This window comes from Manacus vitellinus, unplaced genomic scaffold (assembly GCF_001715985.3).
Source record: "Manacus vitellinus isolate BGI_N305 unplaced genomic scaffold, ASM171598v3 scaffold_1_pilon, whole genome shotgun sequence".
NCBI classification, from domain to species: Eukaryota; Metazoa; Chordata; class Aves; order Passeriformes; family Pipridae; genus Manacus; species Manacus vitellinus.
The window spans coordinates 56,326,391-56,398,479 of NW_021939396.1; the positions used below are offsets into that span (position 1 = coordinate 56,326,391).

At 38.1% G+C, this 72,089-nt stretch overlaps 1 protein-coding gene and 1 long non-coding RNA gene across 4 annotated transcripts; one reads left to right on the top strand and one right to left on the bottom strand.

The window, feature by feature from the left end:
• Window positions 1-498: 498 nt before the first annotated feature.
• On the bottom strand, window positions 499-7,409 carry LOC108640376. Its single transcript, XR_001921131.1, has 3 exons — window positions 7,302-7,409; window positions 2,873-2,968; window positions 499-948 (listed from the first exon to the last, which is right to left on the bottom strand). It is a non-coding gene; the product is annotated as an uncharacterized LOC108640376 (long non-coding RNA).
• A 313-nt stretch (window positions 7,410-7,722) lies between these two features.
• On the top strand, window positions 7,723-37,977 carry SOCS6 (suppressor of cytokine signaling 6). 3 transcript variants are annotated; one of them, XM_018082058.2, is made up of 3 exons: window positions 7,723-7,783; window positions 30,919-31,023; window positions 31,979-37,977. In XM_018082058.2, the coding sequence occupies exon 3, from the start codon at window positions 32,104-32,106 to the stop codon at window positions 33,706-33,708; it is 1,605 nt and encodes a 534-aa protein (XP_017937547.1). In that variant the 5' UTR covers window positions 7,723-7,783; window positions 30,919-31,023; window positions 31,979-32,103; the 3' UTR covers window positions 33,709-37,977. The 3 variants fall into 3 exon arrangements, with proteins under 3 accessions (XP_017937547.1, XP_017937540.1, XP_017937530.1); XM_018082051.2 differs by lacking the exon at window positions 7,723-7,783 and adding an exon at window positions 18,241-18,311; XM_018082041.2 differs by lacking the exon at window positions 7,723-7,783 and adding an exon at window positions 23,277-23,412.
• The last annotated feature ends 34,112 nt before the right edge of the window (window positions 37,978-72,089 follow it).

Below are 72,089 nucleotides of genomic sequence, written 5' to 3' on the forward strand. Positions count from 1 at the left end.
TTTTAAAAGGATATTCCTAAGAAGAGGATGGAAAAGAATCCATTTTACCTTTTCCATAACTAAGGAAATGGCTGCAACATTTAAAGCCGAAAGGAACACTTGGCCGCTGCACAGAAAGTAGACCAACATTAATTTCTAGGCACACCTGCTACTCCTGTTTTTAGACATTTTTAAATTTAATATAATCCCTTGCAGTGAACATTCTGAGTTACACTGTGCACCCTTTTATGTGGTCTAATGAACTAAGTATGATTCTTGATGTCTAACCAACTTTTATTTTTAGGTTTTTCAATAAAATTCTAGCTACATCTGTATGCTTAATCCTCATATAACTCTAACAGGAGCTGGCTGATGAAAAAATGCGAAGTAATATTACCTCTTAAGTTTTCAAAAATATTTATGCTTGTGAAAGTTAAGAGTAAGTCATCTTCTAATTCCTTTTCACTTTTTTTATTCCATCTTCTATTTCCCCTTAAAGATAACAAAATAAACTACAGCTTCTTTTCCTTTTCAGTAGTCCTGCTTAAGAGCAATAAAATTCTGAGAAATAGAATTGTTTATTTTTAAATTACCAGTTTTATATTTGAAAGTTTGGGGGTAAACTTTTGTCATGAACTCTACTCTGAAAAAAGCAGTTTAAGTGCAATGTTTTGTGGACCAGTTTCACTCCCTCAAACAGGGAAACCAGAAAATAGAGATAGAGCAACACACGCCTTTGCCACAATCTCAGTCAAATCACACAAATCTCATTTGATCCTTCAGACTTATGGCAAACCCATGACCAGAAGTTCAAAATGTTTAAGTATAGTAAAGTGATATTTGGAGTGGTTTTGGTTTGTCTTCAGCACTTTCTTTGCCAAATGCTTGTCTCTTGGTGAGCTCTATACTCCTTGGGTCAGTTGTGAGTACTGAAGTAAGGGCTGCAAAGCCAAGCTCATGAGCTGCACTCTAAAGGATGATTCAGATAATGAATATACTTAAGTTGGCTACAGGGCAGAATATAATGTTCCAAATAAAAATATACTTTTTATTTTATTTTTTTTAAGAGTGTTACACCTGTAGCCATAAAAATTCTTACTGGATGTATACTTTACATTTTAACAGAAAAAACTTTACAAGTTGAAGAAGGAAATCTCTGTGAAGTTTCTGCTCTTCTGTTTTAAGAAAAAAACATGACCATAGCCTTCTATATATATTATTTTGATGAACTAGTATGGGGAAACAGATGAAATAAGCCTGTATGTACACCGGTGCATTGGCTTTGAGAGTACTGACTGAGTACTTGTCTTTGTTAGCTATGTCCTGCTTCAGGTCAGTCCTCTGTGCCAAGAAATTCAGACTGGTTCTGTCAACAGTGATTATACAGATGAGACCTGAGCTGGGACAAGTTCTCCACCTTGTCTATCTTTCTGCAACTCCAGATGTACATGACTCAATGCAGACATGAAATAAGTTACAAGCGAGTGCACAGGCAATACGGGCAATCAATGAGTAAGATGCCTCGGCTGAGCGAACTGTACAGAGCTGCTTGCAGCTAACTATAGTCATGATTTATTGTGCATCTTCGTCAACAAGAAAAGTGGTATTTTATTTCCCTGACTTTAACAGAAATCAATTTGTGAGGCCCAATTTACTCCGACTTTATTCAGCTTTTGGTCCATAAGCAATTAAAATGACTCCTCCCTTTCTCCATTACTCAGCAGATTAGAAGTTAGTCCTCTTGTGCTGTTATTAGATATGTCATTTTGCTATCCTCTGTTGTCTATGATAATATGTTAGAAAACTTTGATCTAAGTAAATATTGAGCTGTGCTCTTGCTAGAAAAATGAACAACCTGTATAATCAACTGAAAATTTTGTAATGAATTTACTTTCAGGTGTTCATCAATAATTTTAAAATATATTTCCTCTTGAAATGAAATAAAATTTAAAAAGCAAGAGTGACACTCTAAATATGTGTATTTTAGAAAAAAAATCCCCAAGTACATAAGCACTGTTTTTTCAGGCATGAGCATAACAGATATAGTATATCACAACATAACCACAGTATGAAGTAGAAGCAATAGCAGTATTCTGATTAAAATGTAGCACATTAGTTATATATATCTTTCATGGATGGTTTTTTAGTAGCTATAATGAGGTTTTAATGCCATCTATACCTTAAACTGATTTCAGTTGTGCCAGTAAACCATGCCAATTTAACTTCAATCTGAGATAGAGAGTTTATGTGTGTGAAAGAACTTCCTGCACACTTCATGTGAAAGAACTTCCTGCACACTTCAGCTCATTTTGGTGGCTTTTTTTTTTGCTACTATTAAACTGGAGGGACAAGTCCCTTGAAAAAAAAAGGGAAAAAACCCCAACCAACTTTGAAAATATTTGCATAAATTAACTTCTATAATGGAAATGGAATTTGCCAACAGAAAATGTGCAAGAATCTATGAGAAAACAAAGTGGAACTACAGTATCAAAAAACTATATGTGATGATTTGATATAAAGATTTCTAATACATATTATAACAGAGGAATATAAATATACAATATTATCTAAAATACAAATAAAGGAATATTTAAAATCCACATAATAAAAAAAGATTTCAGGAATTAAAAAAATCAGAAAATTAAGCCATAGTTACAAAAAATTATCAGCAATCTAGAGTGATTTTGTATAAATTGTTTTCCTTAAAAGCATATGTTGTCCCAAGGCCATTTGAACATTTGCCATCCAAAAGATCAAGTTCCTGTAAAGCATTACAATAATTTGAAAATTTTAATAAAATTATGAGAAATGCCCTTTCTGAAATATACTTAACAAAACTGGAAAAGAAGGCATTTGCAATGCAATTAAAATGCAATCACATACACTTACTCACCTGCAAAGAGCAATAAGAAGACAAAGGCATTAACTTCCTGCTGCAATTCAAGCCCAAGAGCCAAGGCCAGAGTAGTTGTTACAAGATGATGATAACCTATGCCAGGCAAGTAGGTAGCAATAAGATAAAAATAGATATGATAAACATAACATTGGCTTTGTTGTCTATGAACACTCATACTTTAGGTTTCTGACTTGTCCCTCTGAAGTACAGATTTGTATAAATACATTTTGGTCTTAAAAGTTGTGAAATTATTTGTAATCATGCTTCTGAGTACAACAAATGAGAAAAAAAAGACGTAAGCATATAAAAATAGAGAACTCATCAACATGTAGACCTCAAAGTAATTAGAACTGGGTGTGGAGCTCCTGATTTTAGAAGCTCCCACATATAAGGACACCAGATATGAAAGATTTAAATTTTTTATTACTAAAACCAAATTTATAGTTCTCATCATTTTAAACAAAAGCTAGCAACTGTAAGGCAAGTCTGATAGGTGATACATACAGAGAGCAATAAAACAAGATGTCCGAATGTATGAACAGCCCAATTTAGTTCAATATGTGTTTTTAAGCCAAGCACAAATTGATCTGAGTGATCCTCCTTCATCTGCCATTCTCTTCATCTGCCATCCAAGATGCAACACCAGTAGCACACTTCTGTGAGTTCAGACTTGGTGATAAATTGTTGGTCTTACTGGGGTATGGCTGTTTGCTGCCACATTTCAATGGGGAAAAGTCTATCCCGAACATGAAGCTATATGCTAAGACTGAGACAAGCAAACAGCACACTGGTAACCTCAACTGGTTGCACACTGCAACCCTCAATCCTCCTTCCATTTCCTCTAATACTACTCCAAATACACAAACTACCTCTTTTATTTGTGTAGGCTGCGATACTCACCTCATAACAGGTTGAACTACATCAGCTACTTATCCAGCTGGAAAGTACTGTTTGGTTTTGTTTATTCAGTTTGCATATCTGCCTTGAAAGATCCTGGTTTCTCATAAACTGCTTAAAACTATCTGAAAATGCGGTTCTTGTGAACTCTTACAGCAAGAGATGACACTTTCTAAATGAAAGGAGTGAGAAATAAGGCATCTATTCTACTTTATGTCATGATTTATTGTTAGGTAAATGAACTTTGCTACCTGAACTACCTTTTGCTATCTAGAGGACTCCAATGAGGACTGGAATCACTATGAAAAAAATGAAAGGTGTGTATGGGCAGGAAGAGGGAAGGAGATGGAGAGAAAATGAGCAAGGTCACTACTCGGAGTAGCGATGCTAATTTAAGCCATATTTAACATTATCCCTCGTGAGAAAGTTAAGATATGGAAGACAAACTGGGGGAAAAAGCTACCAAGTGTTTTGCATTACTTTCCTTCAGCCTTCCTGTAAGGTTGTCTGTCAGCCCCATTTCTGCAAAAAGCTAAGTTGTTTGGTTGATAAGACTGACAAGGGGCAGTTTCAGACACATGGAAACCTTTGGTCAACATATGGGCTGGAAAATCTCATTTCTTTTAACAGTGTAGGAGGTTGTAGAATAAGATTTTTAAGACCGTTTTGAAAATTTGTCTCATATGCAATATAGACTACTGCAGAAGTTGTCTATGGTAAAAGCTAGCTGAGGGTGGAAAAACATTTTTAGCCCAGATGGCTTCTTCACATACTGCTATTGTCCTGCAACTGCTGCTGAAAACACTGCTGAAGTTACTACTACATATACGTGTCAATCAAGAGTATTGGCTGGATCCTTAGCATAATTACTTGTTCAAATGCATGTATCAAAAGGAAAAGGAGGCCTGAGAAGAAGGTAAGAACATACACATAAAGAAAAGCTCTTTGTTTGAGGAAATGACTGAACTGCTGAAAAATTAAACCAAAACTTTCCCAGTCAGGGCCATTTTTGCTTACTTGGCTCTCTCCTATTCCTCTTTTTGACAAGGTTGCTAAACTTACAACAGTTCATCTAGGAAAGAAGGAACCAACTGTGTTTTTTAAAAAAAAAAAAAAACAAAACAAAAAGCAAGCTAGTCTTTTGTTATTTATTTAATTTTGTTCCTTTCTTTGAACACTGCTGCCAACCTACAAAGTCACTGGTATTTTTCATACCAACAGTATTGACTTAACAAACAAAAATTAAAATCCATAAGGTTTCCAAAATGATCCACTTGAAGCTATTCTTAGCTTTGTTTGTTATACACCACTGACAACATGTAATCATAATTGTAAAACAGTTTTAATAAAAAACACTTAACAAAAACATAAATCATTCTACACATAAATGAAAAAGCCAAACTTTATATTTGAAAAAAATAATTTCTTTTTGCAACTCTGATTAGAGTTATCATCTCCTGAAATGGTCCTGGACTGTCAGAAACTGAGGTTGATCAGATGAAGAATAGGAGCCTTGGCTGAGACTCAAGAAAAGCCTTTAAGTCTTGATAAATGCCTGAGATACAAAAATGTAAAAGAAATCAGGACACATTCTGACCTCAAATAACCTTGGTAATTAAACAATTCACTGACCTCAACGCACAAATACCTTTGATCTCAGTAGAAGAATTCAAGTAGAAGTTGTATGAATATTCTCATAATCTTGAGTTTCAACAGATTGTTTTTAACCTTGAAATCAGTAGTTTCATAACGAGTCATACAAATAATCTCACTGACTCTCATGTGACTACATAGGTAAGCAAATTATGCATATCTTTGCAACTCAGATACTGCGTTTGCATGAGTTATATACCACAAGAAGGAAAGAAAGGTAGTATTTTACTATCTCCATATCAGTCTCCATATCAGCAAATACAACTTGTGACAACTTTTAAGAGCCACACTGTCCACAGATTTTAATTCTTCACCCTCTGCTAGTCACTTCCGTCAGTCTGACACATCCTAAACTAAGAATTGTTTTGTTGCTCTCGACTTAGCACTTTATTTTTAAAAAACAGAGAATAAGCAAGCGAGGCAGCCTGCTTGGCTGAAGTTGCTGCTGCACAGCTGATGTGCCTGAAGTTTAGTGTCACTTTTCTCGTGGAGATATCTGTGAAGCAAAGCACAAAAATAATATGCCTGTTCTGGCGCGTCGGTTCCACGCCAGAGGAGGTGTAAGCGAAGGTGAAACGGAGGAGAGCGGAGGGGGAGACAACCTCCCCTCTTCCCTCCCTGCCCAGCGCAGCCTCCAGGGCGGGGGGCGGCGGAGGGGACCCCTCTGGCCGGGCGCTACCACCGAGGGGCTGCCCCTCGCCAGAACGAAAAGGGGCGGTAGGTCCCTATGAACTTTATTGATGAGCTTCTGTCGCCCAGGGCGCAGCGGTCACACACTAGAGCGGGTGGGGGAGGGAGGAAAGGGCCGTGGCTAACAAAGCCCGACCGCCTTCCTCCCTCGCTCCCAGCGCGGCTCCCAGCCGCCCCCGCGGGTCTTCCGCGGCCCGCCGAAGCGCCTGAACGAGCTCGGCAGTGAGGCGCCCAGGGCCGGCGAAAGAAAGCGGCGCCCGGGCGGTGGAGGGCCGGTGGTGTCCGGCGGGGAGGCTGGGGGCGGCCCGTAGGGGACCGACATAGGCTGGATTGCATCCCGGCCCTGCCCCTGCCACCCGCCGCGGCCGTTGTGCGCGGGCCGCGCCAAGCCGCTACCGAGCCTGCAGAAGAGAGCGACGGCACCATGCGCGGGCTCGCCGGCCCCCTCCGGCGACCCCTCCGAGGACGGAGGGGTGGGGCCAGAGGCAGGCCGGAGGAAGCGGGCGGCGGCGGCCAAGGAAACAGGGAGGCGGCGGCGCACGGCGAGGGAGGGAGCACAGAGCTCGAGCCGGGCCGGGCCCCGCGAAAGCAAACAGCAGAGCCAGCCTCCTCCTTCTCCTCCTCCTCCTCGCCCGTGAACAGCTACCGCTTCCGCCGCCCCGGGCAGGACTGCCTCGCCGCCCGAGCCGGGTGCCGGCGCAGGCCGGGCGCAGAGGTGCCCGAGGAGAGCCCGCGCTGGAGCGCGGATCATGAGCGCGGCCTCCGCCTGCGGTGAGCGTCCCCGGGCGCAACGGCACCCGCCTCCCCCGCCCGGCCCCGGCGGCCGCGGGGGGGGCTGGTGCGGTGCACGGCGAGCCGGAGGAAGGGGCTGGCGCCGCGTTCGCGGCTTGTCCCGCCGCCCCTCCTCCCGAGCCGCGGCCCGGCACTCCTCTCCCTTTGTTTGCTCGGCTCCCCGAGGCCCGCCGCCAGCCGCGTGCCATGCGCCCCAAGAGGCACCGGAGGCCGCTCGGCGCGGAGCGCTGCAGGGCGCGGCGGGAAGCGGCCTCCGGGGCCCCGGGCGGCGAGGTGTTGCCCGGCCTCCCGGCGGGACAGGACGGAGGGCCCGGCTATGGTTCTCACCGCACCAGTCCTCGGCGGGGCCGCCGACGGCTCCCCCACCCTCCCCTGGGCCGCTGCCCGAACGCACCCCGCGCCTGCCGGTGCCATTATCGAGGGCGGCGGAATTGGGCTGTTTTCCCCTTAGCCCGCCTTGGGACCCGCCTTCCGTCTGCGGCTTTGGGGGGGTCCCTGTCTCCGGCGGGGCGGGTGTGCGGAGGTGTCGATTTGGGCTGCCGGTGCTGGGGCTGGTGCGGCGGCGGAGCAGCCGCGGGTGTTGCGAGGTGAGGGTGCGCCAAGGGCTCCCGGAGGGGCGAGCGAGAGAAAGGCGCCTTTCTGTGACAGGCACCACTTAAAAACTTGGCTTAAACAAAAAGCAGCATCAAATCCCAAAACTTTACTCGCTTTCGTGGTTCTTCAAGCTGCTTCTTACACTCTCTTTCCCTAATGATGCCCCTTCTCTCAGTAAACACCTGGTCCTGGCCCGTGCCAACCCGATTGCTTAAGAAAAAAGCCTTTACAAAACAACGATGTTTTTGAGAGGTGCAGAGGATGATGCTTCTGTGATGTGAGGTATTTTGTCTGTCCTGTCTTCTTTTTTCTTTTATTTTCCTATGTTTTCAAAATCATCTTAGTTTGGAGCATGATTTTTTTGTGGAGTAGCTTACTGAGTTAAAGAAGTTGGTCACAGGATATACTTCAGTCAGGGAAAGTTTCTCTTTCACTTAATAAATTCTTGTGCCCTTTTACCGTTAGGTCTCAGCCCCTCTTTTCTACCTGCCAGGAACGTTTACACCATGTCCAGCCTCTTAATACACCTGTGGTTAAAAAATGTGTGCTGCAGGCCTCCTGTCTTAGAGAGCTGATGTCGGCACAAGCTTGAGGAATAAGGCATTTCTGCTCTGGATGAAAAAATAGCACTAGTTTTGTTTTATGCTAACAACCACATCTTTGGATTGTAGAAAATATGGAAGCTTTGGTGTAGTTACGAAATAAATTACTTAATGTCACAGCTTGGCTGGAAGACTTTAAACCACTGGAGAATGTGTAGGTATTTTTGGAGTTTTCTGCAGTAAGGCGGTAGTCATAACTCACAGTTTTATGTGTAACTTATGAAAGGCAAATTTCAGCTTTTTCAAAATGCTTGATTTTATGAAGTGTTAAACAATACTTGAATGGAGTCTTCACTTCCACTTTGATATTCCTTGGATTTGTGGCATTGCACTGTGTTTGGAACTGAGCTTTTACTTAAAACAGATTCATCTGTTGTATGCTATATCAGGCATGTATCCCCTATATCCTGAGTTTTGAGATGTAAGTAGATTTTTTTTAAATTAAAATTTAATGAAATTAAGCCTTAATATTTAAAAGTATGAATAATAACAGTATAGTGTTATATGGAGATACCTACACTGGCTAAGCTAGAGGGCTATGGAGTAGAAAGGGAGAAGCACTGGGTCGTTTCCAGAGGTTTTGTGAGCATCACTTCATGGCATTCCGTGTATACAGCATCAAAGTGTTTGCATGGATTTGGGAGACATGATGGGTAATTCTAAACTTCATGAGAACTTGACATACCGATATCTATAAAATCTGCGTATTAACTTCTTTGATCCTAGCTTGTGCAGTTGGTTGGTAACCTTCAGTTAGTCTTGGAGAGGGATGGTTTGAAGAAATGGTAACTAGTCTGCATTGTTCTGCAAGTAGATAACAAGTCATAACTCTCCCTGGTACAGTGAAGTGGTGGAGTGAGACAGTGAACTCTTAACTAAAAGTTTTTCTTATGAAGCAAGTTAATTATTTCTTCTCTTTCTTATGAAATTTTCTATAGTGATAGAGAAATTTGAACATAAATGTTTGAAAGGCTTCATTTGGTAGCCTTGCCCTGAGTTCACTACATATTTGCTCTGCTATTGTTGGCAAAACTGAGGCCACAGTCCAGGGTAATCCCTTACTCAAGTGCCTTATTTGCTGTCACTTTACTACCCTCCTGGGACTACAGAGCACTATTTTGGTAGTGTTTGGGTAGCACAATGTGATAACATAAAGTAGATAGAAAGGAGACTGTTCTCTGCTGGTGTGTCTCTCAGTGTTTTGTTGACAGGGCTTTAATGTGTGTTAGCAATAATTTAGGGGGGATAGCTTGAGCAGTCGTGATGCTCCAAGGAGAAAAATAAGATACAAGTAGTATAAAAGTGAATTTAATCTAATTTAGGAATGCAAATGCTAAAATATATTGAGTATAAGTTGGATAGAATTTGGACTGAAAAACAGAATGGAAATTTGTTATACGACTTAACTGTGTGTTTTGTACTGTCAAGTAGTAAACTGAAAAGAAATATGAAACTTAGAGTTTCCTCTTTTTTATGTTTTTTATTTTTCAGAAGAGAAATAATTATATCTGTAATGTTCCTTATCCTTATGTTTATTCCAAAATCTGATTTCATTCCATTTTAGTGTACACTTAATTTTTTGGAAATAAATACCAATCTTCAGAAGACAGTAGTTATACTTGATGCAAAGGCCCCAAGTTTTCACAGCCTTGGTCCTGATGCCTCCCAATCAATTTGTAGTAGCAGACAAGGAAGTATTCTTGTAAGAAAATAATTCTTGAAATTTTTTGTCAGCCATTTCAGATGACAAGTTACATACAGCAGTATGTTTTTTTAGAAAAGAAGAAGATTGTGCTTGTAATGGGATATTTATTGTCCAGGTTTAAAAAGCAGCTTCATACCACTCAAATATGTTTTTGATACAGCAGTATATAAACATTCATGAAACACAATAGGTTCCTTCTTTTATTATTATTTTTGCTTTTTCCTCTGGAAATAATTGATTTCTGAATTAAAACACTGTACTATGCAAGTTGAATAAATTTCTGGGTTAAAAATAGTTACATTACTTTTGAAATAAACATTTAAAAACTCACAGCTTTGGGGTTTTTGTTGCAGTAGGTTTTTCCCCCACAGTAGCTGAATGATCTTAGGCTACTGACACAAAAACCTGACACCTCCTTCAGCCTCTCCTGGTGATTAAAACCAAAACCAAAACCAGCTGACCTTGAATTATTGCCCTGGATGAAAATGGAAACCTGACTGTATGTAAAGTGCTGACTGATATGTCAAATATATGAAGAAGGGTACACAAACTTTGCTAGAGTCTCCACAGATTGAATTGAAAAAGGCCACATGGAGCAGAATCGGGCTTAGTCTACTTTTTGTGAAAATTAACTTTCAGATCAAAGCATTAGAAATTTAGTTCTCTGCTTCCTTAAGCTCGCTAAAATAAAAGTTGCTCCTACTATTTTCTTTTGCCAGTTTTCATGGTCTTCTGACTCCTGCTTTTGTCATGTACAGGCATGCAAACAAGAAGCATCTGCAACTCCAGACAATTTCAAAAAGCTTTGAGGTGTATGGCTTTGCAAATCTGACTGCTATTCATTAGTCTGTAATGTGGATTTAAGAACCTATCTTTACATATTTTTATTATTATAAAGATTAATAAACTGTTATCTCTCATGAAATTTTCTTCTGGAAAATATTAAGATAAAATACTTCGGAAATTATTGGTCCTTTTCTGTGTCCTTAACTGTTCACATAACACTTTGGGCTCTGAGGAACTCAGTTGGCTTCATTTATGACAAGGATGTAAGCCACATGTTACCTAAAAAATTCTTCCTTGCTTGCTACATCACCAAAAAAACTGTGTAAGTTAAATGTAAGTCTTTATTTGTTTAGCATGGATGTGGGGACATTGGCTGACTTGTTCTACCTCTGACTTTATACGCTACTGAAGGAATTTGAAAAAAAAGTCTTCTTGCTTGTAGGATGCTGTATATTGGTATCTTGCTAAGGATGCTGTATATTGGCATTTCTGTCCAGGTGCTGCTCCCCTAACATTGCTTCTTTTTGCGTATATATAGGGCACATAGAAAGCCTCTCATGCTCTGTCTTCTGTGAAACATTCTTTTTGTAATGTGCCAAGTGCAATAGATTGGCAGTTTAAAAAATTCTCAGGTTTGTAAAGTGTGTGAGTTTTTGTTATCAACACTAAATAATCATACCGTAAACTGCTGTAAAATAGTTTTGCATGAGAACCATTTTCTCTGGCAGTGAAGGTATAAATAATGGATGTTAGTGATTTTTTTCAGAGTTCATTAAGTGTTTGGTAGTTAAAAATTTAAACAATGAAAATGAACCTGTGTGTATTGTTAAGTAAATCATACAGATATGTGGTATTTTTCTTTGTTTCTCAGTGCAGTGTATAATCAGAAACTGTCTTTGTATCATATATATGATACTGAACTGTAAGTGGAGTTGTATAAGGTTTTCATGGTCTTGAGTTAATGTGGTGAATGCATCTGGCAGATAAATTGATTGATTAATTTTAGCATTTGAGATTGCAGACTTAATAACTTTGGTATTTTTCCTCAAGGATATTTTGTATTGCTTAAAACAGTACATTGAGTTCTACTCTGGATGACAAAATTGTTGGAAATGAGGTTCCAGTCAGGCTTAGTTTTACAGTGTGTGATCTCTTGTTTTTCTTCAGTAGTTTTATTCTTAATTAGTCTTGACGTTTTCTGGTAAATGTGCTAAAACAGTAGTTTTGTAGGAGTCTTGAGTAGGTGATTGTTTTTCCTTTTCCAAAGCAGTCTGCATTCCTCAAATATGTTGAGAACATAATAGTAAGCTATTCCAAATGTTTCTGAAACATATTTGGTCCCAAGATGTCTCCAATACAGTGGTCAAGCTTGCTTTCTCTCTTTGTTCCTTCTGATTTAGGGAGTCCTGTCTTCCCTGGCTTTGCCTCAGTAAGTGCTACAGAACTGGGCAATTACAAACTGTAATGTCGACTATGTTTTTGGCATCAGTAATGGGTTTTAATACCCTTGGAATCCCTTTGGGTTGGTAATCAGGTATCAGATTAAGAGTTTTGATAAAACAGAGAAACAGAAATGAATGGCATCAGGGTAAAGGTTTTTGATTACAGAAGTTGTGCCTTCGAGGATGAGATATATGGAAGCTGTACTCCAAAAACAGGGTAGGCAGCTTTTCAGATTGATGTTCTTTCAGGAGCCGGTGGGAACTGAGCAAGTGAGGAATTCTCTCTGTATTCAATGAACAGAAGCTATTTGTGCAGGAATACCGGTTTGGGTGAAACCTGTGCTAGGGAAGATTTCCAAGCTGGAATTTTGGTCAGCCCGAGGAGACTGACTCCAGAATAGTCGGTTTGTGTATTCAGAGGTAGGAGTCACTAGTTATGTGTGAGAGCTTAAATCTGGGTCTGTGCAGGGTAAGTGCCTGGTGGCTTTTTATGTTCCTTTCCCTCTCTGTTTCTCTTCAGTGGAAAGTAGAGGCAAAACCAGTTCTGATCCAGTGCACTCTGAAACACTGACTTTTCTCCTCTTTTTGGCTTTTGAAAGGAAGAGAGCTGCTGGTTAGTAGTAAGTAATGCTGGGAAGTAATAAAGTATTAGCCATAGGCCTTTGGCATGATTTTGTGCAAAAAATATAGTTACTTGGGAAAATAGTTACATATAAGTGTAAATACTCTGCAGTCCCTTACTGCAGGGATCAAAGAGAATCTATACTGACCAATGGCACTGGTCTTAATTGCAGTCTAATCCAGCAGTGATCAGAAGACAGTGAAGGGAAGTTGTTACATCAGTACTGACTCAGATGTCCCGTGTATTACAAAAATTAGTGCTTTTGGAATCTGCAGCGTTTTAAATGTTGTTTGACAGAGAAAAAAGGAACAGAATTTCAATGTATCAGCATTGAAAAGTACGCATCTATTCTCTCTATTCCCTTTTTTTTTGAATTGGGCTAATACTTTTTTTTCATTTTATTTATAGTTTGTGTTTAAATTTATGTCAGAGTGAACAGGAGAAAAAAAAAGTCGGTGTGTTTGTACATGGCTCTTTTTTTCATGCTTGAACTTTGAAGCTTAGCTAGCTTTTGCAGCCGGGCTTCTATACTCCTGGCTCTGCAGAAATCTGACCTTGCTCTGGAGATAGCTATCCTAAGGGGTCTGAGTTTGTGTAAATTTCATAGAGCATATTACTTCATAGAGATAGTGAAAATTTTATTTTTGATCCTGCGTATGAGAATTTATACACCAATGTGAAGTTGCTCAGTGTAAGGCCCAATTTTTTTATGTGCAAGCTGAACATAACCTACAATGAACAGTCCCATTGAGTTAAATGTCTGCTTACAATTAATTAATTAATCTGCGTTGGGTTAGGACATTAGCAAAATCAGATTTTTTAGGGCTAAGTTGAAAATGATTTTCTGCTTCTGTGGAACTTTATTTTAAAAAACCGACCACCACAAAAGAACCTTGGACCCAAACATCTTCCCGTGTGCATCAGGACAAAACAGCGTCTGTCTAAAAACTTTAATTAAAATATTCTCCATCAGATTTGCTAGTTGGGGTAGTGAGCCATTTCTGTCTGCAGGTGATCAGAGCGTAGGTGTAGGAGGAAAAAAAGAACTTCCCGATCTTAATCATGAATAATTAAGTGTCTCTCTCATTTTGACCCAAAATGAGAAAATTTACATGTAGAGTTAGCTTTGTCAGAACTGGTATAGTCCTGTAAAAAGGTTTTATTCTGACAAGTCAGGACTTCATGAAAAAGATGGCTAAGCAGCTTTGCCTATGCAGTCAAAATTCTGTTCCCACTCTGGTCAGTGTCTGAGCTGTACAGAGTTATTGTATGTGCCTTCTTAAAAGCACTCCTTGGACTTAAAAGAACTGTGAATTTAGAAATCTATTTAATATTTCACTGTATGTTTTAGGGGAAACAAAATGTTAAGGTAATTTTGTCAGATTAGGAGATAATATTCTCTCTATAGGTGTGTTTACCCTGTGTATTTAACAGTACTTTTTGCACAGCCGTCTCCTCTTTCCCATATATGGATAGACTCTAAACCATAAAGAAGCTAATTAATTTACTCTGTTCTTATTAGGCCTCCTACCAGTGAAAATGGGAAGGGAAGTATTTTAAATAAGATGTATTTTACATTCTCACTTTCCAAAACGCAGAACTTGAATTACTCTTTGCAGTGGGTCCTAGGACCTTGGAGGGGCAGCCAGGCTGAACATGTGAGGGTCAATGGACACACATGAGGTGGGACTTCTGCTTGATCTAGGTTCTGCTGCTGGAGCATGTTCTAGGGGAGACTGCTTAATTACAGAGGTACTCAATGAGGAAGAAGATTTCCCCTTGGCCACCTACCTGACTTAAGATCACCCAATCCTTAAACAAGGAGAAGGAAGTTCATTTCCCATCTCTCCACCTCCTGCCTTCTGGTTTGTTGTGTTGTACTGGCATGTCTGCAAAATAAACCTTACTTTCTGTTTCACTGACTGGATCTCTTTTCCTGATCCTGAAAGACTGATCTTCTGTAGCTGATACTGTTTGACAATCTCAGTTGAATTGTATCTTGTTAAATAGCATAGATGTTCCAGAATAGAAACGAGATACAGCTATGTAAGGGTAGGTTCCTTACACTTGTTGTATTAAATGCTCTTTTGCCTTTAAAACGGATTCCCAAGTGTGCAAGACTGAAATAATGGTTGTCACTGTTATTTATTTGGAAACATCTAATAGGTGGACATTGGGCCTATCGATGTGATGGACAAAATGTATGTGCAGTGAAATACAAAATTAAATGTAAAAGTATGTAGCTAAAAATTCCCTTGTCATTTGCATGTACAGGTTTCACAAACTGCAAGCAGTACAGGCTGCATTTCCCAGTGATGTAAAATATGGGATGTAACAGCTTGTTAGGTAGAGCCCTCATTCAGAATGTGAGATAGCCAAGGTAATTTTCCACTTCTTTCTGTATGAGGACTACCTTGAACAGCAGCCTTTTGACTGCTCCGTAGTGTGAAAAGTTTTCTAGTCCTTCTTTTAAAGCTGTTCAATAGAAGATAAACAGAGCTGAAAAAGGATAGGCTAGGTAGAGATGGTATGTTTTTCTCATCTCAGTGGAGGAAGCAAGTGCCTTGTCAAGGGAAAACCTGAGACTGACTTTCTTGTGCAATTCATCCTGCATCTGAAACTGTTGCTGCACAGTAGTGTATCTTAAGAATAAGTGAGAATCTCCCTTTCACAGTGTCTAGGACCACTGTCCAAATAATTTGTAGCTTGATTTCCATTGGTGCAAGCTCCTAATATCTGGAGGGATGCTATGATCATTTTTCCACTTCTCATGATGTCCATAAAAAGAAGCGATTGCCACTGAATTTTGTGCGGCATCGCTCTGTGAAGTGATGATGGACAGTTTTAGAACATGCCTGAGGAGGCAGGTGAAGGTGTTAACCACGAGGTAGCCACTGATACTGTTCTTTTAACACTAAGTACTTCTCATTTTATATGCAAAAAATAAGGCTAAGGACTACTGAGAAGCTCTTAATTAAAAAAAAAAAAAAGTCCCTCTGAAATTCTGGTACTTCCTGGATTAAGCTGCTCCTGGTATGTGAAAGGAGAAGGCTTTTGATGGAAAACAGTTTAAGGTCCTCATGTCTGTGAGTTTTAAGGAACCTGACTGTTCTAGTATACCCAAAGTACTTGCAGCTCCTGTTGATTTTTAGAGGGATTGCTTATGCCTAGGTACTAAAAAAATAATCTTAACTTGGACAAAAGTTAGATCTTTTATGTCTGTTTTAGGTAAGATGATTGTAATTCTGACCTTTGCAGTTTGTCAGAATGTACTTTGCTTTCAACTGTATTTTTGGAAAGCAGGCCATCAACCTCAGATCTGTTCTGTTGCAAGCAAAATGTGATAGGGGTTGTGAGAATGCTTTGTGCCTTTCTAGAGACACCAGTTTAACCAACTCAGAGTTTGTGTCATACAGAGCTTAAAGTCTGGGCCTTGGCCTATTTGTTAGTCTGAATTTACTTTCTTTGCAGGTCAAACTTTAATTATTAGTTAAGAACTAACCGTGAAGGGTGTGTGTCGATGTGTTTTTTGTTTGGTTTGGGGAGTTTCTTTAGGTGGGGAGGAGGAGATTAGTGTTTTTACCTTCCTCCATAACTTTGGTGTTTTGCTTTTATTTTTTCTGCATATTTTTAACTTCTTTAGATATATACCACTGTCGGTCTTCTGCTCCTCATCCTGCTACCTGTTACGTCTTTGTACTGTAACATGGATTATTCATTCACTTATTGCTTTGATAAACAAAACACTTGGGCTGAAAGGACTTTGTAAAATATCTGCTGAATTGTGAAGTTTTAAAGAAATTCAGGAAGCTGAATCACGACTAACTAGAGGACAGTGATAAGAAGGTATACTGAAAGGTTGGGTATGTCTCAACAGAATGATGAAACCCGAGGTCTTGTGTTTGACTTCTCCATTGTCAGCAAACCCCTGAAAGGGACCTCGAGCTTTAACTCTCGCAGCATGTGGCAGTTTGCTGCTGCAGTCAGCTACTGGAGTTGTGCTTGTTCTGTTGCCATCGTAGAGACATGGGGGAGATTTCAGATTTAAGTCGGTAGGTATTTACCCAAAACCCCAACAGGTCGCCCCCCTGCGCCCATCATTCCACTTTATGAAAATTCAGAATTTAGGTTTCAGAATTAAATTACCTTAATTTCACCTTATGGTGCATATTATTCATCTTATTAATGCACCTAAAAAAATGGAAATTAAGCTCTCTATGTTCTGACTCATGGAGTGTTGAATAGAGCATCGAGTGCCTGTGCACTAACATTTAAGTGTCGAACATAGAGACAGCAAAAATTTCCTTAATTAAACCAATAATTCTGTCTGGAATTTCGAGTTTGATTGGTATACTGTAAGTAAATGGTAGGACCATACATTTTAAAGGATGTTGGAGAGTAGAATTAATGTAAACATTTTTGTTCCATATGTGAGACAAGAAAGAGAATTGGTCAGGCAACTCTTCTGGCTTTTCTCAACTTCTGTGTTCTTAGGCTTTGAACCTTAATGAAATCATCTACTATGTTTCCTATATAAATGGTTCAGATAAAGGTTATAAAATTATTTTTCTCAGTATGTTCAAGAAGGGAAACACAAGAGACTTTACTTACTGAGAGAAGTTGTCTGATTATTTTAGTGATAATGTTTTAAATTTTCCAGGAAGTAAAATTGTCAGTAGAATTTGCTGATCACTTCAGGAATAAAGACTCTCTAATTTTTAATTAACATGATACACAGAAAATGTTTTTTAGGTTTTATGTTTTTTGCTAGTGATTTCTTACTGTAGTGATATAAAAAATTATCTCATAAGCCTAAGCAAAAATTAAGAAAAAGTCACAGTGACAAACCACTTTTACTTCTAATGACATGTGTGGTATCTTGAAGATTGGAGGTAAACATTTGTATGTTACAATGAAACAGTTTTGTAAAAAGTGTCTCTCTGCGTTGTTTCGTGCCACTTTCTTCCTTTGTTTTCTAAATACTTTTGAGTTCCAGAGAAAGCTTTTCCTGAATTTAGAAATGTCCTTGGATTTTTTTTTTATGTATAAGAATATAAGAATTTTTGCCATTTCTGCTCCCTTAGTTGGGACGCTACCTATCTTCTTATTTGATAACACGTAAAGAGACTGCAGGGCATACAGACAGAACCTTGCATGGTTGAGCTTTGTTTCTATAGGAAATAATGCTGAAACAAACAATAGTCTCTGGATATGAGTTTAACTCTGAACTTTTGAGAAGTGACTAGGGAACTTGATTTCTTGACTAGTAACCTGTACTTTATATGAGACACTATATTACATTATTTTTCCTAGTTGTTGTTATTTCAGGGATTAGAATGACCTTGATTGACTAAATGTAATTATTATTTAAATGTAGCCAATGTCTTTTTATCCCAGAACTTCCGTATTTCACTCAATGTCTATTTCTGTGTTCAATGAATTCTACAGAATGGATGCATATACTTTCAAATTATATGTATGTTATGTGTGCCACTTTGGAAAAATGTTACTGTCTTTAGTAAAAAAAAATGAATGAATGAATGAAATCTATGAGAATTTCACAAAGTTACTTTTCTTTTACAGTACACAGCTGAATAATATTGCTTGTTGGTGTTTGTATTCTGTCAGAACTTTCTACTGCTAGAAATTAAAGGTATGAACTGATTTCATGTACACAAAAAAGCAAAACCATAGAGGTAGAAGTCTGCAGGTTTGAAACATTAAATCTTTCAGTTATAGGGCAACCAAAGAGCTTGATACAAGGCAAATATTATGAAGTATTGACATTAAACCTTTTTGTACGGTCTGGAGGAGAATGGAGGGATCTTTGTGGCATCCGTGTATCAAATACATTGTATTTCTCTTTGATAATTTAGTGAAGAAAGTTCCAAAACAGAGGTCAGTCCCTTCTTCTCTGTGATTCTGAGGATTGCTCTTTATTAGCTGCTTCTTCCTCCTCAGCATGCTTGGAGATTTCTCGCCATGGGTGAACTCTGTACAGATGTTGTGGGAGATAGCTTTCCACTTTTCTTTTACTTTAATCATGACACTGTGCTCTTGACCTTCAGACCATAAATAGGTTCATTTAATCCTTCCATTTGTGTAGTGGGTTAACTGCATTATAAAGGATTGCTGCATCTTAGCTTAAATTAAGAGGATAGAGTGTTATCTTCTAATGAAAGAGAGCTTTTATTCTTATTGAAAATGACATGGTGAAAGTGGTGGGGTGATAGCTGCAAAAATATCAGAGATTCTACATGGTCATACAAATTTAAAGGGTCATTCAGCCTCAGTCAGAAACTATGCCAGAGGAGGCTACTTTGAAGCCACAGGTGCAGCCAGAGTCAGTCTTGAGATCCAAGGCAGAATGGTAGGTACAAGGAAGTGTAAGACTGCAGTGTACTGCTATTTGTTCAGGCCTTCTAGGAAAGCTGAAAAATAGGAAAATGCATCTTCCTTCAATCACAGGTTCTCCAGTTGTAGTACATGATTGTGCTTGATATAGCAGAAAAATGGAATCCTCTTTTTCTATATAGTGAATTTTCAAGCCAGTCTCTATTTTGAAAACTTGTTTCAGCTGCTTTAGTTTCAGCTTGTGTATTTGTTAGACAGATATCTGTCAAATATATTTGTCTTTTAGATTTTAACAATATTTCTTTCGTTTCTAGTAGAATATTTTAGATAACTAAATTTGGATTATTGTTTGAAGAATTTAATTACCAGGTTTTTGGGGTATCTTTACAAGGGTAGGGTTTTTTTTCCTTTTTGGATATTTTGAAAATAATCATATTACCTTGAGATAATTTGTGCAATTTTTTTTCCTCTCTGTTTTTTATGTCTTTCATGCCAGGTGGATTTTATGGGAATAAAGGGCAATTACATATGGTTTTGCTCGTCTGTCAGATAAACATAAATGTAAGTGGGAAGGTGATCAGTTTACCACTTGCTGGTAAGATACCTGTTTTACAAACACGGGCTATGAAGCCACCTGTTGGCTAGATAGTTGGCTAGTGAGGTGTTTAAAATAAAAGTCAGGTTTTGTTGGGTTTTTTTCCCCTGTGAATGTGACTTTATAGCTCTCCTGATACATTGTTTTTTCATTTTTGCTCAAGAAGAGAGTATCCCATGTTGCACCTTAAGGAAAGCATGCATCTTAAGTATCAGTCATGCTTGCTTGGTGCTATAGTGTGCAAAAACTACTTCCTCTGTCTTCATTTTCATGTCAGGTAACTGGGACAGGCAGAAGCAAACATGATGACTATAACAAATTAACAACTCGTAATTCAGGGGGACTGGCAGTATTTAAAAATTAGTAGGATAGTGACATGGTGATGCTGTGTAAAACTATAGTTTTCAGGAGAAATATGAATCACAGAACCACAGAATATTCTGATTCGGAAGGGGCCCACAAGGTCATCAAACTCCAAATTCCTAGCCCTGCACAGGACACCCCAAGAATCAGACCATGTGCTTGAGAGAATTTTCCAAATGCTTCTTGAACTCTGTCAGGCTTGGTGCTGTCACCACTTCTCTGAGGAGCCTGTTCCATTGTCCAACCACCCTCTGGGTGAAGAACTTTTTTCTAATATCCAACCTAGGCCTCTCCTGATACAACTTCAAGCCAGTCCCTTGAGTCCTTGTCACTGGTCACCACAGAGAAGAGATTGTGCTTGCCCCTCCTTTTCCCCCTCACAAGGCAGTTGTAGACTGCAGTGAGGTCTCCCCTGAGTTTCCTCTTCTCCAGGCTGAACAGGCGAAGTGACATCATCTGCTTCTCATATGGCTTCCCCTCAAGGCCCTTCACTGTCTTCATAGCCCTCCACTGAATGCTTTCAAATAGCTTTATATCCTTCTTATGTTGAAAGCGCCCAAAACTGCACAATATTCAAGGTGAGACCACCCCAGTGCAGAGCTGAGCAGGACAGTCCCCTCCCTTGACCAGCTGGCGATGCTTTGCCTGATGCCCCCCAGGACACGGTTGGCCCTCCTGGCTGCCAGGGCACTGCTGACTCATGTTCAACTTGCCATTGACCAGGACCCCCAGGTCCCTTGCTGTGGCACTGCTTTCCAGCATCTTGTTTCCCAGTCTATACATACAACCAGGGTTGCCCCATTCCAGGTGCAGAATCCGGCACTTTCCCCTGTTAACCTTCATAAGGTTGGTGACTGCCCAGTCCTCAGAGTCAACGGCTTTTCCCAGTTTTGTGTCATCTACAAACTTGCTGACTATCCCTTCCAGTCCTTTGTCCAAGTCATTTATGAAGATGTTCAAGAGCACAGGACCCAGGATGGAGCCCTGTGGAACCCCCCCTAGTGACAGGTCACTGATTTGTTGTTACCCCATTCACTCTTACGTTCTGTGCTCAATCCATGAGCCAATTGCTCACCTACCACATGATGTGTTTATCCAGCTGTGAGCTGGACATTTTGTCCGGAAGGATACTGTGAGAGACAGTATCAAAAGCTTTGCTGAAATCCAAAAAAAAATACATCAGCTGGCATCCCTTGATCAGCTAGGTGGGTTACCTTGTCATAAATGGAAATCAGGTTATACAAGCAGGACTTTCACCCCATGAAACTGTGCTTGACTTATGACTGCATCGTCCTTCAGGTGTTTTTCAATACCTCACAGAATAATCATGCCCACAATGGTACCATATGGTACAAGGTTTCTCTTTCTTTTACTTTTTCTGTATTTTCTTCTTTCCCTTCACAGTGTCTTTCCTTCTTTTTCTGGCAATTTTTCCCCTGGATGCAGGAAATGAACATATAATGCAACATGTACACGTGTTAACTGAGTGGTGTATTTCTGTACTGCCTGTTTGGTACATGCCCTGTGTACTGTGGAGTTGATCAGTGACAGAAGTTTGGCCTGAGACGTCGAATATCTGTTCTGATAGCACTGTAGGAAAGATCATTCATGGTACCAGTTTTATTTTCCCCTCATCAAAATATCTCTTGGCAGCAGTCCCTTTTCAGCTGGTTTTTGTTCGTGTTTTGAAATTGCACGCAGTGGACAGTGTTTTTCTACTTACTGTAGAAATACTAGCCTGAACTTGGAAAGTGAAACCAAAATCAATATAAGTCAATGTGAAGAGGTAATATTTAGCTGTTGCATGTCTGCCGAGTGTTTTCTTTCCTTTTTTGGGAAGGACTGGAAAACTCTTTCTCACAATTATATTAGTTAGTCACTAATATTAAAAATGGTCAGATTATTGCTGACCACAAAAATCACTTTGAGAAAATGGTCTGTTTTGTTATTTCTGTCTTTCTGGTGTATGCTTTGAATGAATGGACAGCATTTTTAAACTTATGCTTTGAAATGCATCGGCATTTACAAACAAAGCTGCATTCAGAATTGGGTTTTGGTACCTGCATCCATACAATTAAATAGGTTATGTTCTTTTCAACACATGTTCCAGGATTTAGACATTTGTGCATACGTCTTTATAGAAAGAAGCACAGAAGTGCAATTTTTTTTTGTTTTTACTGAGTGTCTTTTCCATTCTTTCTTTCATTTTCACTATATTAATTTCAAATGCTTTTCTTGTTCTCAAATACGTAGGCACAGAATCTGTTCCTTGCCGAAGGCAGTTTATTACTGTAAACTGTGTACTGGTTTCTACAAATAGCTTTACACAAATCTTAGAGCAAAAGTGTTTTAATTTTTTTTCCTTTTTACAGAACGTGATGTTGGTCCGTATTGCTAAATGCATGGTAGTTTGTAGAGAGAGCATTGTAGTTTTACAACTTTTCAGACTCCTAAAATAACTGTGTTACGGTTTAAGAGGATTGCATAAATATCTTGGATAAGCATAAAATCTCCCTGTTATCATGCTGAGGGTACCGCTGTACCTGACAACGGAGAAGAAACATTTTGGTGTATCCAGCGTCCGTCAGGATGGAGAAGGGGGATGGACCCTTACTCAGAATGGAATTGTCATATGCATCACCTCCCAGGAAGTCTAATTTTTGCTTATGGAACTAAATTTTTGCTGATAGACAGCATGCTGCAAGGCTGGCTACTACAGTCTTGCAAAATAGTAAAAAATGAAAGCAGAGACTGACTGAGCATTATTCTCTTTCTTCGTCTGCTTCTGCGCAACTGTGTGAACACTGTAAGTGAAGGTTTATTTGCACTCAATGGATGTGATTCCCTGCAATGAAACACATGCACACATCAGGTTTCTTTAGTGACTTCTCTCAGCTGATTCATCAAAAATGTTCCACTTTTATCTTTTTCAGTGACTTGGCATACATCGACCTGCTGGGTTATTTTTGTTTGCTTCTTTGCTCCTCACTGTGAGTTCATCGGGGTCTTAGAGCCAAATTATGGCTTTCTTTTTCCTGGTATTTTTTCAGCATGCTTGAAAAAATTTATTAGTAGTATATTTTATTATCATATGTCTACTTAAAAGAAAGTGATGACAAGTGGTACTTGTGCCCGTCTTTTAGTAAGTGTATTAAAAGTACAATCTACTTGGTTACCTGTTTGGTTGTTGATTCCTAGTTTGTGAAAGATCTAGCAGGAATGGCTGAAGTGCTTGCTGGCTGTCATCTACCCAGCTCCCCTGGAATTTCCCTTCTCCAACAGCATCTCTGGTTTTGTGATGCTGTATGGATTCTTGAGCCAGTACCAACTGGTGCTGACTTCAGTTTAACACACCCCAGGCTAGGGTGTCTGCGATAGCTCGGAAGTAGACATGCACCCCAGTCACTCATCCTTGGATAGGGGAGATGTAACCTTGGCTGAGGTCTGTTACTCTTAGTAACTGGTTTTAGCTGTTGTCGTGATGAAATTATTGTAGTTACAAGACTGTATATACACATATGAGCCATAACAGAGATGCCATTTAACACTCTTAGTTATTCCCCGGAGGAAAACTACCAATCAGATAGAAATATTCTGCCCTGCAGCCAAATATGGGAAAGAAGAGCAGGACTTACTGCAAGCAGCCATGGATTAAGTAGTGTTCAAAGAAAAAAAAATGAAAAAAATAAAAAAAAAATCAGGGAAATCCAGATGTTAAGAGGCATCCTTTTTCAACAGCAGGCCAGAGACAAGCAGTTAGGGTGTTTAGACTTTTTCAGTGGCTCTGTTCCTGGTTTTGCATACATTTAATTCCACTAATGGTGGTGAAGAATAATTTCTTTGTGTCAAGTTTTTATTATTTTACCCCCCTTTCCTACATATTTCCAAAGGTGTACTTTGCTTATTCTCTGCTAAAGATTGCTAGTCAGATTAGGGTTACTCTATACTGTGTTAGAACATTAGTGCCCATGGACTGTTTTCTTTTTAAGCTTTGTAAAAAGAGGAAAAAAAATAGGAGAAATTCTATGGCTATCTGACATGCTGTTGGTTGGTTTGTTTTAAATCGTTATCACTGTAAAACCTGTTAAATTATATTGGCCTCTAGAGAAGCTGACCATACTTTTCTCAACTGTTCAAATCTTAGATGGTAAAAATTTAAATATGTGGTGAATAACATCTACTCTGTGTTAAGGTTATTGATTAGTTAGCTTAAAAATAGGAGGCTTTAAGTATGTAAGTATAATGATGTAGTATAATGTACTGTCAGATGAGCTTCTCCTCTGTTTTTTCCTTGTTCCAATTTTATGTGAAGGTTTACATCTGAGCTTCTCACTAACTAGAAAAGCAGGTATGCAAGTCAGAAGGGCTTTTATAAAATTTGCAATCATATTAGGACAGTGTTCATCCATTAGTAAGCAAACCACTGCTAAAACAATCTACCTTTTTTTGTTTTCAAGGTATATGAGTATGTAATGGAATTTAGATTGCTTCATTTAAAGACTCTTCAATGCAATACAACATAGGAATTTACTTGAAGCTCAGGGAAGGGAAAAACCTCACCATCTTCAGTATGATAAGGGCATGTATAATGAAAAAACCAAAAGCTGCCATGTAGTGTGTATGTTCTATCAGAAACTGATGGTGTTTGAAATAGATATTGAATCTATCTTCACATAATGAGTATTTTATGTGTAGTTTCTGTACTCATATAGACTGAAACTGAAAATACGTAGAAGGAAATATCTTGGTTTGGTATTTTCTGTACTGGTTTGAAGACAACTTCTAGTGATACTGGCTTCAGTATTGAAGTAAATTTGATGGGAACAGGTATGGAGAACAACTTCTTAGTAATTCATATTAATAATTATATGAACTTTGGAGAAAATTTAGACACTTATGAATTTCCAAAGTATATCACTTGAAATCTGTATTATTAAGATGCTGTTTTTGACATGCTCTTCCAAAGAATGCATGAATATATTTCAGTGGGAATTTGGGGGCAGCAGGAGAATGACACCTCATACTTCTGCAGATAATTAGACTAGGCTTCATTATGTGATTGCAATGAGAACCTGGTGCTTGTCATGCCCGGGAATGCAGAAACCTTTTTACTTTCAAGATATTTTTATTTTTCTTAATAATTATATTAAAATATAGTAAATTGAAGTTGTAAATGGTGTAAGTTTTATGATATGGTAAGAATAAAGATTATATATTTCTAAGGGACAACCAGACTTTTCAGGAATGATGCATCTCTGGATTCAAAAAAATCAAATTCAATGCTCAACTACTTCACTTTATGGAAATAAGTAAGCAGATTAACATTTATTTTAGGAAGGTTATCTGAAATAGCATTGATTAAAAGTTCCAAGTAATTTTTATGATGGTATTTTTATTAAACATTTTAAGGACAATTTTTTGTTCAGCCATGAGTTGTATTTGGCTGCATGTTTCCAGTACGATGTTTTCTGTCACAACTCTTTAAAGTTAATCCTGATTTATTTCTATAGTAGTGCATTTTGGCAGCACTGTTTATAGCACTTATCTCAGGAAATGAGTATGCCTAACCTAAAAGTGTGAAAAAGATAAGAAATTAATAAAAACCCTATAAATATAGTGAAGCTTTTTGTTGATGTACTTTTGTGAACACTGTTTCCAGATAGCTATGTGGTTACAGTCTGCTGAAACTGTTTTGTAACATCAAACTGAAACTACTCTGAAGTGTTGGAATATTCAAATTAGATTTGCCGAAACTGATTTATATATATATATATATTTTTAAAACTTTCATAATTTTTCATACATCAGTGCTGGCCACCATAATAATTAATATATGATTGGATGACCTGCTCTTCAGATTTCTGAGAAGCAGCCTGTAAAGTAAAGTCTTAGCCTTAATTATCTTAATTAATAACTTCACATTTGTGTGTGATTAATAAATGTTGTTCTTCAAAATGAGGTGTACAAATTTAGTTTTCATTATTTTTATATGCAGAAAGGGAGCATGGAGTTTGCTGGGTAGTAATTTGGTAGTTTTTATCCAAAGGCCTGTATTTTGTCGACCTTCATGATATTAAAGATTCCAAGATGCAGACTTTCTTATGAAAGTTCATAAGTCAGAATCTCATTCTGCCTTGTTATTCTATGTGTTAAGATCTCATTCTCTTTCTGGATTTGATTAATCTCTCATTTTCAGTCTGTGTGTTCCAGGTGTTTCTGCGTACATAGCCACAAGGCTTTGGGAGTACATTGGCATAGTTCAGTCTGTTTATAGTGGCAAATGCCTGCCAGAAAAATTTTTAGAGGTGTTGCTTGTTAGGCTGTCTAAATTCACTGTACAGCAGATGGCACTGGAAGAGCACATCAGTGGGAGACTTCAGTGATGCCGTAATTTGTGCAAAATACTAATGTAACTGTTGCTGTGCTGAGGGTTGTGAAGAAGTTGTATAGTTCATTTTAATGTATTCCAGGAAGGGGTGCATGCTGGGCTCTTTGGCTTCAGCACTTTTATATGTAGACTGTGGAAAATTCTATACTTGCAAGTGTGAGAGTATCATCTACTGAAGGCTGTTTATATAGCATTTTTAAACATACTGATATGCAATGCAGAATTACTGATATTCTTTAAGTATGTGCAAAGAAAGGAGAGTATCTGGGTCAGTTCGGGTATTTGACTTCAGAGTGTATTTATTTTCTCCTGTCTTGGATAAAATGTGTGTAGGAGGTATCATAGAGTGTATCTCATATGGAAGACTTGTTTAGAGACTTGCTCTCATTGGTGGGTGTATTCAGTTTACTTTGGAGAGCTTTGACCAGGACTGTCACTCACTAGATTTTTATCAACTTCTCATGTGTGAATGAACTGGACTCTGGATAGATGCATGTTGTTTATGTGCTTTATATTTGAGCATCAAATCTTTCTTATATCCTCATATGGAATTTTCAAGGGTACAAATAATGAGTCACGCGTATCATAGAATATACTGAGTTGGAAGGGACCCATCTAGATCATCAAGTCCAACTCCTGGCCTTACACAGGACACCCCAAGAATCACACCATGTGCCTGAGAGCGTTGTCCAAGTGCTTCTTGAACTCTGTCAGGCTTGGTGCTGTCATGACTTCTCTGGGGAGCCTGTTCCATTGCTCAACCATCCTCTGGCTGAAAAACCTTTTCCTGATACCAAACTTAAACCTCCTTCGACTCTGCTTCATACCATTTCCTTGGGCCTTTGTCATTGGTTGTGAGAGTGAAGAGATCACTGCCTACTCCTCAGCTTCCCCTCATGAGGATGTTGTAGGCTGCAATGAGGTCTCTCCTCAAACTTCCCTTCTTCAGGTAGAACAAACCAAATGACATCAGACACTCCTCATAAGGCTTCCCCCTCAGACTCTTCACCATCCTTGTGGCTCTCCTTTGGATGCTCTCTAAGAGCTTAGTATCTTTCTTATGTTTTGGCACCCAAAACTGCACACAATATTCAAGGTGAGGCTACCCCAGTGCAGAGCAGAGCAGGACAATTCCCCCCTCGACCAGCTGGCGATGCTTTGCCTGATGCCCCCTAGGACATGGTTGGCTCTCCTGGCTGCCAGGGCACTGCTGACTCATACTGAACTTACCACTGACCAGGACCCCGAGGTCCCTTTCTGCAGTGCTGGTCTCCAACCTCTCATTCCCTGGTCTATACTCACAACCAGGGTTGCCCATCCCAGATGCAGAATCCGGCACTTTCCCTTGTTAAAGTTCATAGGGTTAGTGATCGCCCATCTCTCCAATTTATCAAGGTCTCTCTGCAGGGCCTCCCTGCCTTTGAGGGACTCAACAGCTCCTCCCAATTTGGTGTAGTCAACAAACTTATTTAGTATCCCTTCAAGTCCTGCATCCAAGTCATTTACAAATTTTCTGCATGACTTTGCCAGGCACTGAAGTGAGACTGACAGGCCTGTAGTTTCTGGGGTCCTCCTTCTTTCCGTTCTTGAAAACTGGGACAACATTTGCCAGCTTCCAGTCAGCTGGGATCTGTCTGGATTCCCAAAACCACTCAAAAATCATCAAGACAGGTTTTGTGATGACATCAGCTAGCAATTTGAGGATTCTTGGACAAATCCCATCAGGCCCCATAGATTTGTAGGGGTCCAGCTGGAGGAGCAGATCTCACAAAATTTCAGTGTTGACTATGAGTTGATCATTCTTGCAGTCATGGTCCTCCAGCTCAGGGCATTGAGACCCCCTTGGTCCATCATCTGTGTTGAAGACAGAGGCAAAGAAAGAGTTAAACACCTCTGCCTTGTCTCTGTCCCTGGTTGGGAAGTGGCCATCCTCACCCTGTAACAGGCCAATGATGTTTCTATACTGCCTATTGCCATTGATGTATTTGAAAAAAACTCTTTTCATTGTCCCCCACATTTCTGGCCAGCTGCAACTCCAGCTGAGCTTTGGCTGCACGAATTTTCTCCCTACAGTGGCAAGCAGAATCTCTGTATTCTTCCCATGTCACCTGACCTTGCTTCCATTGGGCATACACCTTCCATTTTTGGAAAAGATTGCCTGCTCCTGTGCCCTTAGGAGGTGATGTTTAAAAACTGCAAAAAGCTGCAAAAACATCTTCCCGGGAGACTTTACTTGCTAGTTCCCTGAGCAGCCTGAAATCTGCTCTCCTCATGTCCAGAGTTGAGGTTTTGCTGGCAATTTTCCTCCTGTCAACAGAAATTTTAAACTCAATCACTTTGTGGTCGCTTTGGCCAAGACAACCACCAATCTCCACTTCGCTTGCAAGATTCTCTTCGTTGACAAGCAGCAGATCAAGAAGGGGCATCTTCCTGAGTCAACTGTCTTAGGGCCTGTTCCATAAAGTTGTCATCCAGGTTTTTTAGGAATCTTCTGACTGGGGTTGTGCCAGCTGTATGATGCTTCCAGTTGATTTCTGGCAAATTGAAGTCCTTCACAGGGACAAGGGCAGTTGACTTCCTTGGAAGAGTCTCATTTGGACAGTCACACATTTTTTTTGATAAAGATATTGGCTACTAAGGTAGGCTGACAGACGTAAAACACTTTTTTGCTCAAACAGGCTCAGTAGTTGCTTTCTGAGTAAAAAGCTTTGACTGCTCTGGGTGCTGCCTTAGAGACTGATCTGTTGAGATTATTTTTAGATATTGGATTTTCATTTGTAAAAAAACTCCACATTTTGATACAGAAAGACTAGCACGTGATAAAAACCTGTTCTTTCAAGTGACTGGCTTAATGTTTTAGTTATGGAAAAGCTGAAAGCTAAAACAATGTTCCTTCAGCCAAATTTTAGGTAACTAATTGTTTTGAAACACATCAATGACAAAAGATGTGTGAATCATACAGTTTGGGGCATCTTCTTTCCCTAGTCAGCAATGTGATAATGCTCTTTTAATTTCTCCCTAGCTTGGAAGACAGATTTTACTTTTTTGTCCTTCATTGTTTTTTTTTGGCTGGGTGCATCTTTTTTTTTTTTTTTTTTGTTGGTTTGGTTTTGTTTTTTGTTTTGGGTTTTTTTTGTTGGTTTGTTTTTTTTTGTTTTGTTTTGGGTTTTTTGTTTGGTTTTTTTGTGGGTTTTTTGTTTGGTTTTTTTGTTGTTGTTTGGTTGGTTTTTTGGGGGGTTTTTTGTTTTGGTTTTTTTTTGGGGTTTAGGAATTGCCAACAGTATAATATAGTTTCCACAATGATGGGGGAACATTTCTGGAAAAGTAGAAATAGTGTCAGCTTGTGGGTGTCAGTCAGAAGCAGTTGGAGAACATTGTGGATTTCACAGGTGGAGCTGATATGAGGGTTCCCAGGCTTCCGGTACTACATACACAAAAGCACAGTTAAATTTATCAAATGAACCAACACTGTTGGTTTAGGAGCAGCGTAGAATCCTGAAGTTGTAATTTTCACTCATTTTGTAGGTTCATTTACTTACCTATGATGAAAAGAGTACTGTAAATTGGTAAGATGGCAAAATCCAAATGGTTTAAGAATAGAAGGTCAGCAAGACATTTTGAGTCTCCTCTTAACTGGCATGTAACTCTGCCTTTATCTGTACGTGTAGGAAAGTAAAAGTAGTGTTTTAACCTTTGAAAAATCATACCTGTATCTCAGTATCTACTTCAAATTATTTACGTGGAAGATGTTGTCTTAGGGTTTCATGACTCTTGGTACAACAGGCATCATGTTAAAAGTAGAAAATAATCTGAACATCTGATAAAATACTGGTTCTATTTTTTTAAGGTTTTAATATTTGTTTTATAGCAAGAAATTGGTTCTTAGCCTTTTATTTGTTTAGGGAACAATTTTTTTGGGTATGTTTGTTCTTTGCTGATAGGAGGTATATCAGTTTACAGAAACCTTTTAATTTCTCCCCATTGAAAGTAAGGAAAGTGCTATTTAGTTTGGTAATTAAGAAAAGGAAATGGGAGGAACTGAGCATGCTCTAAAGATGGACTTGTGAAATATCAGAGGTTATGACAAAGTCAGAACTGGTCTTTGAAACAGGAAGATGCAGATAGTCTAGGGAATTTGCAGATAGGACTAGGGTACAAATCTAAGTAAATCAAGCTTTACTTTTTATGAAGCAGTGTCCAACCTCCAGCAGCAGGGCTTTACATCAAATTTTTCAGGGTATTTTGAAGTTCAGAATCCACAGATGCCTCGCATTGCCTTTTAGTTTGCTTTGAATATGATCCTTTAGCCTTTGTGTACTTGAGGACCACAAAAGTTGGACAGGACAAGAGTAATAGCCAATGGACTGCTGTTTGGTTATAGTAATCATTCTCCTCACATGTTTTTATGCAATTTTTGAGTGCTTATTTAAGAAAACCATATAGTTTAGTTGAAAAACTTATTTCAGTTTATTGCACAGTTTTTTTCTGTTGCTTGTATTGTGATGCTATGGGAGAGAAGTGGGAAGTATGTACATAAGGACTGTTTTACTTTCCCCTCAGTCCACCAAGGTTGGAAGATTTCTTGAAAGATTGAGCTTGCCATGCTTAGATTGGAGCCAGGCTTGCTGCTGCAGTTTGTGCTGCTAACATCACACGTATTTGGAGGTACGTGGAATAATGGCTACTACTACTGGTAGTACCTACTTCTGTGGCAGTGGCAACTTCTCTCTCTTCTCTTTCCTGTGTTCTTCTCTCTGCAGAGCTGTTTACTTTGAAAGGTCTAGCTAACATTAAAAAGAACCAAACCAAGCTCCCCTCCAAGCACAGCCAAACCTGAAACAAAAAAAACCCACAAGCCAAAAGGTTAAGTTTGTGGGTACATGACTCTGCAAGATGCCAGGTGGGAGCAGTTGACTGGGACTTGAGCAGCTGTGTCCACTAGGTCTTGGCAGAAGAACTGGAGGAATAAAAATTCTCAAAGTTCTAGGCAATAAGAGCCTGTAACTTGGTCTTATATGCCTAAAACAGTTTGGAAATCAACTTTTCTTTCAAAGAAGTTCAGGAGGGGACTTGTTGTAAACATATGTTACTTTGCTGTTAATGTCCCTCTATTTTTTCATTAGTTTTCCTATAATTATGTAACCTTTTGAGTATTCCTCAACTTGTGTAGAGAAAGTATGAACTTATAAGACCATGTTTTTAGGACCAATGACTGTTTAACCAGTTTGTCGGAATCCTGTTGAATATCTCCTGTAGTTTTATCTTCTGTAGTTATTTATGTGGGGACTTTTTAGGAGCCTTGGGAAAGAGAGGAGCGTTTCTGTGCGTGAAAACATGTATACATGGATTAAATATATGTGCCTGTGAGTGTGATGTAGCATGTGTGTATGTTTCAAAAAATATCCTGCTGATAGCAGAAAAAAGTGGAAATCTCCAAGGCAGATGTAGCAGATTCATTTTTTGAGCCTGATTGGTTTCTAAGTCAGCTCTCTCTCTTTACTTTTATTTGATGCCCATTGTTTAAGTATTGCGACTGCTGTATTGTTTAGAGAGGGGGAAACCCTTATAGATAACTTTTGAAATATTTCTTTGAAGTTAATTGTTTTTTATTTGTTTCCAGGAAATGGCTCTTGAAGTTAAATGAGGCTGGATAAGACACATAAATGAAGCAGAAGCTGCTCTGCATGTGTTAGGGCTATATCACCACAAGCACTGCTGATCAGCCAGATTTGCTAACTTGTCATAATGAAGAAAATTAGTCTGAAAACAATTCGCAAGTCCTTTAACTTAAATAAAAGTAAAGACGAGAGTGACTTTGTAGTGGTTCAGCAACCATCCTTAAGCGAATTTGGAAAAGATGACTCCTTGTTTGGCAGCTGCTATGGTAAAGATTTGGCTAGCTGTGAAGTCAATAGTGAAGATGAAAAAGGAGGCAAAAATAGATCAAAAAGTGAAAGTTTAATGGGTACATTAAAAAGGAGGCTTTCAGCAAAACAAAAACAGAAAGGCAAAGGCAGCACACCATCTGTAAGCTCTGCAGATGATGACACCTTTTCTTCCTCATCTGCTCCAATAACCTTCAAAGATGTGCGAGCTCAAAGACCTCTGAGATCTACTTCCCTCCGTAATCACCATTACAGTCCAACTCCGTGGCCCCTTCGACCTACAAATTCGGAAGAGACTTGCATCAAAATGGAAGTGAAAGTCAAGGCCTTGGTCCATTCCTCTAATCCAAGCCCAGCACTGAATGGTGTTAGAAAGGACTTCCATGAGTTGCAGTCAGAAAACGTGTTCCAGGAACAAAACAATGCATTAAAAAATACAGAATCTCAGAACGGAGACTTGCATCTTCATATTGATGAACATGTGCCTGTAGTTATTGGATTAATGCCTCAGGACTACATTCAGTATACTGTGCCTTTAGATGAGGGAATGTATCCTTTGGAAGGATCACGTAGTTACTGTCTGGATAGTTCCTCACCCATGGAAGTTTCAACTGTTTCTTCTCAAGTGGGGGGAAATGCTTTCCATGAAGACGAGAACCAAGTGGATCAGGATGTAGTCGTTGCACCGGATATCTTTGTGGACCAGACGGTGAATGGTTTGTTGATTGGTACCACAGGAGTCATGTTGCAAAGCCCAAGGCTTAATCACAGCGATGTCCCTCCACTCTCACCTTTGCTACCTCCAATGCAGAATAATCAAATCCAAAGGAACTTCAATGGATTAAATGGCACAGATGCCCATGTGGCTGAAAGTATGCGCTGCCATTTGAATTTTGATCCTAACACTGCCCCAGGAGTTGGAAGAGTCTATGATTCTGTACAGAACAGTGGTCCTATGGTTGTGACAAGTCTGACAGAAGAACTGAAAAAACTTGCAAAACAAGGATGGTACTGGGGCCCCATTACACGTTGGGAGGCAGAGGGAAAATTAGCTAATGTGCCTGATGGCTCGTTTCTCGTTCGCGATAGTTCTGATGATCGTTATCTTTTAAGTTTGAGTTTTCGTTCCCATGGAAAAACTCTTCACACTAGAATTGAACACTCAAATGGTAGGTTTAGTTTTTATGAACAGCCAGATGTGGAGGGACATACATCTATAGTTGACTTAATTGAACATTCAATCAGGGACTCTGAAAATGGAGCTTTCTGCTATTCGAGATCCCGGCTGCCTGGATCTGCCACTTACCCAGTGAGACTGACAAATCCAGTGTCTCGGTTTATGCAGGTGCGCTCTTTGCAGTACCTGTGTCGTTTTGTAATACGTCAGTACACCAGAATAGACCTGATTCAAAAACTGCCTTTGCCAAACAAAATGAAGGATTATTTACAGGAAAAGCACTACTGAAAGCTTACGGGAATCTTGCATCTTGCACTTTGGGAACGACAACAACAAAAAGAGATTGAATTACAGTTTACAGACTTTCATTATTATCAAAATCTTTTGCTGCCATAAAAATATTTCATTTTTGTGTGTAAAAGAAAAGTAATGCATTTGGATTTATGTTTGTTTTGGGGGGTTTTGTGTATTTTGGGAGGCTTTCTTTTTTGTTTTGTTGGAAAGAATGATCTCAGTTTATTTTTAGAAGTGTGAAATAGCTATCTTTCATCAATGTGCAGATTAATCACAATGTGAATGATCAAATTCTCCTTAATTTCCCCCAAGTCCTTTGCTGCTATCCACTGTGATTTTTATGCATTGAAAGCACATTTCATGTGTATTCAACGATAAGTAAAAGTCAAATGAAACTTGTCGAATGGAATTTTTTTTCCTTTAAAACAACCTCTTGAAAAAAATTATCATGGATAAGGAAGATATTGGTATTCTAAATTACTGAATTTACACCTATAGTAATAACTATTTCCTAGTGTCCTAATTAGAAAATTCCTATAGAGATATGCCCTAATTTATAGACAGAGCTGTGTGATAAGAACATGGTTATGCAGCATATCTTTAAGAAAAAAAAACAAATGCCTTCCTCCTAAGCCTTGTATTGTCTGTACACTCCTGTGTTCAAGAAGGTTGATTCAGCCTTCTTCTTGTCTCAGTGTTTTGTCCTCTAAAAATGGCCTTTAAAAAAAAAGTCGATGAAAGTCAATAAATAATACCTATAAGGAAATTGTGATATTGGAATCTTGTGAAATATTACCTTTTCTAATCATGCCATCAGTTAAATAAATGAACACCTACCAGGTCCCCTCTTTTTGGCCTTTTCCTTCCCGCCTCATCTTGGGAGCAGGGGAGTGGAATTTCCTGGATTTGTAGGAAGATTCTAGGAATTGTTATTGTGGGAACATAAATTATAAGCCATTTTGGGGATGGGATAAAACTTTTAATAGGATGATTTCTACCTTATTTATATTCAAGCTACTTGAAATTTTATTCTTTTTCATTTTTCTGCATTTTTTTTCACTTCAGAAATTACAGTAATACACTAGTGTCCTTTGGATCATTTTCTCTTTTTTTTTGTATATCCTTTGGGGAGGAAGGAATGGACTGATAACATTTTGTATGGAAGATGCTTAAAATGCATCTCTAAAGCTCTATTCTCATCTTTCAAATCATTGAGAAAAGATGTTTGGATACACAGTGACCACAGGAAATGTTCAGTTTATTGTCATGAAATATGTTTTGACATATGAAATATTGAATCAATTAAGTAAATGTTTGTGACATCTGTCAAAAATTCTGGCATTCGAAAAGCTTACAGTTATTCTAACCTTCTGTAGGGAAAAAGACTTTCAATGGGGAGTACAGGTTCTACACTGTAGTATTTTCATCATGCAAGGTTAACCCATGGCATTTTCCTGTTTTGTTTTAGTTATTGGGTTTTTTTTCTCTTTCTCCCATGTTTCGATCACTCTTATGAGTTATTTGTTAAAAGGGTCATAGCTAATTTGGGAGGGAGGCTCGCTTTGTCTGCCTCTGCCCCCCTGTTTTGTACTTTAGAATGTCATATTCCCTGTCTCTGGTAGGAGTGGCTAATCAGTAAACATCACCTTAGAAAAAAAGGCTGTTCATCTTGGATATAGCTTTCTTGTTTAGGTCATTTTCTTCTCCTCATTTAATCTAGCCTTTTGGTCCCCTCAAATGAGTCTTTAGGAATGAATACATTGCTGCAAGGTGGTGCAGTAGCACTACATCTTGGGTTGCCTGAATTGATAGACGAAATTTATATTTTTTTAATTTATTTTTTTGACCATAATGTTTAACTAAAAAATAAAAAAAAAGAAAATCAAAGGTAGATAAAGACTGCCTTTGCTTTTAAGGGAGGGAGAATATGGATTTCCTCTTTAGTCTGATAAAGTTTTAAACTTAAAAAGTGAAATAATCTAGAGCAGTCTATACATGTAATTTGTTGGCTCTGCCATGGAGATATATCTATGAAAGTGTGAATTCTGTTTTCTTTTTTTATCTCTACTGACTTCTCCCCCTATCCAGTCATGCCCCGTCCCCCCCTCCTCTGAATCAGGATCACTAAATTTATTCAAAAAGGCACAATAACCTATTGTATGGTACAGTGTTCTGATTCTGTCTGTGAGGAGGAAAAAGAAAATAATTTTTATGGATTCTTTTGGAAGAAAGCCTCTGGCATTTTCTTCACTTTAAAAATTCTTTCCCCATACTAGAGGGCCTATGCATTCTACGGAATCTTTGAAAGATTATAGTATATTAAATATTTTCTTTGCCATTTAATACCACTATTGAATGCATTAAACATATGTTTATACTGTGCCACATGCATTAATTTAGCAGTCATTGCATTGAAACTTAAATATTTGAAGCTGTAATATCCTGGTCTTACTGCTGAATTGAAAGATGTGCAAGAACACACATGTTAAAATTCTTGCTCATACCTTTATAAGTTTCCGTTTGTTCACTCATAAATGTTGATGCTTTTTTTTCTTTAAACTGTTTCAACTATCCAGTTTCTGAGTTGCCTTCCTTGCTTGTTCTTCATCTGTGAACTTAATGAGGTCAAGTTAACTTTGTCATTTCCCCACCCCCCTATAAAGCTACCACAAAAGGAACACTTTAAAGTGGCTGAGCTATAGGATGTGAGAACCACATAGCACTTTGCTTCTGAATAAAAAAATGACGCTGATATTTCTACAAAGCTCAAAATACTTTAAATCAGTAGTAAGTAGACACAAATACTTATTTTTCAGGTTTCTTTAATCAGAACCTCACTGTATTTTTTCATGCCGAGGTAACTGGCCAGCCAGGAGAAGGAACCCAGAAAAAATACTTCGAAAACATTAAAGATACTTACAATTTCCTATAATAAAGATTAATATAAAAGAAACACAGTAACATTTAGTTATGAGTCCATTTAGAAGTAGTCAGAATAACCACAAAAATTGTGTTGACTTCTGCTTCATGAAAATTAGAGGAACAAAGTGTCCTTGACAAATAAAAGGAAAATGATTGAGAATATTTTGGGGAACTTTGGAAGTAGATACACTAGGAATAAAAGCTAACTGACTGTGATCCTTATAGAGTAGAAATATGGCTATTTATTCAGCACAACAGTTTAAGGGTTCAAAAAGTATGCTTTTTATGATTGAATTGTGGAAAAATATTTTTAAAAATGAAACTATGAAATAAAACTTTTTGAGCATCTGAAAGGATTGACATTATTGATAGCATTGTCTGTTTTACCAATTAGAAGAGTTAAACCACATGTATTTGGAAATAATAAATTTGCACAATTTCCTCTGTGGTTTTTTTTTTATTTGTTTGTTTGTTTTGTAAGCCAGTGTTATAAACAACTGAAAGTAATGTGTATTCTTTGATCTGTTTGAAGGATATAGCACTTATCCTGCTGTTGACATAGTGAATGCCATCTTTTTATCAAAATGTAATTCTGTCAGAAGGATCAGAAATGCAATTATTAATTAAACTCACTGTTCTCAGATGAGCTGACTTTGCATTTTGTTAAAGCCGATTTCTTTCTGCGAATATTGACTGCTGGGCTAAGGAAAATCTGTGCAGTTTTTGTTTTGATGCATTTCATCTATGTGAATACTGGAATTATAAATTTAAAACAGCATACCAGCAATATATGGGCTATGATTCTGATGAGAAGCATTTCTCTATTACTGAACTTTCAAATTCTGAGCTAAGCTATGGATACATTAATGATTGCCAATTTAATTTCATAAAATCTTTCAATGACTTCAAAGAATAAAAATTATAGGCATTCTTTATAAATAAAAATGCCCCAGATGATAGGTCATAATATGAAAAGTATGGCATTATTGTATCTGGAAAGTGTTCTAAATTCTACACAGATAAGAAAAAATTCTAAAAGAACTTTTTATGAATACCTGTTGGGTTAAAGAATTTTTATAGTGATGATGGAGTGCCATGAAGTTAATACTTGCAATCCAGATTGCTGTAGTTTACACTTTTCTCTGTTTCAGACCTGGTGTGCACTATTTGTACTAAGCACACCACAGAGTGAATTATCCAAAGTCCATTGATTTTAATGTGTTTTGGTTTGTAAACAAAATTATAGTAATTTCTTGCACATTTTTGAAAAATAATTGTATAAGGATTTATGTATCTGCTTCTGGATACAGTGTGTAAATAAAAATTTCATTCACAAAATGATTTGTGGAGTGTTCTATACTTCAGTGATGTTCTAAAATAAAAAAAACCCTGAGAGACATTGTAAAATTTGGGCATCTGACTCAAACATTTAAATTTTAATGGTTACAGTTTAAACTATATATTTTTTAAACTTTGCTTGTTGACTTTCAAAATATTTTTGTATACCAATTATTTTAATTTCTGCTTTTCAAAGAAAACAAAAAAAATTTGCCAGGACTTAACTGGAATATGATTTTTGAAAGGTCTGCATAAGTACTGTAAGCTAACTTTCTGATAATTTTACGTGGGCTTTTTTTCCATTAAAAATGCACAGAATTCGTAACAAAAGCCTCTACGTCATCCAGATGTACCTCAAAGGTATCATAGTATCTCTTGCCTTCTAAGCAAGCAAATAGTTCTTATTTAGCTCACAAAGAGAAAGTTATGTATGGTATTGATCTTCAGATGTTCTCTTGATGCTGTCTTAGATTCACTTTAAAAAGGGAGTGAAATTTTAAACCCTGGGAAGTCACACAAATAAACCAGAAGATCCAAGATAAACAGTTTCTATGTTGTAAAAGAAATGCACAATTGTTCATGTGTTTGGGACTTGGACTCACTACTCAAGTTCAAGTAAATACCATCAGCTCCTTAGGTGTTGGTTATAACTGAGTGGTGGGCAGGGAGGCTGTTTGGTTTCATTTTTTAAAACAACCAAACTAAAAACCTAGCCCTGGTAGGAAGTCACTAGTGTTCATATTGTCCACAATGATGTACTTTTCTATGTATCCTGTAACTTAAGTCCTTAAACAGTAATCAGAAATAATTCATAGTTTTTGCTGTTTTAGAGAAAATTACATTCTCTTGTTTCCTACTGCTGGGGCTGGTATTGCTTTATGCTCAGTATGTTGGGTGGTTGTTCCCCTAGTGCACAGGGGATCTTGCAGGAGTTGTGTTACTGGGTCAGCTTGATGTTCTTCTCTTTGTTTGTTCTATTCACTCCAGAAATTTGGTGAAGAATAAGCTCACCCTAAGATGGTTCCATGGTAAGTAGTGAAAGGTGAGTAAGAATTAATTTTTCAGCCACCTGTAAAATTAGCATGATCCAGGCAGGGCTGAAATGTTTATAGTCAAGATACCTACAACACTAATTATTTCTACCTTACACTCAATCATCTTTTTAGTTGTGGGTGGAAGAGAAAGACTAAGGCACTGCCTGACACAGAAAGCTTGCTGTATTTCTGATAATACCGAGATAGGTACCAAGGTAGGGCTCAGCAGTGGAGAGCTGAATTGTCATCCTCTGCAATTAAGACAAGACCTCAAAACTTACAAAGCTGTAAGATCCAGTGGAGGTCCATAATATTTAGGAAACAATGTTCTATCACTTTCTTCCAGCACGTACAATTTGTTTGCAGTCTGTAATTTTATTTTTTTTTTTCCTTTTTAAAGGCTAAGGTTCAGCTAAGGATTTTATCATCTCTTGCAACATCAATATGTGCTTCTTTGTTTATTCTGTTAAGGTAATAACTATCCTTTCCTGTCAACACCGTGTAAAGCAGGAATAGGATATTGTAGGGAGTGGCAACAATGGTCATTTGTTAGGTTTTAAGGAATGACCGAGAAATAGGTGGTGGTCTGCCTCAGATCAGATTCTCAGTCCAAACTGATAGAATCATAGAATGGCTTGGGTTTGAAGGGACCTTAAGGGTCATCTAGTTCCAACCCCCCTGCCAGGGGCAGGGCCACCTTTCACTAGACTGGGTTACTCAGAGCCTCTCAACTTTGCCTTGAACAATCCCAGGGATGAAGCATCCACAACTGCTCTGGGCAATCTGTGTCAGTGCCTCACCACCCTCACAGTGAAGAATTTCTTCCTAATAGCTGATCTAAACCTACTCTCAGTTTAAAGCCATTCCTCTTTGTCCTGTCACTACATGCCCTTGTAAAAAGTCCCTCTCCATCTTTCTTGGAGGCTCCCTTCAGGTACTGGAAGGCCACAATTAGGTCACCCTGAAGCCTTCTCCAGGCTGAAAAATCCCAATTCTCTTAAACTTTCCTTGTAGGAGAGATGCTTCAGCCCTCTAATCATCTTGGTGGCCCTCCACTGGACTTGCTCCAACAGGTCCGTATCCTGAATCTGTTCAAGTGCAAACTTTGGAGATGGTACTGCTGAGGGTTTGGGTAGGCACGGTACCAGCCCTCATGAAAGAAGCTTAAAAATAAAGGAATGTTTGCATGCACAAAATGAAGAAGGAAAGATACGTGTGATGTGTTTCATTTTTGGTGGGTGACAATGAGTAAGTTTAGATGCACATAAAGGACGTATGTGTTACAGAGCCCGGGCTGCTCCTGACACTGACAGCTCAAGGGCTATTTGGGTAGTTATGGGCTGAGGGAAGACTCATCATCTGCTGAAAGGAACTGTAGCAAAAATAAGACAATTTTGTAAAACTTTGGAGCAACTGTGTGTGATGGTAAATGTTACGTTATGTCTTCGTCTGCTCAACATTTGTCTAATTTTCTTAACTTTAATTTACAGGACTTTTAAGCTGCAATCCAGTTTTGTTGTCCCTGTGATGGGGTGTTTCTCACTGAGCCTGCTGCAGTAAGAAGAGCAGTTTTTAAAAGCATCCCCTGTTGGTTTCAGCTATTTAAATAGGAAATATTGCTTATACAGATGGAGAAAGTAATTCAAATGTGTTTTCCAGACTTCTGCGTGAAACCACTAGGGCATCTATCATCATGTGATCATAATCATATCTGTTTCTTAATTCACATGTCTTTTCAGTTATACTCCTTTAAGCTAAGAAAGAAAGGAAAACACCACTTTCTCAAACTGAAGAGATTTTTGGCAGTGTTGGTTTCCCACAAAATATCTCCCTTTTTCCTCTGCCCCAGCTTTCTACTTCCATCAGGAAACAGCAGCTGTCTTGTTCAGTTTCTGGTTGGAATTTATTTGGTGTATCCACTACTCCAAACTCAGGTTTCCACTGAAAAGCATACTTTATTTTCTTCCAGAACACCTTTCTTCCCTGATTGTCTACCCTGTATCACTCCAAGAAGAAAATAAACAAATGTTTGAATGTTCTAACCTTCCTTAAACCTGATCTTGTCTGAAGCAAAACTGTTTCTGGTTTAAACAGTCTCATTTTGTGATAATGGAAAAGCTACCTAAACTGTTTTATGCAAGCAGTGTTTTCAGTCAGTCTCACGATGCTGAAATCTCTAAATGTCTCAGTTTCAAAACTTTATGGTGCAACAAATTCAAAGATACTCTGTAGTTCTCATGAGCATGAAGTTTTGAAATGCAGTGTTCTGAGAGACTCCTGTCTTTCTACACTATGGTGAAGGTAAACGATACCAAAGTGCAGGTCCATGGCAGACTTGTTCCTTTTTGTCAGTCATTTGTGACAATCACTGACCAGTTTCAAGTTTTCTAACTTCCCCTTAAGTTTTCTTTCTCTTAATTTGTCTTTTCAGTTTCAGTGGATGAATCCAAATTAAAAAAAATTATAAAAGCATAGAAATTGTTACTATTGCTGTATTTTCAGTGAGAAATTTTTTTATCTGGTAACAGGCAGTTACATGAAATTTAATATTGACATAGTTAACTTCATACCAGTTAACAGTTAAGATGGTTCATCAAAGAATCATGTACTTCTGTGCGTTAATGTAATAATGAAAGTGAAGATAACCTTACTGTCATCTTTTGGTACTTGATTTACTGTATATCCAGGTTTCTTATGAAGATAATTTATTGCTTAGAATAAAAGCCATGGCCTCCCATAATTAGATCATTAACTTTTCTTCAAAAGCAGTATTTAGGAAAAAAATTTATTTAAATTTTGGAAAGCATTTCCTTACATTTAAAAAAAAAAGGCACTGTCAAATCTTTAAATTAACATTGACCTCAATAAATTTTCAGGTTTAATTAATTTTGGGACAATTTCCTTTGGATAGTCAAGAAGCAGAATGTTAGATTGAAAGATTCGTTTCAGAAACAGTAATTGCTGTTGTAATCATTAAAGACTACTTTCTGTCTCTAAAAATTCAATAATGTATGAATTTATTATATTGCTTTATTCTTATACAGTAAGAGGTTTTCCAGCTGTAATACATACTAAGTATTACTTTCACTGATGTCCTAATGTACTGGTGACATGAGTTGGAAACTTCTTAAGATCAGCTAACAGCATAGTTCAATGACAGAAAATGTCTGTCCTAAGAAAATGAAGTAATCCCTGCCTCCAGCCACCCCAAAATCCCAAATCCTTCTTGCACAACTGTAAATGTAAAAGGATTGTGAAGGAACTGCAACAAAATAATCAACACTTGAGATTTGTTCAAGTACAGCTAATCTAGTTCAGTGGCATATATTATGTCCAAACAGATCAGTGCTAAAGATAAGAATCTGTCCTAGGGTGTAGTTATTTAATACACAAATGATGGTGTCATTTGAAAGTGATATATTACGAAAATATAGAAACAATTTTAATGAGTCTGAGAAAGGCATACAACATACATAAAAATTTGCTTCAAGTAACTTTTCAGTGAATTATTTATCCTTCTAGGAACTAGTTACAATTTTAATCAGCAGAGACTGATTTTTAGATATCATGCCTCCTAGCTGGTACTCAAATTACTTAGTTACTTTGTACAAATTTACTTATAATGTATCAGAATTAAACTTGTGGTGGGATCTAAGAGGGTTTTTTGTGGAGGGAGAGGTAGAATTTTTTCCAATTTTGTCATCTCTGCTTCTCCAGTAGTGTTAAAGTTCCATTTTACACAGACTGAGTTAGGAAACTGCTTAGTTTCATATAAATTTGCTTTTTAAACTTTAGGTGATGTGTTCAGTCATTGGAAGGTTATTGTTCTTGTAAAACTGTCAATACTTGGTAGCGTAGAATATGTGATGTACAGTGCAATGCAAGGAAAAATAGCTACAAAAATAATAGCTTTGAGCTTCTAGAAGACAAATTTGATGAAAGGAGTTTATAATTTTCTTTTAAAACAGAGATTGTACTGTGATGTATTTTTATTTTCTGTCATAAAATACATATTTTAAGTGCAAGGAAATCTACTTGAAGATTAGCAATGTTTTAAATAATGATTTTATTAAAAAAAAAGGAAGAAAACTATGCCTTACGATGCTGACACTTCTTCACATGCTTACCTATCTACCTGCCTACCTGAGGGCATACCAGCGTGTAGAGCTGGCGGTGCTCTTCATCACTTTGACTCTTAGTTCTGACACTTCTCCTCCCCACACTTTACCCTGCCTGATCATTTACAGCTCAATCTCCTGTCACTTTAATCACTTGTTTTGGTGTAATTTTCCCCAGCTGCCCTTGCAGCATCTCTGACATGGCTTGCTGTGTGGGATATTCATATTAAAACCTGCCATGTGACTCAAAGATAACTTCTATCCCTTTATGTGGGAGAGAAGAGGAAGCAACAATGAAAACATCATTTGACCAGTGTTGTACATCTTGTCAGCTGCTCCAGTGCTCGTACAGCCCCATGAAGATGCTCCAGGCAAGGCCTCTGGGTTAAATCCTTGTCTAGTTTCAGCAGTGGTAATGGTTGTTGCTTGGCAAGCTGAAGGAAGTTATCCTACAGTTAGAGAGAACAGATGAAGTATTTGTTTCTAGAAGTCTCTGTAGGAATCTTCCATGCAGGTGTTAATGCTTAAGGGTCTTAATGATTTAAGACAAGCATTCTCAAGAGTTGTCATAACAAGAATAATATGTCAGAGAAATGAGGTTCCATTTACAGCTGATGCTACTAATCACATTTTACCTGCCCTGAGTTCTAACCTGCAGGATCACCACAACCAGCCCACTGTTGCCCCAGGCTGCTGGCCAAGGGCAATGAAATTTTTTCAGGTGGCTAATGAACTGAGTGTGAACTGGGATCTATGATTCCTGTCATTGTATCTCCCAAAAATAGATCTAAGGGGGAAAAAGGAAAAGTAGGAGGAAGAGGTTCAAAAGAAAGGATATGCTTCACACAGTTGGTCTTGAGGTGGGAAGCTCCTTTTCATGGGATCTTTTAGGTACTAAGAACACAGTAAGTTCATATGTTAGAAATACTTGTTGTGGTTCTGCTAAATGCAAAGATAGTGCTGGATGGTTAGGAGGGTGTCTGGGCAGATTGTTTATGCTTTTACTGTGCTCATCATCTTTTCCAGGGTTGGGTTCTAACTGAACAAACAGAATATTGAACTGTGAGGGTATTTAATCTGACTCTGTTTATACTTATATATTTTAACACTGGGTGAGAAATTGTAAATTTTGAAATCCTGTCTAAGAATTCTTGTTTCTGTGTTCTGGGGTCAGTAGGAATTTTAAGGATGAATACCTACTTCATTGTTGTGGAAAGTGTTACTTTTTTTTTTTTTTTAGTGAAACATTAAACAGAGCAGTGAATAATTTGTCATTTTGGAGGCAAAGGATTGTTCCCAGCTGGAGCATCTAACATATTTTTCATGAACCTCTTCTGTACTTTTTTTAGTGCAAAGCCAGTGTTAAAATTAATTCAAGATCTGCTTCAGATTCAAACACTGAAAGCTTTGAAAAATATATCCGAGAGAGACATTTTATTTGAACCAACACAGAGTCTGTGTAGTATAAATATTTCAGCACATAAGAAGAACAAGAGCAAATCAGAAATTATGTTCTTTCTCCTGTGTTTGTCAAAGCAGTGCTTCATAAGCATATTTAACTGCATAGAAAATATTAGAAATATCTGCGTATCAGTTTGTATCAGAAGAAAATTTTACCTGCTTATCATTATAATTGATTGGTAACATACTGATGTATTTATTTCATGTTGGATTTTAATTCTTGTATTGGAGGTTGGTTTGTTTGTTTTAAGTTGCTGAGGTGATGAAATAGCTAGGGGGAAATGAAGAAAAAAAGGGAGGAGGGGAAGGAGGAAAACATCTTTCATCCTTCGATTTTTATATGCAAGTAAAAAAGAGAAGAAATACTACTGGGGGGTTGGAGACATCTTGGGTAAAGATTAACGCTACATTACAGGGATTTTGTCCTTTTTTTTTTTCTCTGTGTTTGGCTGAATTTGATCATAATACCCATGTACCTAATGTCTAAGCTTCATAATTTGATGCCTGTATATCTGTTTATTCTCCGAGGCATTTTGCAACTTGCTTCTATAGATTTTTTCAGAGACTTATGTTTTCAAAGATCTATCAGAAACCAGCTTTGTGGGTTTTGGTTCTTACATTTCTCTTAAAGATTATATTGCTTTAGGAGAAAAATAACGAAGTCTAATTTTTCTGTCCTGAATAGTCTTGGAAAAGATCAAATACTCAGCTAATGAATGGATTAGTGCTTTTCCTCATTGCTTTATGAGTCTCAGATATTTCCCAATGGAAATATATAAATAGATTTTGATAACGAACAAAGGGAAGATGTATTTTATTCCAAAAGTACTAATGCTGAAGGGCATGTCAAATACTGTAAGTTGTTTTTTTTTTCTCGAGGAGAGAAACTGAAAACCACCAGGGATTTTGACCAAAGATTTTTTTTAAGTGGTGGGAAGTAATTAAAAGTAGTAAGTGCATAATGAGTGATTTCCGAACTCTAAAAGGATATTTGAAAAATGTGAAGCACTGGGAGGTGTAAGAAAATCTGGGGCCTCATGCGTATAGAACCATAAATGCCTTTGCATCACCTATTCCCTTTCAAGGCTAAAACTGAAAATGTTCCATATTTGGATCTCAGCTTGTCAATACTATTACAAGAAGAAAAAACTGGTATCTTTTATATCGTAAAAGAAGTAATTTTTATTACTTTTTTTTTTTAATCTCAAATTCTAGTTTGAGAGGGCAGATATTGTGAAAATGTGGTAATCAACCAAAATCCTTTCCTTTCTGTAGGAATCTGTTGGGAACAGATGCTTATGCTTTTGATAGAAGGCGATAGCCACTGTTTCATTTTAAACATGAGCTATTTTACAGAGCAGGGGAAATACAAAAGAAATTAAGGATGAGCACAATTTTTTTCTCCTCTGCAGACCTTTGACAAATTTCAAACCTTAGACTTAAAACCACACATAAATAATCATGATGCAGTTGGCATGCAGCTTGGGAAGATGACAAGAACTAAAATCCTTCATATAATGTATAGAGGTGATATATTATTAAAATCTCATCTATCTTTAGTAGGAAGATAGTATATTATTATATCCTCTTATATTCTTAATAGTAATGCATTTTTTGTTGTGGAACTATATCTTAACACCTTTTGAGCGAAAATGAAGGTTGTCCATGCCTCACTCAGTGACCCTACTTGCATTTTTTTTTCAAATGTACTACTTTTCTTCTTAGGCACACAGTAATATTAATGCAGAAAATATTTCATTACCTCATAAAATCCTTTGTCTTCTTAGTATACATTGCACAATTCTCTTAACTGCAGTTCTTTATAGGTATAAAGCAAGAAAATTTAAAAATCATGACAGAAAAAGATGCTAATTTTCTTCACTTTAAAGAACGAGTATACTGTTTTTCTCTCAGCTTCCAAAAAAGATTATAACAAATATTGGGTCACTGTTGTCCAGCAGAGGGTTTGATATAGGTACCAGCAGCTACTTATACCTTTCCCTTTTTAAAAGTTGGATACAGTATTGTCCATTTCTACGGCTTGTCCCTCAGAAGTGCTACAAGAGGAGGGCAGTTATGAACCTTGCTCTTTCTATGCAAAAAGGTGGTTGTATGGCACAATCAAGGATCTACCAGGAGAAAGGAGAGAAGAGAACCTCTTCTTGATAGGGCCATGATTTGCCTAAGCTTACCTGTAGCAAAAAAAACCCAGTAAACAACCCCTAAAGTGATAAAGTTTCACCTTTTTCTCCCTATTTTGTATGCAGTTATATATCTGTTTTTAAATCTTGCTGCTAATTTTGGCTGAACTGACACATATGTGACCTTGCACAGTTGTTTAATTTCTCTGAGCTTCAGTAAGCTTGGCAGAACAACTAGAAAAGAACAGAAGACCACTGGATAAAACATATGGGAAAGGAAAATAATTTTTACACAAAGCACTAGGTTTTGAGGGGAGTAATTTAAGGGGAGGGAGTGAAGTAAGCAAGGGATTGGATGCAGACTCCAAAGACATCACCTATCCTATCCAGGTAGCCAACCTACTAAAAGCAGTAATCCTACTGAGTTTTTTATTTGAAATACAATCCGTCTATCCATTTTTGTGTATGTATGATTTGCACATTCATATGTCTGTGTGGGAGAGGATGCTGAAGAAATTCGGATAGTTCAAAGGAGCATTTAAGGCTCTATGATTGCACTTGTGAATTACTCTCAAGCAACATGGTAACATGCAGACAAATGTTTACTTTACATGGAAATTTCTGTTATCACCTATGTGCATGAATAGCTTGAAAGCAAAATACTGAGTGGTAAAATACAGTGCATTCTTTGTTGCCTCTACTAATAGAGAGTTACTTGGATGTAAGTAAAAGTACTTGTTTAATTTTTGGTTTGTTTGGGGTTTTTTGTTTGTTTGTTTGAGGTTTTTTTTTTTCTAAACGTCAAAGGATCTCTCTTGTGTTAAGTAGACTCAGGGCAAGAAACTCCGTCTGGAGATGTAGGCCAGGTAGGTTACTACCAAAGTTAAACTTTTTGCTAAATTATATGAAATGCACATTGCTTAAAAGTTGACTCCCAGAACTCTGGAAATTAATAAACTTTTTCTGGTTTTCCTTGTAAACTGAATTACTGAATAAGTATCTTCTGGCTCTGTATTTCTTATTCTGACTTAAAGAAAAAAAAGTATTAATGAACTAATGGCCAGTGACCAAAGCATACTCTTATTCTTTGGCATTGTATAAATACAATTAAAATTAATTTGAACTGTAAATGCAAATAAGCAGTTTCACCTGACCTTTCTGTCTAGAAAATCAGGAGCAATGCATATAATGACAAACATTCTTACAAAAAACTCCAAATGCTTTAGCAAGCCAATATAAGCTGACAAATATTGATGGGGCACTGTGGAGTTCAGAGGCTGTGGTTAGTCAGGATTTTTTTGGAGACAATTATGCCTCTGTGTATATTGATAGTAGCTCATCTGTATGTTCTATTTAAGGGACAGATTTATTCAGCCATGGACATCAAACTGTAATGGAGATATTTCTAGGAAATTAATCAATCCAAATGCTTGTGCCAACTAAACAGAAGCGCTAATTTGTCAGAGAGTATAAGAAATTGCTTGTGTCTGTGTTGTGAGAGTATAAGAAATTACTCATGTCTGTGAGGGTTTTTTTAAAGTAATATTCTGAGGCTAATAGATATTGACTTGTTTTAGGGGACCTGAATTTGCTAAGAACTTTAAATATCAAATTACTCTTTTCTTCATCTTGCTAGGCTTACTTGTCTCTTAGGTTCTGTCAACTCTTATTTCTCTAAGTACATTGATAATTATTCTAGATGAGTTGTGGAGGTGAAAAGAAAATCAATAAACAGCACACTCATTTTTGTATTTTAAAGTATAAAAATTATATCTATCATTTTAGCTTTTCCAGATTGTTGAACATTAAAAATAAGATGAAACCCAAAAAAGTATGAGATAGTCTTGTCCCTTACTAGAGGTTTCAAAGTTTGTGATGGTACAGGCAGTAAATGAGACTATGCTTTAGAAATTATCTGATAAACAGATTTGTAACTGGATTGATTACTTCACGATGTGTGTTCTTAGAAAGCAATATGAAGAGAATTCACATTCTGTTTGCATTGAAATCAAAATCATGTTGCCTTCAGAGGCATTAGAATATCACTCAATGTTTTTTAAAATTTCACTCTACAGTCTATTTTTTTTTTGCTACGTAATTTAGAAGCTGAAATAACTTCATCAGTTTATCAGATTGCTATTGATCAGTAGATACATGGTATCACTCTTCCAATTTGAAATTAAACTATTCACACATGCTACTTTCTGACAGATGTCTGCAATTTACATGGCTGTGGAGTGCTCTATTCAGCTTTTGTAGTGTACCAAGAGAAATGTCTGCTCAGCAGCATGCCATTGTTTTATTTATTTATCTAGATATTTATTTTATTAAACTTAATGAAACTCATTCAAAAAATGTCAACTCTCTCTTCTGGTTCTTTGAGGAAAGAGGTACAAGGATAATGCTTCTTTCAATTCTAGATGTAGTTACACACCAGTGGAACTGCTTTGTGAAGCTGGTTGGCAGTTGACCAAATGCTGATTCCACATACTAGAATGTTAAAGATAATATCTTTTAAAAGCAAAACCTTTCACTCAACCTTGGGTGCTCTTTGGAGAAAGGTAGGGGCATATTTAAAATAAATGTTTAAAGTATGCTAACCATTAATAGCTGCTGGCTTACAAGTCTGGTTTCCACTATTGACGTGGTTTTGGTGTAGCTAATATCCAAGGGGTATCTCTGAAACATAAGTAAGAGGTTTAAATAGGTTTTTCCAGTGAGGCAAAGGTGCTGTGGGGTATGCATCTCCTTCTCTCACTTTTGGGTGAAAGAGGTGACCCAAAGCCTTGAGGCTGGAATCATAGAATCATAGAATCAACTGGGTTGGAAAAGACCTCCGCGATCATCAAGTCCAACCCTTGATCCACTACCACTGTGGTTACTAGACCATGGCACTAAGTGCCGCATCCAGTCTTATCTTAAAAACCTCCAGGGACGGAGAATCCACCGCCTCCCTGGGCAGCCCATTCCAATGTCTGATTATTCTCTCTGTAAAATATTTTTTCCTAATATTCAACCTAAACCTCCCCTGGCACAGCTTAAGACCATGTCTTACTGATAACTGCCTAGGAGAAGAGACCAACCCCCACCTGGCTACAACCTCCTGTCAGGTAGTTGTAGAGAGTGATGAGGTCTCTCCTGAGCCTCCTCTTCTCCAGGTTAAACAAACCCAGTTCCCTCAACCTCTCCCCATAGGACTTGTGCTTGAGTCCCTTCACCAGCCTTGTTGCTCTTCTCTGGACCTGTTTCAGCACCTCAATATCCTTCCTGAACTGAGGGGCCCAGAACTGGACACAGTACTCCAGGTGTAGCCTCACCAGTGCTGAGTACAGGGGAAGAATCACTTCCCTGGTCCTACTGGCCACACTGTTCCTGATCCAGGCCAGGATGCCATTGGCCTTCTTGGCCACCTGACACACTGCTGGCTCATGTTCCGCTTCCTGTCAATCCAAACTCCCAGGTCATTTTCTTCCTGGCTGCTCTCCAGTGACTGTCCCCAGTCTGTAGTGCTGCATGGGGCTGTTGTGACCAAAGTGCAAGACCCAGCACTTGGCCTTGTTGAACCTCATCCCGTTGGAATCAGACCAACTCTCCAGCTTGTCCAATAAAGGGATAATCAATTTTAGTAACAATGCTAAAATGCTAACAATTTAAAAATATTGATGTAATAATCTTTTCTAAATACTGTAGAGCCTGACAGCATTGTACAATTACCAGTTAATAGAAAGGGCAAACCAAGAGTATCCATTTAAATATATTAAGGAAGATCACAGGATCATAGAATCATCATTGGGTTGAAAGGCACCTTTAGACACCATCTAGTCCCACCCCCCCGTCATGAGCAGGGACATCTTCAACTAGATCGGGTTGCTCAGAGCCCATCCACCCTGACCTTGAATGTTTCCAGGAATTGGGCATCCACCACCCCTCTTGGAAACCTGCTCCAGTGTTTCACCACCGTCACTGTAAAAAAATATCTTCCTTATATCTAATCTTAATGAACCTTCCTTCAGTTTAAAACCTTTACCCCTTGTTATATTGCAACATACCCTGCTAAAAAGTTTGTCCTGATCTTTCTTATACCTTTAGATATTGGAAAGCTGCTGTAAAATCTCCCTGGGACCTTCTCTTCTCTGAGCTGAACAACCCCAGCTCTCAGCCTGTCTTCACAGGAGAGGTGCTCCAGCCCTCTGATAATTTTTGTGAACTCCTCTGAACCCACTTGAACAGATTCATGTCTTTCCTGTGCTGATGGGTCCACAATAGATGTTTTTACTAGCATTATCAGATTTTGTTGATATATATTCACTAGATTGCCATTTGTTATGCTTCCTTGTGAGGATGTGACAGTGGGACCTTCCCCATTTGGGTTATTCATTTTGTAGGTTTCAAATGAGCAGTGTCAAGCATACTTGCTTCTTTGCATTAGCTGAGTCTTGAGTTTTCAGAAGGATTAATATGTACTCTTTCAGCTTTCACGCCTTTGAGCTGTCCCAAGACTCATAAAGCAAGAGGGATTGATAGGTTCAGCATTTTACTCATGTAACAGAGAAATCATTTAGAAGAGTGATTTATGGTTTTGCAGTGATATGGTTCATAAAGGATAATGTCTTTCTACTTAAAATTCACGTTCCATTACATAGGAAAGGCTTTGGCATTTGAAGGAAAAGTCAGCTGTGGTATCATCAATTTATAACAGGCTGTTTGAATGTGAAATAGAGGGAAACACCCCATCAAACATTTTATTTCTGGGAATGTTAGCTTCCCTGGTAGTTAATTAGTCATGGAGGATGTCATTTGACAATTATCTATAGATTAGCCATAGATTTGTGATTGTGATGAAGAATGGTTGGAAGAGAAAATGAGACAGACAGTAACCTATACAGCATTTCTTTATGTGTAGAAGAGGTAATTTATTCAAGGACAAGCCTTTAATTCTTCTGTCTTCGACATGTTAAGATGACACAAAATGAGAAGGTTGAGACAGGCTTACCTAGTTTATTCCCACTTCAATATTCAGCAGCAATAATGAGATTAGAATATATTTTCTTGTTATCAGCTGACCTGGTACTTTTCAATACACACTAGAATGAAAGCTATTATAGTGGTCCCCAGATATTTGAGTCTATTCCCATCCCCCTTTGATCTTCCACATTTTTATTGCTAGTTCTGATTTAAATCACAATTCCATTCTTTGCTCTTAGTTTAAAACCAGACGGACCAGATCCTAACCATCAGCTTAACTGTTTGTTGATTTTGGGAGCTACTCTGCCTGTGGCTGCTGCCTCTTGCCTGGTGATCATAGGAAGTAAGCACCTGCTGATGCAGCAATAACACAACCCATGCTCTCTGGGGAAAAATATCTTTTTTTTTAAAGTTCACAAACATATCTTAAAAAACATATTTTTGTTACTGCACTTGCATAGGCTGTGGAAGAAAGAGGAGTTATCATCAGGCAGGAAATTGACTGAAATGACGGCAAAGAGGAATTTGTAACTTTTTAATTAAATATGTCAGTTCTTCATACCCTGTGCGCAGAAGTAGAATAACAGGCTTAGGGGACACACCTAAAGTGTTATGAAGGGTAGCTGGGACCAGTCCCTGGATTAAGTGACTGAACAAGACAATGTCTCCGTTGCTAAGTGCAAGGAGAAATCAGAATAAAACTTACTTCATATCAAAGAGAAGATTAACTCTGCCTCCTTTATCCTTCTTCCCTTAATTATTAACAACTCTGAGTGCTGGCAGAATGAAATGTGAGACTGATATTCTGGCTATTTGTTGCATCATAAGGAAAAGGTTTGTCAAAGATCCAGCATAAATTTCTGTTCATTCTTAAATTGTCCCTATAAATTTTAGGGAAAATGTTCCTAATGGGACTGTATGCAAATATCGAAATCTGGGAGAAAGAAACAGAAAGAAAATAAGAACTTTGGCATAGTCTTTTAAAGAGGGGTATGAAGTTAAGACAAAAGCTGTTTGACTTGATGAGGTTCAAATCGGACTTGCTCAGTAGAATTGATTCTCATTCCTTCTTTGAAAGAAATGTCATTTTTACTCTTTGGATCACTTTCCCCAGATGCTTTCATACGTTGGCCTTTAGCTAACCCTACATTTGTGTGGGATGCTCTCTTTCTCTGAAGTCCTTAATGAAAACATCAAATTAAATAGGACCTTGTTGGTATTCTGCAGTGATTGTGTACATAAAACCTTCAAATCTAGACTGCTTCATAATTATTCATTATAATTCATAACTGCATCCATCAAAGACTGTCACTAATGTTTCTTGGGGGTTTTATGTAGGTTTTGTTCACAGGGAATATGGAAGAGTAAGAAAACTGCAAAATGAGAAAAAAAGTAGTTGACTATGAATTATTTTAGTTTTGTTTGCTGCTACTACATTTTTTTCTAAGCAAAGAAGATAAATTCTGAGAAAGAAGAGTGTTGCAGTTCTACCTCTTTCAAGCATTGCCTACATGGCTGCATTTTTTGGTCTTTCTCCCTTTTACCTCTTTTTACCTGTCCCCTCAACCAGTGGTAAGTGCTGTCATATACCTGTCTCCTGTTATTGGTGACGTGAGAAGAACAGCAAATGTCTTTATGTAGCAGGAGTCTTGCAGCTATAGCAAACCACATGCTTTATCTTTACATTAGTAACTGCAATGGTATTCTGTACTCTGCAAAGTGACTTACTGCTTTCAGTCACTTTCAGAGTTGCCTCCAAACTGTGGTATCTGAGTCTTGGAGTCTCTCAGGCCTTGTCTGTGCTACTAAGGGACAATGACAGCTGTCAATTTCCTTGAAAGTAGTAATAGCTGTGAAATGATCTAAATGTGTAAAATTTGCAGCAACAAGACCAAATTTATAATTTGCTTTGGGATGGGAAAATGCTGATGCTTAGTTAGGATCCCTGGGATGCAAAGGTCAGAGGAGATGAAGGCTCTGGGAGATGAAGGTGGTGATCTGCCACTGGTGTGCCTGTGAGCTGGAAAACCAAATCTCCTTTGAGAACCAATTGTAATTAACACTCAGTTTTCTGGGTAATGGAGGATTTTCGTGCCCAAGAGAAAAGCACAGATAATACAAACCAATGTAAATGAAGTTAAGAAATGCAGGATCTGTGCAAAGCTCATGCAGTCCACTGCCATGTACATAAAATGTTACTGCTTTCAGTCCTGAGATGATTTGTGTTAACTGTAGCCTGAATCACTGAGAATGTCTACTTCCAGAGATAAAAGCATGGGCAGATTTTCACTGCACCAAGGTGAATCTAAGAGACATTCTATGATTTTTCAAACACGTGATATGATGGCATTACTTGATGCCAGAAAAAAATACCTGAAGTGTCCAGACTCCTCCAATCCCATACGGACTGAAGAAGAGGACACATCTGCGGAAACATAAATAGGTAGTAGTAGCCTTGTATCTTCTGAACGAAAGAGAAAATCAATTAAATTTCATTGTATCCATGCCCCGATAATTGAAAGCGGGATCTTGTCCAGGGAGCTAAAGGAATTTAAACCACTAGAAAACTCCAGTCCCACACTTCAGGACACTTTTTGAGTCTTAAACTCATGAGCAAAATGTCTGTGCATGAAAATTAACAACAAAGTGCTCATCAAAATTCAAATGAACCCTCTTGGTCTTTCTTCCACAAAAAAAGATGCTGAACAATGTGGTAATTTCAGGTGTGTTCCAAGCAAAGAATTCATTTACAAGTGCCTTCTTTTAGATTCTCTTGTGTTATGGATTACTGAGCTGAAGTCTTGAATCACAAAATTGATCACGCATTAATTACTTCTGTGAAGCGTATTACACACAGTTCCTGATTAAATCACGTAGCCTTAAGACAAGACATACTTATGCATCTGGTGAGAAAGCCTAGAGAAAATAGTTTTCAATCAATAGAAAATTTTCTGAATTCATAAATAATTGGTAGAAAAACCTGGAATTTGTTTTTGTAATTTAAAATATATCTAAGATATAAACACAGCTAACCTTTTGGTGTGTGCTTAGCTGAAGGATATTTTACTAAAAAAGTTATTTTTAGCCTCTCTTATTTTTCTCCCATGCAATTATTCTTTAGAAACCTTACTTATAGGAGGAAATATACAGCTCATAACATAATGTTCCTAACACCCAGTCAGTGGAACTTCACAATAGTGCCCCAGATGGATAGTGCCATACTAATCCTTTTCTATTTATATGGAGACCTCAAAATACAACCTACCTCTTTTAACTTAAATTTTACTCTTACTACTAAATGTTTTAAAGATTTGCATCTCCAAAAAATTAGCTATTACATTTTTCAGCATATGTCTTAATATAATCTTTGCTGACATAAATTTGCATAAAGGATGTTACCTCAGCAGAGGGCAAAAACCAGATGGTAAAAGAGTTCTGGCTGTATTTTCAGGAATTTTGAATCTGGCATGCAGTTTTATCTGAAAAACACTGTGGCAGAGGGGAAGAAATTCAGAATATAAAAATATTTTTTTGTCATTCTTCTCCAAATGAAATTTTTAACCTTCTCATTTTGAAACTTAGTTTGGTCCTGTTTTAAAAATAGGGTGAATAGCACATTCAATTAAATATTTAGGGAAGTATTCTTTTTTTTTTCATCATTCTGAAATAATTGAGAATGAACAGGCACTTTGGTTTGATGTGAAATAAAATGTAGTCATCAATAGTATTCATTATTGATGAATAATGACCACTCTTGTTGTACAAGTAATTGATATTTTCAGAAAGCTTCTGGCTTAGTTGTTAGGTAAACAAGAGAGGTAAATTCAGAGATGGTGGTAACTTCCTTTGCTACTTATTCTTATAATTTCTTTGAATAACTCCTCCAGATTTACTGAGGTTTTTTTGGAAGGTTTCTAACATAGAGGAATTATGACAGATGCATTTATGTCTCTCATTTTCTAGATGTTATCATGGATCTGTATAAGTACTTCAATGCTGTATGCCATTTACAGGGTCTACCCTGGATATAATGATATTCATCTTAGCTGCTGTATCTACTAATTTAGTTTTGTAGAGCTTACAAAGCTGTCATCATAGATAAGTTATTTATCTTTAGATACAAATATATAGAAAGCATGTTTTCTGTGGTTCTTCCACACATTATTTTGAATACTTCATATTTAGAACACAGCCTTTCTCATTTCAGCTATTGGTTCTCTATTTTTCAGGTGCAAACAAAAGTTTTAGAATCTCTTAGGATTCATGGGCTCATTTATGTACACGGTTCACTGCTGCACCCATTCTCATACTTTCATTTATAATGCAATAAAGCGAGTCATTGTCACTGAAAATGCACTGATAGAGTAGTAATGAATCACTAATTCTGCAGCTTTCATGATATTTAACTATATGTAACTAAGCAGTGCAGAGAGTTGGGGGTGGAGTAGATTCTGGCGCATATTCAGGAAAATGCATTTCCTTTTTCAAAGTGAAATGTTGGATGGCTTCAATCGTATTATTGGTGAGAGGATCCGCCTAGTTGATGGGAGCACTGTAAGCCCTGCACCATCAGGGGAAGAGCTGGGGTGTGGAGGAAGTTGGTTTGGAGATTTGTCAATGCCTCTATCTAAATACCCTATGAAAGAATTGACATTACTTGCTGAAGAAACAATGGTAACACTTTGCATTTTCTGCCAAATATGTCAAAACGCTTGCAAATACCATTAGACTCACAAGTGTTCACTAATAAGAATAAATAGAATTTAATAAATGTGGAACATGCAACGAAAGAAGTAATCCTATTTTCTATTTTTCTCTCTCTTTCTGGAATTCTCAATAAAGTCATGATAGCATTTTTAGACAGATTTTTACAGAGTATATGGTTCAGGAGAGGCTTGATTAATGTTACATAGGAAGTCTACTATAAAACTGGGGACAGAACTCAGATTCCCTGTTTTGTGGGTCTGTTGTAGTAAAACAATTCCCTCTTCTTCATGCAATGAATTATTTGGTCCTTTATTTCACTATTTTTGACAAAGAGTAAGTGTGTTACAATTCACAAACATCTCTCCAAAGTGCAGGACTTTATCATAACTATGAAATTGTTACACCTAGACCATTGTCTAGCTCCTCCTTAGGTGGCCTCTGTCCAGGGTCTTGTAAGACCATTTTATGTAAAACATTGTTGTTTTCCCTGTGCATACCCCTAGGATGTGGGTATCTCAGGTACTGATGTATCCCTTTTCCTGTGATCAGTCTTACCGCAGCAGTGCTCCCCTAGAATTCCATGAGAATGACCATGCTGCCAGCACGCTCTCTGGTCAGAAGTGGTTACACTTGCAACTTGCAGGGCTGCATTACATGATGTAACCCAGAAGTGGGTCTCTGCTGGGAAATGGTAACAGCTTGCAGAAAGCTTCCCTGCTTCAGCTGGGGCTAGTTTTTTTGAATGAATAGTGTGGCATCATATGAATGATTAGTGTGGTTCTCATCATTCTTGGGTGATTCATTCCCTCACACACAGCGGGGGACTAGGACTGTCCAGCAGCTCCTGCCCTGGGACAGTCTGCTGCTGTCAGCATTACAAACAGCCAATGTGATCATCCGCTCTCACAAGTCACAGCCAGTGAAAGAGCCATAATTGCCCGTTTTTTCATTTAGGCCTGTCATTCTCGTCTCAGAGGAATCGATGGGACAGAGTCCATCTGACAGCTGCTTACAAGTCATGTCGTTTGGGGGACAGTTCTAAGGCTGATTCTGCGTAATACAGCCTTAATGAACTGAATGATGAGGCAGAGATAGGACATTTGCTGTGCTCTCAGCAAATGACAGCAGGCAGAGCTGCTCTTCAGAATGATGTTTGTGGGCTGGAGAAATGCAGGTACCACAAGAAGTCGAACATTACCAGGTATGGAGTCCTGCATGTGGGATGGAATAATGCCGTCCACCAATACAGTTTGGGGCTGACTAGCTGGAATACAACTTTAGAGGAAAGGCCCTGGGAATTGTGTTGAACAACAAATTGACCATCAGCCAGCCAGTGTCTTTACACTGAAGAAGGCCGTTTGCATGTGGGCTGTATTAGCATGACTGTAGCCAGCAAACCAAGTGAAGAATTGATTGTGTAATCAATTCTGTAGTACTGCGTCCATTTTGGGCTCACCAGTGAGATGCTCAAGGGGATGGAGCACAAGATATATGAGGAAAAGCTGAGAGGTCTGGGCTTGAACAAATCCAGCTGTGAGCTGAAAGCTCTGAGTAGAAAATACTGAGAAGGAGTTCTTAATGCTATCTGGAGCAGATGTCTTGCAGAGAAGATGGAGTGAGACTCCTCTTGAAGACACGTGGGTTTTGAGATGAGAGGCACACGTTGGTAGATGAGAATTTTCTTCTAGATGTGAGGATTGTAAGATATCATTCTATGTAAGATATGATTCTATGTGAGAAAAACGGTTATTTTTTTTTAATCATAAGGGTGGTCAAACACTGGAACAAGTTGCCCAAAACATCTGTGGAATCTCCATTTTTTCAGAGATTGATTCAGCTAGGCAAGAACATGAACAACCTGCTTTAAGTGGACTTATTTTAAGCAGAAAGTTGAACAAGATGACTTCAGGAGGTCCCTTCCAGTCTGAATCATTCTGTGATTCTTTCTAACCATTGTGCCCTTACAAGTTTTGCAATGGAATGTTAGAAGTTGCTTATCCTGTAAGTTTTTGATTTGAACCTTAAAAATGAGTATTATATGGTAACCGAGCAATTATGACCATAGAGTACAGCTCTGTTGTCTGTAAGTCTGTCAGACCTTCTATGGTTATTTTAAGTTGCAGTCCATTGGAAAAAAAAATAAAAAATAAAATTATTGATTCTATTGTAGAGCTGACTGACAACAGGTGACACCAATCCCATTTGCTTTCCTCCCTCCCTGATGTAATTTGGACTGTATCAGTCTTCATTACAGGAGCTCCTATTTTTACAGTTATGATGAGTTTCCTGCAAGGTTTCTCACGCTGGTTTGATTCTGTCCTGTTGAACTGATGAAATGACCTCAGTGCCCCAAAGCACATCATTCTTCTGTTCACATCAGTGGATTTTCTTCCTGTCTCCACCCATTTATGGTTTTTACTGCTGTCTTTTGTAAATGACTGGCTTTGTGGTACTTATTCCAGGATGCTGCAGCTTCCCAGCTTCATTTGTTATTTGTATTCAATTTACATAAAGCAGACTACACTTCAAATCTTACAGTTTGACAGTTGTACCTGCCACTTCCTAGTTATTTGATTATGAATCACATATATTGAAAATAAATCATTGCACATTTAGGTTTCTTCATTGTCTCAAAGATGTTTGATCTGTGTTATCACAGCAGACACAGCTCTGCCTTTACGAGACAGGAAGCAAGAAACATTAAACAAATGAGAGGGACAAAAGTAGCAGCTTCACTGAGATAGCACGGCACTTTGCAGCAGAAACTACAAGATGGACTAACAGGCTCAGTATATTCATCAAATAGCTGATAGGTTTATGTCCCAAAGAGCACCGTTTTTACACTGTAGCCCAACTCCCCAGAGCATCACACATGTCTGCAATGACTGGTGCAATACATTCACATGTAACTGACTCCAAACAGAAAACCTGTCTGTGAAAACATATTCCAACTGTGCTCATGCAAGAGAGAATGAGAGGCTGAAAGCAACCAGAAAGTAAAGTCTTTTCACAATTTATTTCTGACTTCCCCATAGCTGACAAAATTCAGATTTCTTCTTGAGCTATATTTAATATTGGCATGGTAAAATAAAACCAGGCTGAACTTTAGTTAGGTGTTCTTGGGTTGCTGTGGGTTGTCTAGGCTGGGAGAATGATGTTTTACACTGTTGTTGGTAAATCGTGCACTGATGTGTAAGAACATGATAACTTGGGGGTAGATAACCTTAGGATTGGCTAGAAGAAAATAGCACTAGAGCTAAAGTCATACTTAATAAGGTGACATGCTTTTTAAGTACAACTTATATTTTCACTGAATAAGGGCAGAAAATGAAAGTAGAAGACCTACAAATCTGTTTAGTGTGGAAATGCAGCACAGCCCCAGAAGTGTGTATAGGATTAGAAGGGTGTGTCCTTTCTTTGTTTTATTATGAAAATCAGACAATACATTCTGTAATTCAATCTAATCAGATTTTCACAATCAGGTGCTGGCATAGAACTATAGCAGATATTTCCTGAATCCTTAGCCAACCGCATTTACAGCAACTAGGAAAAAATATGACATGTAACCCCTTCGTTGCCTGTGTTATGTCATGTAAGAAGCAGCAGTCCTATGGACTCCCTTTGATCAGATGGGCCATAGTTACTTCCCATGGCACAAAAGGAATTGTTGCTTATATTTTTTGCTTCTCTGTCAAGGTTACTGCACAGCCTCCCAGGAGCACTAAGCAGAGCACAGTCTGGTGAAATCCACCTTAGGTCACTGACAGAGCCCTTTGAATGTTCTTTTTAAGGTTCTTTGATAATGGATCTTCCTCTGGGAGCCATAAGGATGTTTATTAGGCATTTACAGGTACATGACCTGTCTAATTGTCAGATGCAAATCTGTCTTCTAAATTGCAAATAAAGCAAGGCTTTTAGCAAGTGTATTTAAAAATTAACTGAGGATTCATTTCTACCAGCTTTCTACAACTGGTAGAAATATCAGCCAATAATGTAATACCACAGCTTTGAGAACAGGCTGTTAAAATGCCATGGTATGGACAGAGTCAAACTAATTAATAAATGAACATAAACACTTGCATTGTAGAAAGTTCTAATAATGTTAAAAAATCCTCTCAAAATGTATCTATGAAGTAGAACAGCATTGATTGATTCACATTTTAAGTGCCTAAAGACAATATTCAGGAACACAAAGAAAATTCATGTTTCAGAGAATGACAGACATTACAGTATCTGTGCAAGGAATGATCAGAAGAGCAAAATGGTCCCTGTGCCAGAGCCTTTAAACAGTAGAGGTCAAAATTTTTCATGACTGTGCAATGAAAAAATCCATTTCAGAAATCAAATTCTGGATGTAGCTATGTATGCATGCTGTCTTAAAAGGAAGGTCTTTACTACCCCCAAATCACTCAGAAATATAAATTCACTACAACTCCCTAGTACTGCTTTTCTATTCCTGAGAGATTCACAGTCCCAGCTGCTTCCCTCAACACTTCTTTGATGACGGGAGCCAGTTAAAGGGGAGAAACAATATTCATGACCCTCTGCAATTAAAAAGATCTCAGATTTCTGACATTAAATCTAAAATTCTTGCAGCAAAGTGTGTGTGGGTGTGCAGCCTAGAGATTAAATGAAATAATTCTTGCCAGCTTCTGTTGAGCAAATTAAAGTAATAAATACGTTTAATTAAATGAATATGTTCAAAGATATTAACTTCTTGCAGAAACTGTATAAACAAAAGCAAGTTAAATTCATTATTGGATATACTTTTATATTTTCTTGTTATCCTCTATAAAGAGCTAGTAAGAATAAGGACCAAGAAAATATTTAGGAAAATATTTCCAGTCCTTGACTGATGGGAAAAAAATCTCCATTAACTTCAAGAGCATTTAATCGGAAAGAAATTTATGCCTTTTTTATCCTCAGTTGTACTTTTTCTCAATTTTCAGTTTCAGAATGTCCTTTGTGGACATTTAGCCATGGTACTAAAACAGTGGGAGACTGCTGCTTAGATGCAGCTTGAACTGGTGGTTGAGGACTTTGTTTCACACTTGAGAACACTCTTTATATAACTGTGCCTCTCTGCCTCTGGCAAGGTAGAGCCACAAGGAATAAAACTGTTCACATACTGCAAGTGGCTTTTATTCTCTTAAATCTCCAGATGTGATGGTTTAATAAGATACCTGAATTTAGGGTAGATTTAGCAAGTTGGAAGAGGATGAAAGTTGCATTGGAATAAGTATAATTTAGGTGTAGTATCCTGAAGCTCTTAGACAGGCAAGGTAAGAGTTCTTTGATTCAAAAATCAAAGAGCACTCCTTGCAAGACCATCATGTATGAACAGTAGTTCGAGTGAAAGAGGTAAGATGTAGTGATCTTGTTCTGAAATCCCGTGTTGTTTGCAAGGTCTGGCAGCTATTACTGGTATGAATTTCCCACTGTTTCATTTTCACTTCCTTTCTGTTAGGGTCTTTAGGTTTCACACGTATGATCTTTCCATCTTTAATTCTTTGCGCCCTTTTTCCCCTTCATCCATTTATTACTAAAATGTTCCTTATTATTTAATTAAGTTCACATTAATAATTTCAATTGAAAACTTCTCATGATATGTCTTAATTTTCTTGTTCTGGCAGACAATCAAGGATTGTGCCTCCCAGTTATTAAGACTAAGTACAAAACTCAGTTCTAATCAGAGGGATCTAAAAGTTCTTCTGAAATTGGGGCTACACAGACATATTGACTCCTTGCTTTTATGAGAATGAATTAAATTTCAAAATCTGGAAGAGTCTGTAGTGCGCAGGCATGACTGGGGAAAGAGTCTACATGTATGAACCCAAATGGGGCCACCCATACCACATTACTCACAAGTCAGGTCCCAGTCAAGATTTTCTTGGGCTGGTTTTGGGGGTTTTTTGGAGGTGTGTGTTTTTGTTTGGATGATTTTTTCAGTTTTGTGGGGTTTTCTTTGCTTGTTTGTTTTAAATAAATGTTTGTCTTTCAGGTTTAGAAAGCTGAAGGGAACTAATTTTCTTCTGAAAATTACATTCACTCTGATTTGGAGATAGAAGGTTTTAAAAAAATAGATGAAGTCCAGATGATTTGTTTATTTAGCATAGCCAGAACTGTATATGCTACCAACCAGGTAAGGAGAATTATCCTTGTTGCTGTGTCACTCACATATCACTGTTATGGATATACTCAGCCCTAGAAGAAAAAATCAGATCAATTCGCATAGATATGCATCCTGGAAAGAAAATTAGGTAACTTACTACTTAATTTATTACAATTATATAATAAATTGTTATGCATCTAGAATAAAAGTGGTCCGGTTTATTTTACTTTTGATTGGATTACAGAAATAATATTATTTGTGCTTCTATTTCATTCTGCAAACTAAAAAAAAAAATAAAAATGGAGAGAATGTTGGATAAATTCAGACTTACCTGTCTGAGATTGAACTGAAATGTAAGTGGGAAAAACTGATAGTCTAAGAGAAGCAATCTAAAGAGATGGTGAATTGCATCCTTCCTTAGCAGGCTTATGTACATATTGACAAACAGAAATGTGCTAAAGATATCTGTTTGGAATCCCACTTGTTTATGACACAGAGCAAAAGAAATGATGATTATGATCAGGCCTTCTACATATGGAGAGTTTGTTCTCTTTTTTCATTTTACGGTTGTCCCCTATACCTTCTCAAGAGTGTTAGAGAAGTGCACAGAGCATAAATTTTATACATGGAAATCTATTGGAATGTGAAAAAAAGGGTGATTCAAATTTCTGGATTTCCTCGTGTGGATATATGCAACTACATAATTCTGTTGATGCTCAGCATGTATTTTCACTGTTCCCAATGCAAACTATACTGAAGAGGTGTCAACATTATTAATGTTGATGTTATCAGTACTACTCCACACGGCACTGCAAAGCCATGTTTATTTTTGCTTCTGTGCAGCATCCCCTTCTTCCCTTTTCCTCACTCAATTGCTGCTGAAGCAGCAGTATGGAGGAGGGAGTTGTGGGGCTGTATGACCCTTTGTCTCCTCTCCTATACCTTCCTAAGAAAACCCTGCATCAGGGTGGAGCAGAAGTACAGCACATATGTATGGGGCTACTGGGAGGCTGCAAATCCCACAGTGGGACTGGGCAATGGAAAGGATTGTGCAGGGTAAGAGGTCCCAAAACCTTGAGCAATAAAGGAGACATTTTGTAGCTCTTTTAATCCTCCCTAATGGGGGCAGAATGGGAAGGGCAGGTTGGAAGAAAAGAGGAAGAAAGGTGAAAGACCTATGTTTCCTCAAACATCAGCCATGAAAAGGTACGTAAGGTATCGTTATACTTTTTTGTTATCAGTATTATGAGAAATACAGATGGTTTGCCCATTAATGCAGCATATCAGTTACAGACTAGATGTTTAGTTTTGATGCACACTGTGTATATGTGTTGTGTATACTTCTGCATATAAGAATATCAAATTCATTACTGGTTTCAATCCTGCTTGCAGTCTTCAAAATTTTATAACTTTGTTTTGAGCAGACTGAAATGATGACTACATTGTGAATAGCAACTTCCCAAACACTGCCGGTCTCTCACAGCTCAGTTCAATCAGTTCCATTGAATTTTTGTCAAGAAAACCAGTCTGATGCTAATCTAAATGAATATGACATGTATATAAAAATGTGATACAAACATTAGTATATAATGGTAGCTTTAGAAATGTGGAATATTTTAGACACAGCTTTAGAGATTTAAGTTCTCTTTCCTTAGGAAGTTCAAAACCTACAAAAGAGAAAGACTAGTCCAACCTAACTTGAATGCCTTTCATTCTTAAAAGCAGCTGCCAAGGAACTCCCGACAGGGACTTTAGCTTCACAAGATTTATGGAGCTGGGCTCTTTCTTCATACAGTGAAGTGGCCGGATATGAAGTTCTTGCAAGTGTGTGACTGTACCCCTCAGGATCTGACCTATAGACTGTAAATGTCACATCCAAACTTTATTGCAGCAGGGAAGAGAAATGACTTCAATATTTTAAAAAGTCTTCTTAGTAAATTCCATCTGCTGCTATCAAATCCCAATAAAAATGGCCAGAGCAGCCAAACTAGTCTGCTTCCACATACCCAGATAATTCAGATCATATATATTCATATAACCCTCATGTCAGTTACTAGTAAATCCTACCTGTCTCTCTCTACTACAGGAAGGTGTACTACTCTCTCTCTACACCAGGAAGGTGTTGCTCCCATTTCAGCATGTGGTGTACCAAGTGAAACAGGGTAGATGACATGTTCGGTGTGGTATAAAGCAGTAAATCCTAAACCACTATGATGCTGTCTTTTCCTGTCTCTGAATAGGCTTGTATACAATTAGGACTTTGGCTAACTGCTGTGTCTTGCGTAACTTTGAAGCAGTTTTGTCTTGTTAATAATCTCACTTTTGTCTGTCTCATTATACTGTTACTTCTTTCTGTATTCCAGTACTAGGCAGGAGAGCTAACCATGAGCTCTGCTTTTGCTGTGACATATGATGTTCATTCGATTTCAGTGGATGGTTTCCATGTTTGCTAGGTGAAAGCATGAACTTACAGTTAGAGGTTTAAAGTTATTTTTCTCTCCTTTTTTTAAGCAGCCATGTAAATTGGCCTAATTGTGAGGACTTGCTAGTTCCCCTATCAAGTCAGCGTTTCTCAGGAACTGGCTCCAAAGACTGTAAACTACAAGTGAAAGCAGCATTGTAGCAGCAAAGATAAATGACTCTAATACTTTAATATAAATGGAATATAGGTGACTTTTTTTCTTTTGAATGCCAAGAAACAGATCTTAATGGTAAAACCAGAGAAAAGTCATCTTGGCCTCTTTCACCAAAAAATTGCATTTTGAAATATTTATCCTTTCCTGAACTCCACAATAATGTACAAACTACAAAACTACACTGGTGATTAGACAGAAAGTATTGAGATATTTGATATTCATTTTACCACTTGATTTTTGTGGATCAGTTTTCATGTTAATAGTAAAGCAATATCTTATCTTTGTCTCCTTCAGTTACATTGATTTGGTTTTGACCTAATTTTAGTATTAAAGAGCTTCCAAAATGAAAATTGCCAGGAGAAATAAAGCTCTATTTTTCATTTCCCCCCAAACAGTTTCTGCGTTTTTCTTCCTCCTCTATACATCCCACTCACCCAGATCCTAGAACTAATGAAAGATTTTTTTTTTTTTTTAAGATGACTACATAAATGTAAATCTGAATTTATGAGAAACAGTGCTAACACAGTTAAGAAACTTCTGGGCCATTATTTACATACCATATTTTAAAATATTTTTTCTTCAGGACTTCACTAACAAAATTTGACCAAACATATCTGACCTGTTGTCTTTTGGGATAAAGTTCTAATCTGAAACTCAAAGTTTTTACGCAGAAAATAAGATGACACTGGTATCAGGCAAAACAATTCTGTCGGTTTGCCATCAGCATCCCCTAGCGGTGACAATTATTATCTTCTCATTAGTCTTATCAGACTTAGATTAGAATGCATGGGTTAGAAGATCAGGAAATTGGAAATGCCTTATAGCATGCAAACTGTGGAAAAAAAATATTTACAGGTCTTTTCTGTTAAACTTTCAAAATTAATTTTGACGTGAAAAATATAAGGAAAGAGACAAACCCCCATTCCTTGAAAAATTAATGCTTGTAGGGAAATGAAAATATAAAGATGGGAAGTTTAAAACAGTTTTTCATTCTCAAATATGAACCTCTTGTTATTATTTTTTCCTCCTGACATTGGAGTAGAAAGTTAAATATAAAAAATGAATTAAACTGAAAATCTGTGTCATACACCAACTTTTTAAAAGATAGGTTGAGATTGTGCTGCTGTGCATTTATATTTTACTTAATTTAAATGTTTGCATAATTAAAAATTGTAGACATTTATGTCTAAAACAATTACTGATTTAGTCTTAATTTGTTGTACAACATTTAAGAGCACCTAAAAAGCAGACTTGATTGACTCAAGAGGCTGAATCCCACCTTTTTTCACTGATATTCAGGCTTCTCTACCACACTTAGTTAATTTTAATCAGAATAGATTTATGTACTGAAAACAGACAGTACATGCTTAAAGCCACAATGTATTTAGACAGTCTAAAATCCAAATCAGTTAACATTAATCTCTGTTTCTTTCATCTGACCAAGGGAAGATGTCAAAAATAAGATAATAATTCTATTAATTAGGGGAAATGAAAATGAAGCTAGAACAGTTAGTCTCTACTACAACTGTGTATGTGTTGCTCTTCTCTGCACCTCCTCTATCTCTATCTCCTTCCTCAGATGCAGACAGCAGAACTAGGCATAGCAATCCCAGTGTGGGCATGTCAAAATTTCTTAAAATGGCCCAGTGATGTCCTGCTCTGAACACCTTTCTGTTGATGTCTAACATCTGATTGGCTTGTTTGGGCTATTGCAGTACAATGATATCAGAGAACTGCAAGTGATGAATCTAAAATCCTTCCTAATTATAACCAAGTTTTTATAAGTGCAGCACTGTGCATGCACACTTTAAGATAGTTTTTTCTTATTGTAGCTTTTTCTGTTAACTCATCTACCACCTTTTTACCCACTTACAAATTTGTCAAGACTTTTTGGCATTCTGGGCCAATGACTTGTCTTTTGGCCACCTGGAAGAGTGGAATTGGCTGCAGGCTCACAGATTTCACAGTACAGTGGTTTCTTCAGATCGTTGATAAAGAAGCTGAATGAAGCTATAATCGGCATGAGTCCCTGGGGAACTTGACTGCTGACTCCTCTTGATCCTGAAAAGTGTTCATTAAGCCTTGTGTTTTGATTCATATTAAGATGTGAAAGATTTTTTCTCCCCTCCAATCCTGTGCCAACTGTTTTCTTTAATAATAAAATTCTTTTTAAAATCTCTATGAAGTGTCTGATGAATTTTTTTTTAGCCACATGCCTTTTTAATATACGCAGAGAACTCCAGAAGGCCAACAAGTCAGGGTTTTCCTGCACAAAATCCATACTGGCTGCACTGTTTCCCTTGACACACTGACTGACTTTGTGTTGTGCTTTTCTCCTGTGGCTCTGTTATTTGGGATGGGTGCATACACATGGTGAACTCACATGGGTGTTCAATGTGTCTGGTGACTACCCATTGACATAACTCAGCTGACCTGATGTGTTCATCCTAGTGTTTCCACTTTTGCTGTTTTCCATTGTTTTATGCATTCCCACAGAGTCTTGTGGCTGCCATTCAGGAGTAGGTATAGATATGGCCTATAGGTCACTTTTTCCCCTTCATTCCCCTCTAACACTGTCTGTGTAGCTGTGGCTTCTGCAAACTGGCCACTCACTCAATTAGCTATGCAGTGAGTGAGGGACCTCTGCAATGCTGCTTTCCACAGCCTCTGTCCCGTTTGGAGTAATGTCAGTGACGTGAGTGCACTTTTGGTTATTATATGAGAGTCCGTGGTAGGGTGGGGCTTTGGTGGCTGTGTTTTGGATGGGGATTTGTTTCATAGTTCTTCTTCCTCAAGACAATTGATAGTTTGTTCTACTAGTGCTAGGTGTACTTTTCTTCCCAGAAGAATTCACTGGGCAACCAATGCAGTCCAGTTGCACCATGTAAGGGTGGTGGTACAATGGCTGGTTTAGCCTTTCTCTGGATACCCAGAGTGGTATTGGCAATCAGGGCACCAATGTAGGCAGCTAAACTGTTCCCAGTATTTCAGGTGCTGTTTGAACTTCTCCATAGGAAGTAAGTATCAATTTCTCTTGGGAGATGGGATCAGATGGGCTGGGCCATAACACCCAAAATGTGTGATCAATATGGGAACTGTTATTGCAGAGAGAAAATTTCCCACAGCTAGTTTACTATTGGCCAGTGCAGAATTTGGGGGATTAAGTACCAGTCTTCACTTAATATAGCTGTAATAGTCCATCAAGTACTTCCTTCCCATCTTCCCAAAAATGAAGGGGAAATATCAGTTTGCTCAGGAATAGAAGGCTCTTGACAGTGTGACTCTGACAGGTACTGCTAGAGAAGAGTGGGCCAAGCTGGGAAAACCAGTACATGAAAACATTGAAACAGAAGGGCATCCCAAAATATGTCAGTTATCACTCCTCGTTACTTTTGATTGACAGAGACTAAAAGAAGCTCATAGCTGTGAGCAAGAAAACAGTCTCATGTAGACTGATGTCTGCTATATTTCAGAAGACAGGCTATTGTAATTTTCTGAGGTGTGGGAGGGGGAAATCCAAATGCTGTTGCATTCAGTATCTAACACCAATTTCTCTTTTGAATTTAAATTTTCTAGAGGACTCTAAATTTTGTCTAGCACTGCAGATTAAAAGACAGGTAAGAACTCCATTGAAAATAGCTTCAGTTTCTCACTGAATGCTTTTTGTATCAGAATTAAGCATAGATACTCAGGCAGAAGGAGAATAAAAAAGCTATCAAAAGTAGGGCAGAAGACATAAAATGCAAACCTAAAGCGAAAAAAAAGTTGTTTCTGGATTCCTTTTCCAAAACATCTGATTTTTAGGCAAATGAAAATTGTTATAATTCAGCTGGTGGTGTCGTGAAGGAGTACATCTCACGTCTAGGTGTTATCTGGTATTTGACTCTCCACCAAGTAAAGCTAGACTTCTCAGCTGATCACTCACAGGCAACTGTAAAAAAGAAAAAAAAGATTTACGTTTCTCCTTATCACGAATACCTTCATTTTCCCATGCTATACTGCCTAGCTGGATTATTTCAGGCACTGTGATGCAAAGAATGATTGTGGACATCCTAGAACAGAATGGGATTTTTAATTTGGATTTTGCTTTGATGTGACTATGGAGAGTTACTGTCACCAGATTGTCCTGTGCAAATAACTCCATCTGGTTGCCAAACAGGAAATAAAGCAAAACAAACCACAAACATTGGTTTAGTTTACTTTGTTTTGAATTGGATTTACAAATGCTTTATCTTTCTGAAATAACCTTTTTATTTATTTCATGCAAAATATTCCATGCAGCTCTAAGAATTTAATTTTTCTGCCTTCATGTCCTTGGAATCAATTTACTTCAGATACAATACAGAGATGTAAAAATACAGAGCATTAAACCCCTTGTTTACATGGTTGGCAAATGGCAGAGAAAGTTTTTGAAGCTAGTCCCCAGAAAAAAGTTCCAAAGAAGCACCAATACCTACCTTTTTCTCTTATTTTACTTATGTATTCATATTCTCAGAATTTACCAAATTAATTCCAAACTGTTTGCTATATTAGCCCATCGAGTTTGTTTACTTTATATATTATATAAAAATTATACCAGTTCTACATTAACTGTAATAGGTTACCTTTTTATTGCAATAGAACCTTGTGGCTTACGAAAAAGATCTGATTTTAAACCTAGTTCTAGGTCTATGCATTGGTGTCAAACATGGCTTTACATTTCTCCCCAATTGAGTTAATTCTCAATTAACTAAAGCTTTCTCCTAAAAAAGAAATGATAGCATAATTCAGTCAATTTTATGTCTTCTAATTAAGTGGACCTCTCAAGGGTCTAATTTCCTGCAAAATTAAAACACCAATTGTGTGAATACAGTGAAAGAAGGTCAGCAGCAGGAACTGAAAACATTTTATTTCAGAGTGCTTCATAACATGGACACCTCTGCATTTCCCTCTCTCTAGTGGAGATGAGATTTCAACTGGGGTTCCTCTGTGTAAGGTATGATTCAGATGCTGCATCTTTCAACCAGAAAGATACTTCCACCAGCCTTAAATGAAACCTTAAAGAATGTATTCAATCAAAACTGTCTGTTGAGTTTCCAAATAACTCTGAAATAAGTTTTCAGCAGGTGTAGTTTCTTGAACCCAGTTAAAACGCATGTCGAAGTCATGGCTCCTTGGAGGAAGACCTTTTAAAACAACCCTTCTTTGCATGACACCAGCACAAATTGGTTCTCTGCACCAGAACTATCTGACTTGGTCCAGAAATATCATGTTAGTTGCACTTCCTGACAAAAACTGCAGGACTTGCCACTTATAGTGGCAACTTTCAACTATAGAGAACCTCAAGGACTCAACACTCTCATCTCTTCCTGAAACACAATGTAGTTTCAAAGGCCCTGTTAGTCAGAAGGTGCCAGGGAGACTGGGGCTGGTGGTAAATAGGGGCTATGGAGGAGCCACATGATTCCCTCATATTTCAAGGGAACTATTAGTCACTTTTAGTCTAAGCAAACTCTCAGTTCCTGCAAGTCCTCAAGTCAAACTTCCATAAAACCCTCTGTCATGGTTTGAGAGCCCCAAAAATCCAATTCCCTAGTCTAAGCCCCCTCCCACATCTCAACCCAATGTGAGATGGTTTTTTCCAGACAACCACAAGAGACTCAAAATGGGGGAAAGGGAATATATATTACAACGACTGTACAAATAAATACTACAATACATTATATACAATCTTAACTATCTCTACCATGACATAAGTATTTACAATGGATCAAATCTCTTCTCCCCTCCAAATAAAAGTCCAGGAGGGAAGAAGGAAAAGATCCTTTTCTACTCTCAGAGCAGCAGATTCTAAGGCAGCAGGCTTTTTCTTCTCATGCATGCAGCAGCTGTGACTGGATCTCTGCCAGTACTCACGAGGGGTATCCAAGCCCTCGTGGCCCATTGTCTAAAGCGAGGGTCTTCTCTTCTGTGGGCTGCGTTCACCCAGACAACGGTCGCGTCACCACGTCATACCACGAAGCACGGGGGTCTTCGTGACAGTCTGTATCTTCAGGGCATTCAAGTCCCCTTTGCAGAGCTCTGTGCTCTGTCTCAAGCAGTGGGGGGGGGGGGGGGACAAGGTCACCCTCCGCATTCTTCTTGGAGCTTTCCATCTCCTCTCTGTAGTGCATCCTGCACTTGACCCCTCCTTTCTAGGACGTGAGGGGTCTCCAAGGAGTTTGTGTTTTTTTTTTTTGGTTTCAGTTCTTACCCCAACTCTGTCTCTGTAGAGCTAGTTCTGCTCTCTCTGCTGTTGCTGGCTCTCGTACTTGGCTCTCTCAGACAACTCTGTGTCTTCTTTGTTTGTATGCTGTTTGCTGCTTTCTTACCTTTTGGCTCTCAGCCACGGTTTCTCTGGTCAGTGCTGGTCTGCCGCTGCTTTCAGTATCTCTTGCTTCTGCTCACTGTGGAGAAACATCCCCTGGTTTATACCTACAGATACATAGTCCAGCTTAACACTGTTCCTAGTCCCTGAAGCCCCAGCCGGGGCTGGGGGGGGGGGCAGGCCCCCCCCGAGGGCTCATGCCCTCGCTCCTTGTGGCTATCACAACATGACCACTTCTTCTACCACCAAACTGCAACTACCTTCTCTTCCGTTCTGAGTGTGATATGTTTATATTTTGCAGAAGCGCTCATTGGGTAAAACTTCAAAACTTCAAGGGCCACCACCCCCTGGGGTTTTACCATGTTATAACTTCAGGGGGAAAACTGTTTCCCCCCACCACACCCTCCAAACTTGTTCTTACATAAAGTGAAAAAGCAATCAAGAGTAATGTTTGAGTCAGTAGTGGTATTTCTTTCATCAGAAGAGTGTCTCTAGTAATGTCATGTACAAAACGTCTTTTAGCAAGTAATGACTGCAGTTTGTTAAAATCCTTATTGAATGTTTTAAAACAATGCTGTTACTGCAGGGAAATACA

Excerpts from the sequence above, each read along its gene's own strand:
- SOCS6 (XM_018082058.2), top strand. The coding sequence starts at position 32,104 with ATGAAGAAAATTAGTCTGAAAACAATTCGCAAGTCCTTTAACTTAAAT.